The 72089-nt window shown below is 43.6% G+C and overlaps 2 non-coding genes and 1 pseudogene across 2 annotated transcripts; all 3 read left to right on the top strand.

The window, feature by feature from the left end:
- The first annotated feature begins 29705 nt into the window (after positions 1 to 29705).
- LOC149168397 (18S ribosomal RNA) lies at positions 29706 to 31397 on the top strand (annotated as a pseudogene).
- Positions 31398 to 34085: 2688 nt separating this feature from the next.
- LOC149168396 (5.8S ribosomal RNA) lies at positions 34086 to 34239 on the top strand. Its single transcript, XR_016260035.1, has one exon. It is a non-coding gene; the product is annotated as a 5.8S ribosomal RNA (ribosomal RNA).
- A 247-nt stretch (positions 34240 to 34486) lies between these two features.
- LOC149168395 (25S ribosomal RNA) lies at positions 34487 to 37890 on the top strand. The gene has a single exon (XR_016259980.1). It is a non-coding gene; the product is annotated as a 25S ribosomal RNA (ribosomal RNA).
- The last annotated feature ends 34199 nt before the right edge of the window (positions 37891 to 72089 follow it).

Below are 72089 nucleotides of genomic sequence, written 5' to 3'. Positions count from 1 at the left end.
GGAAGGTTGTGAAGTGTTTCTTTCTTGTGTAAACTTGTGTGAGAGAGAGTTTTTGTCTTGGGAGATCTACCTTCAAGGGTGAATGCTTGAGAGACTTGTTGGCCGGACCGTCTTGAGAAGGATTTGACGTCATAACTATGGTTGTATTCTTCTTTGTTTATTAATAATAGACGACTATCATTATGGTTCCACTCTTATTATCTTTATGATGATGTTTGAGTTATATCCTTTCTGACTGATATATAGTTACATCTACTGGATTTTATGCTTGTGTTTGCATCGTTCTTTTCATGTGCAGGTGTCCATGCACGAGGATCGTGAGGATTGTGACCAGCCGGGGCAAAGGGACTGTTACACAAAAATATCGTCACCATGATTATTTGCAGTCAAAATGGGTCTATCATCACTTGTACTGTCCTCCTAAGCAAGTCTCAGACCTCAGCTCTTCGAATCAAGCTTTGGAAATGAGAGAAAGACATTAAAAATCAATGTAACTCTAGTTCTGCACTTTCTCTCATAGTCACCTGCGGTCCCGCACTTTCTGTGTACAAAAGCTGCGTACATGCCCGCTCTGTCCCTAGCGGTGTAGGTGCGGACCCCTGTGAAAGTCAAAAGGCGCAAGTTTTATCTTAAAAAACTCACTTTGGGTTAATTCTAGAGGTTTCTAGAAGGAATTTTGACGTGGATTGTTCACTCTGAGGTGGTTCATGCATCCTAAAAGAGAAGGAGCTAATCCCTTGATGAGAGGAGCTATCCCTTTGAAGGAGGGATTTATCCCTTTGAAGGAGGACCTAGTAACCTCCCTCCATTGCACTATAAATACAGGCATTGGGCTGGTTGCTAAAGAGGTTAGAAGCTGAACATTTTTTAGGGTAAATGCTAGTGAAATCAAGACTTCCTAGTTAAGCCTAAAGAGGAGAGATCACATACCTTTTTGGTTTCATTGGGGAGTGAGTGAAACTTGTCAAAGTAGAGGAGACTTCTTGCTAGACCCTGGGAGGAGCTTGTACAACGTCAAGGCAAAGGTTGTAAAGTTCTTCTTCTTTTGAATTAATGAAATCAAACTCATTTTTCTCAACAAGTATCTTATGTTATTTGTTTCATGGACTCCTTGACTTTCATGTTAAATATGTTTTATGCAATTGGCTTTTCAGGTGCTATTTAATTTGTTTTCCTTGTTTGTGTTTGCAGATTCGTGAAGAGGAGCTCATTTGAATCAAAGGAGCGAAGGCATCCACAAGCTAGCGTTGGACCTAATGTAGGCCCTAAAAACACTTGTTTACTATTGTTTATTAAAGCATATTTAGAGAAAGATAGTGTCTGGTTGGTTTGCTTGTCATTAGGTCTTCTTTAGATTCTAGGAAGGTTTATCCTTTTCGCAAGATCGACTTATTCCGTGTGACAGGGATAGGAGCATCAACTCTTCTACAAGTATTAGCGTTGGAATCCAGGTAGGCCTTCATCATTGGTCTTTTATTTGTAATTAGGGACCTACGTGTTAGCGTTGTTTGATTGTTTCTAGACCTTGTTTGGACTAGTAGGGATCACCTCTGTCTGCAGAGGGGATTTACCTCCACAACAATTTGGCGACCATACTAGGGAATTTGTTTTACCTTGTTGTTTGATTTGTAAACTTTAGACGGAGCCTGAAGCACGGCCACATAGCCTTCGAAATGCTATTTCTCTGCATTAGCGAAGTAGATCGAAGCCACTTCAGTCCATCTCCGGTTTGATTTACGAACTGAACAGCTTGGAGCTGGCTTTTGTCCTTTTGTGTTCATTTTTTTTCCCTTGGGTTTGATTTTTTTTCTCTTTTCTCAAAGTTTGGGGATTAGTTCTCTGTTTTTAGGTTTCCTGGTTCGGTCTGGGAAGTGCCTTGATTGTTTAAAGAGTGATTGCCTTGGTTTGGGAGTTTTTGGCTTGATTGTGCCCATTTTTTAGCTTCAGCGTGGTTTATAATAAAACAGTTGCGCTGCCATCGCATAGCCCTTTCTGTTACCTCTTGATAATAGCGTTAATACACCAAAAAGTCACGACGGTTCTAAAAATCGGACCATCGCGGTTAATCCATGTACTTCCGCGCTGACAGCGCTTTGTTGCTACGCGTGGTTTCTGATCAGCGCATTGTTGCTGTGTATCATTCACGCTGATACCTGTAGAATTGAATTTCTTCAATTCTGCCTCCTGAGCCTGTTGGTTTTGCTATCCCCTGCTATTTTCACCTGGTTTATGACTTGATTTTCATTGTCTGAAGATTGAAGCACTTTCTTGTGAAGTCTTGTTGAGCGAATCTTGCTTTTTGTTTCTTGTGACCTAGTTTTGTCATTCCAATTTCTTTGGATCAGCTTTGCTTGGTTACTCGCTTACAAAGGTTCGTTTACTGCTTGCTTTTCGTTTTGTGAAACCTTCCTCTTTGCTCGCTTTTGCTTGGTTGTTTAGGTGATTGTTATTGAACCAGTCTTTACATTGTTTCGATTACTTCTCACTACCCGGACATGGATCATAGTTGTTTGGGGTCAACCGGTTCTTTTCACATTTGTTTGTTATTATTTATCAAAAGTTTGTTTAATGCACTTTGCCATCAACAAAAAAATCTCTTTTGCTTTGTATTGGTTAATGAGAACTAGAAGCTTTTCGTTTTGATTAATGATTAGTGATCTTAAAGAAAAGTTTTTGAATTTCCATTAGCTTCATTAGAGAAGTTGTTTGTTGTTTTGTGATCATTTCGTTTGTGTGAAAGCCTTCTAACTCTCTCGTAATTAGCATTCATCGAATGGATTGACATATTTTGGCATATAGTTTTCATTTAGGCAATTTTGAGAGATTTCATACGGTAGGGCCTGAAAACCGAAACCTAATTCAAGATCAACCATAAAATGAACTGAATGAACTTAAAAACACATTGGAACATAACGCTCACTGTTTAGAGGTCTAGGCTAGAGACGTGCTCCAGCGTCGTTAAACCTAGTCACTTTTGTTTCACTTAAGGTTGGGTGATTCCTCCTTCCGTTACGCAACAAGTGGTCTAGCACGGACTTGAGCTCCCACGTACCATCGAGTATATGGGGAGACCCCACTAGGTTATCATCCTTTATCCACAGGAAACCGTGTCTGCCACCTTACAAGCCGTAACGCACCAAACACAGCATTCGAGAAGATTGATTGCCGTACGGGAAGTCCTTGGTTTTCATATGACTGCCAAGGTGTATATGCAGTTTTACGGATTTGTTTGGTAAACCTTTTTTCCTAGCTCTCCAGAGTAGTTACTTTTGATCCTTTTCAGACTCCTTAAACGAAAAGGCTCATCTGAGCATTTGTCACTTCGGGCTCATTAAACATTCGAAGGAGACTAGAGTCATCTTTTTGTCCTTTTCTCGACTCTTAAAAAATGAAAAGGTCAAGTTGTGTCCTTGCATCTTAAAATTTATTTGGCCGCGATTAACATTACCTGGTTAGATCTTGTGTGCGTTAGTTTGAGTAGGGTCCCTTCTCGTTAGATTTCCTTAGGTTTGTTTTGAAGTTTGTCATCCTGGTTGAACCATCGATCCCGTCTCCCGTTCCAAGTGATCAAGGGTCTCCATCTTTTGTTGCTCCTGAGGTACCGGTTGTGAGTGATACTCTTCCTGTTATCCCGAGTATCCAACAAAATTAACTCTCGTGCTCCAAACGATGAGGATTACGAAATTCATTGGAACCCCATTTGGGAGCTTGACGAGGACGATATTCCTTTTACCCCTCCTGGTGTTTCGTCTCTAATGTATACCTCTCAGATGGATGAGACATCTCCTAGAGTGAGTGAGACACCCGTTTTGTCGAGTATCGAAACTCCTATCCTGGCCACTTCTCCGGTACCCTCACGCTATAAGTCGTTGAGGGATAATATGAATGCCAGGATCCCCGCTTCAAGTACCATGTGGGACCTCCACATCACTCCCACTACGGGATATTTTGTTTCACAAGTTCACAGTACACCCGTCACTTCAGTTCCAATGAATCTAACTATTTGTGTAGCACATTCAACTCCGGTTGTTAGTGCCGTTACGGCGTCTTCAGCTGTGACTGCTGGTGCTGGTCCACCTCACGGTCAAGTGAGTAGTGGCCAGCCGACACATACACCCAAAGTTGTTCATCCTGCACAAAGTGCACCACCCTCTTCTGGTCCCGTCCCAGGAGGGGGGCCGTATGATCAGTATATGCAAGTTGTTTAGGATCCGAACACGCAAGGTCCATTTTATTATTACGATTCTATTGGTGAGTTCCTTTATCTTTCTAGACCCTTGCCTACTCAACCTGTTGTTGAGGTCTCGATACCATTATCCGTTGCTTGGGGCGCCACCACTTACCATGGGGGCCAAGCAATGCCTGCACAGCTTCAGGGACCGCCTAACCAAAGCCAGTCGTCTTATGTGCAAACCCCACAAGGGCAGCAATATTACGGCCAGTCTAACCCAGGGAAACTTGGGGGCCCACAAGGACAACCCTATCAGGGACAACCTTCAGCCGCTAGTGGTCCATCTTTCACTTATCTGACTCAACCTTCTGGTAATCCAGGACAACCTGGTATCTAGCAAGGTTACCCGTCTGGACAACTAGGACAACCTTACATCCAACAAGGTCAACCTGGTGTCCAACAAGGTTATCCCTCTGGACAAGCAGGACAAACTTATATTCAACAAGGACAACCGGCAGTCCAGTAGGGGTACCCTTCTGGGCAGGGGGGTCAGCCTTACGTATAGCAGGGCCAACCCACTGCCTAGCCTAGTCATCCTTCTGGACAAGTTGGTCAACCTCAAGGTCAATCGGCCGTCCAACCCACTCAACCATCTGTTCCATAAGGACAACCCTCGGTTGCACAAGGACAACCTAATACCTAGCAAGCTCGTCCTTCTGGGCAAACAGGTCCATCCCAAACCCAACCAGGACAACCTTCCGGCCAGATGGTCCAAGCTCAACCTGTTCGAGGACATCCTTTTGGGCCCCAGACTCAAATTGGTCTCCAGATGCAAGGTGGGTTGCAATCCCAACCTTCTTACCAAGCGCAGCCTGTTTACCAGGCTCAGTATGGAGCTCAGCAACCGTATGGTTACCAGCAACCCCAGGGGCAAACTCAGTTAGCCCCTTATCAAAATTATCAACAAATGCAGGTCCCCTTATCAGAATTATCAACAATAGTATGTTGCGCATGCAAGTCAAGTTGCTAATCCATGGGGTGATGGGGGGCAGATCCAGAGTCAGCTGTCTGCTTATGGACAGAAGCCCTATGGATAGAATCCCTATGGGTAGAATCCTTATGGGCCAGGCCCGTCCGGACAAAGTCCATGGGGGCAACCACCACCTGGTTGGAACCCTGGTACTACCTCTTTTCCATGGCCACAGATGTCCTTCAATCCTTAGTTACCTTTCTTAGCGACATTGGAACTGCCAGATGTGTCCAAATTGACAAATGATCCCATTCTTCATAATCCATATTGGCCACCAGTTCCGACCAAGATACTCGGCGATTGCCCGAAAATCGATGGCAAAGCTGGTGAGGACCCTCAAGCCCATGTCATGACCTATCATCTTTGGTGCTCATCCAACTCGTAGCTTGATGATTCCATCCGGCTCCGCCTCTTCCAAAGGACTCTCACCGGCTCAGCCGCTAAGTGGTATATTGAGTTGAATCGCGGAACATTTCAAGATTTCAACTCGTTGGCAATGGCATTTCTAACTCACTTTCAGTTGCCCATTCGGTATGAGACAGGGACACATCTCCTTACGTCTCTTAAACAGGACATGGCCACGCATATATCCGATCATATACATGAATGGAGATGGCGTCGTCGTTTGATCAAGTTCTGGATTCCTGATCAGCTCCTAACCGATTGGTTTACAACCTCCTTTGTCCCTGCGATCGCACGATACATTGCTATGGGAGCTTGTGTAACTGAAGAGCAAGCTATTGCGCGTGCTCAGTACCTCGACTTAGTTTATTCTCAGTCAGGTACTTTATATGATTATTTTCCAGACGCCCCGAGACCCGGAACATCCAAAGCTCTGCCAAAGCCATCTGTTGACGGTGTTATTGGCTCTGTAAACACATCTTCAAAGAAATCATCAGCGAACCCTGGGAATCAAAAACCGAATGCTCCTAGCGAAAATGCTTCTCAGGGTCAATCTAATTCTGGAAACACTTCCGAGGTTAACGTCGTCCAGTCCACCACGGTGGATAAATCCTCGAAAGGGAAAAAGAAAGGGAAAGCCAAGAATAAATCCGAACAGCCCAGACAGGACTCCCCTAAACTTCCACCCGAGGAAGGAGCCAAATGTAAACCTAAGTATCCTTGTCTTATCTGTGTCGAGGATCACTATAATAAAGACTGCCCCAGGTGGTCCGAAGTTAGTCGATTGTTGAAAGGTTCTCATGGGACCCCTGCTATGCTTAAAGGACCTTTCCCTTCACAACAAACTCAAATGGTGACAGATCCATCACAACCCTCTTCTTCATTTGGCTCTCAAGTATTTATGGCTGGGACGATCCCCGTCCACATCACTACTCGAGCAAAAGAATATCTGTCACATGTCGGGAAAGAGCCTGAGGTCTCCTCTAGCGCTCCTCCATCTAGTTCTGGTCCACTCCATATCGAGAGACCTAGCACTGAGACGCCTATCCGACCCCCTCCAAAAGGTGTACTCCGGAAGTCTTCTTACAACCCTAATGCTCGTGCTGCCTAGCACTACAACATCGTTGAGGACTTAGCTCAGGCTCCGTCTGCTATGTCCACCCTAGAAGTGCTCCAAAGCTACCCCTCATAGAGGAAGTCCTTGCTATTGGCCATCGGTGGCATAGACCCGGCTAACTCGGATCTGATTTATTTTGACCTCGAGGGCCATACGCCGAGACTGCCTCACCAAATTGCTTTCCTCATACTGGTCATTATCAATACTAAAACGATTCATCGTACAGTCATTGATGAAGGTGCTTCGACTTGCATCATGTCTGTTGCCTGTTGGAAAGCTATTGGTTCTCCGACACTGAGCCAGTATCCTACAACATTGGAAGCCTTTGACGGAAGAGAGTCTCGTCCTTCTGGTATTCTCCAACGATCGCCCATCTCTTTGGAAGGGAAAACGGTCGAAGTGGAGGTCAAAGTTGTCGATGCTAATCTTACCTACAACCTCCTCCTCGGACGTAGCTGGACATATGCCATGCAAGCCGTGGCCTCCTCATTTTTTCGTGTCATTCGTTTCCCTCATCAGGGGAAGATTTTCACCATGGACTAGCTCTCCTTCTTCGCCTCCTCTTCCGAAGGCAATGTGCCTTTCGTGGAGCATACCTCCAAATCATGTGAGAGTGTGGGAGCCGGACTCTTTAAAGATCCCGCCCTGATGGGTGTCTTTTCCCTTCCACCTCCTAATCTCGTCCCTATTAATATGATTTCCATGCACTCTGATCCGTGGGTCCTCCCTCCCGCTAATCAGATAGAATATTGAGGTGATATGATGTCGTTGAGTCTTGCCGAGCTCAACTACGTTGAAATCATTGTTGCATCGGCTCTCCCTACCAAACTTGCTCCTCCGAGCAGCGTTCCCGACTCGTACGTTCATTCCCCTTGGCTTGGAGATGACGCTACTTCGGATCCATTAAAGGAAATATTTCCTTCCGATGAAGCCATTATAGAGACCATGTCTCTTGAGGAACCTCCTTGGTCTGATCATCACCACCGTTCCTCGTTCCTCCCTGCCCATCAGGAAATGATTGCCTGTCTCGAATGGTTTGCTTCCTGTATCCCATTTCAGCCCCTTCAAACACCTATTCAAGTTTATCAAGTGTCCTCTGAAGGCAATATGGGAAACATCACGCAAACCCAACCCATCGACATCTCTGCGAAACCAGGGATTGTCGAGCATATTCACATTGGAGTCACTTGTACTCTAGAGGAAATTCAGCTTTACACCGATCTTTTCCACGAATTTTGGGATGTCTTTGCTTGGTCCTACGACAAAATGCCCGGCATTGACCCTAACATAGTGGTGCATGAGATACCTACGTATCCGGGTGCTAAGCCTGTTCGTCAACGTCTACGCCCCGTGCACCCTTGAAAGGCTGCAGCCAATAAAGAAGAAGTTGAAAAGCTTCTCAAGGCTGGTTTCATTTACCCCATTCCACTTACGGATTGGGCTTCTAATATAGTCCCTGTGAACAAAAAGCAGGGTACCATTCGAGTCTGTATTGATTACCGTGACATTAAGCGCGCCTGTCCTATGGATAACTTCCCCACACCCTTCATTGATCAGCTCATTGATGAGTGTGCAGGAAGTGAAATCTATTCGTTTATGGACGGTTTTTCTGGGTATAACCAGATCAATATTGCGCCCGCTGATCATCATAAGACTACTTCTATCTGTCCTTGGGGCACTTTTGCTTACAAGAAGCTCCCTTTCGGTTTGAAGAATGGCGGTGCTACTTTCCAACGTGCAATGTCCTATGCTTTTCATGACATCCGTCACATTGTACAACCGTATCTAGATGATCTTCCAGCTCATTCAGTCAAACGCCAGGACCATCCTTCCCATCTTCGTGAAATCTTTCTCCGCTATCGACACTACCGTATCAGGCTCAATCCTCATAAATGTGTCTTCTATGTTGAATCAGGTCGACTACTCGGGTTTATCGTCTCCCGACAGGGCATCCATCTGGATCCCCTCAAAGTTGAGGCTATTATGAATCTTCCTCCCCCTGCTTCTTTGCAGCAGTTGCAGAGCTTGCAAGGCAAAGCAAATTTCCTAAGACGATTCGTTCCAAACTATGTTGAGGTGGTTAAAGGTTTTACATGGTTATTGAAGTGAGATACACCCTTTCATTGGGATGCTATCGCTCAAGAGTCTTTCGAGCATCTCAAGGGTCTCCTTGTTTCTACTCCATTATTGCGACCTCCGAATTACCATCGTGATTATACTCTGTATCTTGCCACCGCCGATACCACTATAGGCATGGTTCTCGTGCAAGACGACGATGATGACAATGATCACGTCATATATTACCTCAGCCGCAACCTCTTAGACATGGAAACTCGATACGCTTACATCGAGAAGTTGGCATTAGCTTTTGTTTGTGTCGTCCAACGTTTCCGACATTATATCTTGTTGCACACCACGACCGTGATTTCTGATTGCAACCCGATGATGTACATTTTGTCACGTCAGTTGCTGGGGGGCAAATACTCAAAGTGGATCGTCATCCTCCAAGAGTTTGACTTGGAATTCACTGCTGCCAAGTCTAAGAAGTCCCTGGTCTTTGTTGAGTTACTTTGCTCTTTTCCATCTCCTTCTGCACCCCCTCACTCAGAGGATCATATCCCGGACGAAACTCTTTTTCTGATCAGCACCCTCGACCCCTGGTACAGGGATATTATTTTATATTTGCAGACGTCCTCTTTCCACCCCGCTATATCCAAAGATTCTCGGTGGCAGATCTGTCATCAGTCTCAACCCTACCGTATTTTCGGGGACACCCTGTACCATCTCGGCGTTGACTCCGTCCTCCGCCGATGTCTAATCCTTGAGGAAGCTGAGAGAGTCCTGAATGACTGCCACTCTGGCGCCTGTGGTGGTCACATGTCCGGATATGTCACAGCTCAAAAAATCCTTCGCGCTGGTTATTTCTGGCCCTCCATTTTTAAGGATTGCATTCTTGCCGTCCGTTCGTGTCATGCGTGCCAGATATACCAGCGGAATATGCGTGCGCCACCAGCTCCGCTGCACCCTGTTGTCACCATTGGCCCTTTTGCAAAATGGGGCATTGATTATACGACCTATAAGCCTCGCTCAACCAGGGGGCATGGGTTTATTATCGTTGTTGTCGATTACTTTACAAAATGGGCTCAGGCAATGCCCACATTAATTGAAGACGGTCACACAGCGGCGCAGTTTTTGTTCAACCATGTTATTATGTGGTTCAGAGTTCTGCAGGCCATCGTCACGGATCATGGAAAGCATTTTCGTAATCACATGATGATCAAACTAACAACCCAACTAGGCTTACGACATGATAGTTCGACTCTGTACTATCCTCAGTCGAACGGCCAAGTTGAAGCCGTTAACAAGATTTTGGTTATGATGCTTCAACGTACTGTTAACATGCATAAGTCTAATTGGCATCTGATGTTGTTTCCCTCCTTGTGGGCCTACCGAACCTCTGTGAAGGATGCCACCGGTTTCACTCCATTTCAACTAGTTTACGGACTAGAGGCTACCCTTCCTATAGAATGTGAAATCCCTTCGTTAAAAATAGCCGTTGAGTTGCTTCCCAACACTACTCCGATAGAGGAATGGCTTCTTTACCTAGAACGGCTGGACGAGACCCGTCGCCTAGCCTCTCTAGCTATCGAAGCTCAAAAGAAGAGAGTTAAAACTCACTTCGACCATACCATCCATCCTCGTTCCTTTGTTGAGGGAGATCTAGTCTTGCTATACGACCAAGAAAATGACAAGTTGGGGGCAGGAAAACTTGAGCCCATGTGGCTAGGCCCTTATATTGTAAAGAAAATTTTGCAGAAGGCGGCATATGAGCTAGTTGAATACAAAGGTAATCCTCTCAATAAGCCCCGCAATGGGCTGTACTTGAAAAAGTACTATGCATGATTCCATGCACTTCGATTTATACATGCGTGTGTTTTAGCAAGTGTGTGTGTGTGTGTGTTTTCATGTTTTTGGCTTGGTGTGAAAGCGTGATTGCCCCTTATTGTGTCTTTTGCTTCTTGTGAAGATGTCGGGTGCACATTATGTTGGTTTCGATGATGGTGCCTGCCGCAGCACTCATAATTTTTCCTCTGCGGCATGGGTGATCTATGATCCTCACGGTGAGTTGATAGATCTTCAAGGTGTGTGTTTAGGCCATACTACAAACAATGTCGCTGAATATAGTGTTGTTATTGAATTATTAGTCGAGGCAATTAATCTCAATATTTGTACATTGGTTGTTAACCTGGACTCTCAACTTGTCGTCCATCAACTCAATGGGCGTTATTCCGTCAGAGACTGTCACATTTTAAGGTTGTATTTACGTGTTAAATTGTTAGAAAGCAATTTTGATTTTATCACATATCAACATATTCCACGACGATTAAACACATTATCTGATGCATTGGCTAATCATGTATTAGATAGACATTTGTGTAATTTATAATCAAAACATCATACAAGCAAGCACATAAAAGCACAATAATAAACCATAGGAATATATATATATATATATATATATATATATATAGATATATATATATATATATATATATATATATATATATATATATATATATATATATATATATATATATATATATATCCTGTGGAGCACCAAGGCGCTCAAAAATAAGTGTGCATGTCTAGATAAGGCCTATGTTTTCCATACATCCGAGACACATGTCTCTCAAAAAACCACCAGTGGGAAACAAAGACCTAGATATCTACTATGGTGGGTTGTGCTCCCTATAATCCGCAGTGGCTCGTGCCACCCACCTCAAAAGGTGGTGCATCCTAGGTTCTACTCCCACTGTATGGATCTAAGATTCTATGGGGACCTCCTCTATCCCCTAGTAATCTGGAATCCATGACAGCAAGCCCTCGAGGTTCCATATTACGGTCTCCATCGTATCGACTCCCGGAGGAGCCAGGGCCAGAGCTCTGATGCCCTGTGCATCTCGCTAAGCCAAGGGGTCTCGTCAGTCCTACATCTACATACCATAGCATTCATCGTTAGGACATGTACATGAAAAATTAAAAAAACATCACAAAAATGAAAAAATAAAAAAATGAGATCAAGTGGCTTACCACCATCGTCCCACTGCTCTCCAGTGGGCAGCGGCATGTCTGGGTCTCCATGGAAGTCTACGCCAGCATATGGCCAGTCCTCCACAAAAATAGTCTGCCTATCCAACCATTCTCAGAAGTACACTCCCCATGCCACTGGTCAACCGCCACCTCCTCGTGGCATGACATGGACCCATCGTGTGGTCCTCGTCTCTCGAGGGCCTCTGGGTGGATCCACGACCATATCCTGTAGCTGCAATGCCGGTACCCACTCCAGCATGAGCAGAACTAAAATCGACCCGTAGCCAAACTGCTTTGACTCACCACGATGGCAGTTGGTCAGCTGTCTTTTCATACTGGTTGTTACTACCGCTGCCTAGTTGAATATGGTAGGATTCAAGCATTCGAGAGCCAATCGAAGATGGGCCTTCGAGGCCTCGTGATTGGCCAAAGAGCCCGCTACCCGAGTCACCATGAAGAGTATAGTTCGAAGGACGATGTCCTCCACCGTAGGAATAGCTACTTTCCCGCTCCGCGACTTGCGTGCCTGTGGGCACACCTGGGCCATCAACATGTCTAATGTATCACCACCGGGTCGCTGTCCCTCTAGAATGGGCATCTCACCTCGACGTGATAACCCGGTCAAAAAATAGATATCTGTATAGTCAAACTCAATATCTCGGCCTCGGATCACAAATTTCCCATCAGTGGGATTCCAGGCTCTGATCAAGAATTCAAGAAGGTCAGGCTGTGCTCGCAGGCGCAGAGTTAGGAAGAATTTGAGCAACCCACACGCCCGCATTGCATTTCGGCACCCAGCATCGGCAAATGCCGCTATGTCCTCGTTATCATGAGCTCGCTCCTACCAAACGAATGCCATTTTACCCTGCATGATCAAAAAAATTCATTAGGGCCCTGTCCATAAAGTTTCATACGTTCAATTTGTTAAAAAACTTGTTGCGCGGCGTCAGCGTGACTGTTTTTAAAATAGTCGCGCTGATCATGGCGCCCTTTGATATTTTTTCTGGGTCAGTGTAGGAGTACATCACTCTTTTGCGCTGATCCGGGGGTGGTCAGTTTAAGTCTTTTTCGATCAGCGCGGACCCGATAAGGAAATCCGCGCTGGCCGAGAGCAGAACGAGTTTCAAAAAATCCTCTTAAACCATCACTTCCCACCGTTAAAATGCAGCTAAAACACTTCAAAATAGAGCGTAAATGGAGATAAACCTACCTGAAATAGATTGCAGGATGATTGATGCGCGTACGAAGTACAATTCGGCTCGTCAACCTCACAGCTCCAAGTCATTCTCCAAAGCTCCAAATGGTAACAATGGTAAAAACTTTATTTACCCCCTATTTATGGTAAAATTTCATAATTAAATATTATTTTTCATAAATGTGGGATTTTTATGATGATTTTTACCATGTTCTTGGTTCGAATATAGTTTTACTATGTTTTTATGCATGTGGGCCATATTATTTCGAACAGGTTTACGCGTGAGATGTTCCTTGTGCAGATTCTCATGCCGGTGGAATTACGATGGTTCTATACACACTTAGTCCCGAAACATTGTCTTTAAGCTCTTTTTCGACATGAAATAAGAAAAGATAGCCGAGTCCCCCTCTCGACTCGTTAAAAGAAACGAGAGGCGGTTTCCTTTAAAGCTCTTTTTTCGACCGTTTGAACTTAAAAAGATTGCCAGGTTTTTGTCGTTTCGAACTCGTTATTGGCTCCAAAACGACGTGCTTCTGACCGCTTTTTTACTTTTTCGGGTCGAAGTCACTACTTACGAAAAGTACTCCTCGATCATATTGGTTGGGCATTTCTTTCGAGCATTGTTTTATACTTTTTCGGGCTTGCGAGACACAACTTTACGAAAAAGGACCCCCCTGGAGTTCACTTTTCTGCTGTCTTTTCAGTCTCTCTAAACAGGAAAAGACGCTGAGTTCTTCCTTTGTTAGACTCATTAAGACTTAATGACATCAGATTCTATCAAAATGACGCCTTCCAAGCATATGCTATCCCTGTCAAGCTTGTCATCAAACAATAATCGGGGTACTCGCCAGAAATGGTGGGGAAAATGGAATCACAATCATTGTCGTGTCGGCAGTATGTTGCTCTTGAACGTGGCACTTGTCTGCATTTGTGTCTGAGTGGGAACCTCTCATCCTATTTTAAGCTAGCCTCCGTGGGTTTGGGTTATCCTGTTTGACCTCTCATCTGCTCATTGCCTTGTCACCATGACCCTTGATCATCTAATGTCAAATACTGTCAAGTACACTGTCGTGCCGCCGATATGTTCAAGAGAAGTTGACCTCTGCAAGAATACTCAACCTTCGTCTGATACCTCACACAAAATATCTTATCCTTCTCTGTCTCGTGTCGATGATGTGGGAAACATTATGGCCCACCTTCGATCAAGGTCACTTCCTGTCGACTTTAGCTCATTATCTAGGAAGTTGACTTAGAGACTCCCTTCAGGTGCCTTGGAGCCTGCATGCCTCAATGGCAGGTTCTTCATGTTCGACATGAGGTTTTCATCATTGGCCTTCGATAAAATGATTCTGTGGGTGTTCGACGCCAGCTCATTGATTCACACGTGCATAGATTGTACCTATAGTACCTTGAGGACCATTGTCATTATTGGTGGTACCTCTCGCGTCTGTTAACAGTTTTCATCATTGACTAGTAATCAGACGATGTTCTTGCATGTTCGACTTCAACTCTCATATTCACATGCTTGAACTTGTACTTTTTTCGGGTTGAGATGGAGCGCAAGACCCTGGATTTTGTCTCTTGAGATCTAGGTTGCGGTTTTGTGGATTATCATGATCATTACATGACTCATTGATGGATGGCTGTGCCCATACCTGAGTCTTCATGGATGGCTGTGACCATACCTTTCCTATCATCACAGTCTCATTAGCTGGGTGGTTGCATCCATACCACAGGCCTCTTTCGTATGTCTTTTGGATGGCTGCGCCCATGCCTAGACTACATGTAATTGATTATCAGAGATATCAGTTGTACATACGTTCAGGTTCTTCATGGTGGTGTCCCAGTTCAGCTAGTTTCCTAAAACATTTCACCTCTCCCACTCTCTTGGGCTTCATGCTTTAGGGGGCATCTGTTACACAGTAATTTGTCACTGTCTTCCTACCAGTGTTCCTACTGTGTCATGAGTCCAAATTAATCATGCTCATGCTCTCTAATGTTGTCAAATGACCCACTTTGCCAAAGTTTTTGCTATCATCGCGACTTTTGTCAAAATAAACGCGCTGATGAGCACTCCAAAACAGACTTAATGCGCTGCCAGCGCCGAAGTACACGTGATTCCCGCGCTGGTCGAATTTCATGAGACAGCGCATCTGTTATTTATATCTCATCGCGCTGATATGACATTCTTTGTTATTCAGCAGTGATGTCAACGCTCCAGTGCAGTTATGAACCTGCGCTGATCCAGTTTGGGCAAGTTTGTTCTAATAGCCGGCCTTCTAGATGACTCCAGACCTGGTTGTTGGCCTTGTAAATGTCGCTCTCCCTTCTCTGGCATGTCTGTTTCATCATTTGAGCCACCTTCCTTGGAGATAAGCTCATCCTCCCACCATTCATGGAGACTCCTTCTCCTATTTAAGCCTCTACCATTGCCATGAGCAACTAGTTTGGAATTCATAGTGTTTGGAGTGTTACTGCTAGTGTGTGAGCTTGATAGGTAGCTGGTGTGACAAGTGTGGGATAGCTAGAGAGTTTAAGGAAGGTTGTGAAGTGTTTCTTTCTTGTGTAAACTTGTGTGAGAGAGAGTTTTTGTCTTGGGAGATCTACCTTCAAGGGTGAATGATTGAGAGACTTGCTAGCTGGACCCTCTTGAGAAGGATTTGACGTCAGAACTATGGTTGTATTCTTCTTTGTTTATTAATTATAGACGACTATCATTATGGTTCCACTCTTATTGTCTTTATGATGATGTTTGAGTTATATCCTTTCTGACTGATATATAGTTACATCTACTGGATTTTATGCTTGTGTTTGTATCATTCTTTGCATGTGCAGGTGTCCGTGCACGAGGATCATGAGGATTGTGACCAGCTGAGGCAAAGGGATGGGAGCATCAACTCTTCTACAAGTACTAGCGTTCGAATCTAGGTAGGCCTTCATCATTGGTCTTATATTTGTAATTAGGGACCTGCGTGTTAGCGTTGTTTGATTGTTGCTAGACCTTTTTTGGACTAGTAGGGATCGCCTCTGTCCACAGAGGGGATTTACCTCCACAACAGAGGGTGTCTATGTAAACTTGTTTGGTCAGGTAGTTTAGTGTGAGGGCACACCCGGGCACATGAGCCCGTATCAAAAATGCTAAGTTGTGACCCGGGGTAGGCTTTGTGCACGTTCGTGCAGCTCATTTGCCTAGCTCTCCCTTGTCCCTTCGTTTCAGTCGTTTGGGCGCCCATGTAAACTCATTCGGGCAGGTCGTTAAAGGACGTCTATGTCAACTTATTTGCATGGGTCATTTGGGTTGGTCATTTGACAGCATCCATGTAAACTCGTTCGGGCAGGTCGAGCGAGGGCATTTGTGTAAACACATTCGTGTGGGTCGGGAGATGGTGTCTGTGTAAACTCGTTTGAGTGCATCAGGTGAGGGGTTCCATGTAAACTCATTCGGTCGGGTCGTTTAGTGTGAGGGCGACCCAAGAACACGATCCCATATCAAAAATGCTAAGTTATGACCCGGGGTGGGCTTTGTGCACGTTCGTGCAGCTCATTTTCCTGACTCTCCCTTGTCCATTTGTTTCAGACGTGTGGGTGCCCATGTAAACTCATTCAGGTGGTGTTATAGACATTTTTGTGCCTTACAGCATGAAGCATGAAATGTCAATAATCTAAGGGATCCAAAGTCCCTAAACATGTTGTTCCTACCCCTAGGGGAACAAGGTCAGCAAACCACAGCACTGAATATCAGTTCTCCACCTGAAAACACTCAAAAACAAGCTAATTCTAGATCATGTCAACTGCTCCACTGAGCATCTGCGCTGAATGTCAACTGCTCCACTGTGTACCTGCGCTGAATGTCAACTGCAAAGAAGGCTACCTGTGCTGGGCGAGTTTGGCCAAGTGGCACAGTCATTCCTCAAGGTGTCAATGCCCAGGAAGCTTCCAAAATGACACTTGGATCAGAGAATTCGCCTAATGATGAGTAAGAGGGTCTAGATCTCCAAGTGGAAGCAAGAACCTCCAAGTGGACTCAAGAACTGAAGAATAACTGAAGTGGGAGAGGACACTAGTCAGCTCCATGCCAAGCTCAAGCTGACTCATCCTTTCTCCAAAAATCCTATATATAGATCTCTCTCATGAGGTCTAAGGAGGCTGGAATCTTGTGAATGTAAGGAAGTGTTGTTGGTTTGAGTATAGAACTATTGGGTGATTTGCTTGAAGGAGGTGAAGAGGAGATTTCTTTCTGCTGGGAGGTGATGCTGGATTGGGCCTTTTATGGTTGTATCACTTCCTGAACTTTACTTCTTCCATTAATAAAGCATTTGAGGTTCTTCTATATGCATGTGTCTCAATGGTGTATTGTTATGCTTGTGTATTTGATTTATTCTAATCCTTGAATCAATTATGAATGTATGCTTCTTGTAGTTTCCCTCTCTTGTTATTTTGCAGGATCTTGGTGTAGCTGGGCCAGTGAAAGAGCAAGGAGCTGGGAGAAAGCAGCAAAGAGAGAAGATTGGATCAATCATTAGCGGAAGACATCGGTTAGTGGATCTCTTCCTCCTCTCTCTTACATCTCATAAAGAAGTAATCTCGAATAGCTTTGCTTTGATTGTTGCTGAGCTACTATCACCCTTAGAGTGGGATAGGGTCATTCCGTATTGGATACTTTTCCCAACAACAAATTGGCGACTCCACTGGGGATCATATCTTGTTGGTTGTTTGTGTTTTTGCTATTCATTTCATAAACACAGGGAGTACCGAATCGAACTGCATTTGGAGATTTCAAATGCAAAGTAGAGGGAAACTACTCTAGCTCAGTTTCTGGGCATGTTTATGATTTGAAGAGCTGATCCACAAGGACTCTAAATAGCTCTTAGTGATAGCTTTTCATCCTCCTTTTCACCCTTAGTGTGTACTTGACTGATAGCTTCTGATTTGGCCAAAAACTGTGGATTTTTGAGCAATCTGTGACCCGGAAACTGAGAAAAACGAAAGTTTATCTCTTCAGTGCAGGCACTGTGAAGGCAGTCTGCATTTCAGCGTAGTTCTCGAAGGGGCTACCTGCGCTGAAGGTCAAACTGCCAGTGTACTACCTGCGCTGAACCAGTTTTTCCTAGTGCTACTGGGGTTCCCTCCTGTTTATTGCCCTGTTTTCATCCTTGTTTTTGCAGCCTGTTACCAGTCAATGTACTTATCTGAAACCAACTTTCCTTGCCACTATTCCGCCTCGGTTGTATAAAGAAACTGTGTTTGTTCTTTGTGTATTTCTTGTATCATTTGCAGTTTCCCATAACGAAAGTGAACTAGTCTTGCTGTGGCCTCTTAGATCTAGACCTGTGATAAAGTGTCCTTTTGATCTTAAGAGTTAGTTCGTTTGCTGTTCATAGCTGATTGAGCTTTTGCTTTCGTCATATGGTTTGAATTTATATATTTCTAGTGTCGAAACAAGTAAATCTTAAGGTGTCTTTTGATTTTGGACAAGCTTGTTTTCTTTCACTTGAAATTGAATTCAAAATTATACAACAGCTTTCTTTTTGTATTACATCAACATTAAGAAAGAGAAAAGAAATACTTGCATTGTGCATGTGCATTATGACGGTTTGCATGTCGATTTAGGAAAAAGTGCATTAGTGTGTGCTCTATGATCTATGTGAAAAGATGATGTCTTTCTTTTCCCTCAGTAGTTAAGATTTTCAAAGTTGAAAGATTGAAAAGCTTGCTTATCATCTTAGACTGCATTTAGGAGTGTTACTATACATCTCGTGGTGATCCATAAAGGCAAACTGCTAAACAAGATCAACCTTAAAATAAATTGAATTTACATAACAACGCATTGAAACATAACGCAAACACATAGAGGTCTAAGCTAGAGACGTGTTCCGGTGTCGTTAAACGTGATATCTTAGCGTTGAGTGGTTGGGTGATTCCTCCACGGTGAAGCGATAAGTATCAATACGGACTTGTGCTCCCACGTACCGTCGCGTATATATTGGGAGACCCCTATAGGAACAAATCCTTTATCCATAGGAAGCCGTGTCGGCCGCCCTACTGATCGCAATGCAGTGAACACAGCATTCACGAAGATCGACCACTCGTACCGTAAAAAGTATTCTGTGGTTTTGCGAAAAGTTTGGCACACCCTCTGCCTAGAACTCCAGAGCAGTTTCTTTTGGCCTTTTTCAAACTCTATAACTGAAAAAGTCCATCCGAGCATTTGTCACTTCGGGCTCGTTAAAACATCGAAGGAGACTAGAGTCATCTTTAGCTTTTTCTCGACTCTTAAAAAGTGAAAAAGCAAGTTGTGTCTAAAGCGTCGTTATAAAATTTATTTTAAACGGAACATAATCACCTCCTATTCCTGCGTTGATCTGTAGGTTGAGAACATGGAACGCCCCAACCAAGGAATTCCACATGATGGAAATCCTAGTCCTTTCTCCTCTTGGGGAGAAGTTGGTGCGCCCCACATGGCCACATTGTCGCTTCCAGGACTGACAATTGGCCTGCCAATTTGGCTATTCTCAACCAATGTAGTTCAGAACACCATGGTTCCTGAACAGTCGAGTCAACAGTTAGATCAGTCTAGAGCTGCCCACCAGCCTTCTACTTCCTATAACTCTTCCTCCAATCCTTCATCTTCGCAAGGTAGAGCCGGCAAAAGCCAAGCTCCCATGGAGAAGAAGGAGAAGAAGAAGAGAGAGAAGAAGAAGAAGGAGCCTAAGGCGACTGGGGGCAAGCAAAAGACATCTGACAAAAATCCACACACAGCACAGACCGGGCCTAAATCGCCATGTGTCATATGTAAAGGAGACCACTTCCATAGAGATTGTCCCTGTATTCCTCGGATACTAAGGGACTGGTCCCCTCGGTTGCACAATTCGGGAGCATCAACCTCTGATAGTCATGTTGAATGCTTACCATCAACCAGCGAAAGTGAAGGTTCAAGACAAAGAGGGGGAGAAAGATCCCCCTGCAGACTGTGTGAAGGCGATCACGCCATCCACCGTTGTCCCTTCTTAGACGAAGCGAAGAGAGTTTTGGAAGATCGCCCGGTTTCACCGTTGAGACTTCCTCCTGGATACAAAAAACTCGTGCCAAGTCCTTCGTTGGTTGAAAATACATCTGGCCCGCTCAAGTGGTCAGCTGAAGCGTCAATCATTGAAAATGAACCTACTGAATCCAGACCGGACGAAAGTCCAAAGGTCGAAACGGCAGTTGACCCGGTTCTGCCTTCAAAGGTTTCATCTTCAAATGACACCGTCACTGAAGATTCATCTTCAAATGACACCCTCACTGAAGAGAATAAGGATGACACCATCCAGATTCTTTTCATCAACACAGACTCTGATGAGCATCAGGGCAATGCGCCCATTCCTTTATCGCAGGAAGGAACATCGTCAGGGTCATATCTGGCCGTGTATTCGGTTCCACCACCAAGCAACCTGGTTGTGTCCTTTGATTGGAACCAACTAGGTAGACCCCGGTTCCCAGCCAGTATACCATTCAGAATCATAGTCCAAATTTATAGAATGGTAATGGTTGGCACTATCATTGATGAAGGGGCATCTGTGAGTATCCTTTCCTCTATTGCTTGGAAAGCACTGGGTTCCCCAGCGCTTTTGCCTGAGATAAGAAATCTCTCGGGTTTTGATAAAGGAACCAGTCGACCATTAGGGATCCTCCCCAATGTACCTGTTACATTGAAAGGGAAGAACGTTCAAATGAACGTGATGGTCATTCAAGGACCCTTGGATTATAACCTACTCCTTGGATGAGACTATATATATTGCATGGGAGCTATAGTCTCCTCACTCTTTAGAGTAATGTGTTTTCCACACGAAGGAAGAATGGTCAAGCTCGTAGACCAACTTTCATTTCCGGGATCACGCATCGCAAATAGTCACATACCAACCCTCAATGGTCTATTCAATCAAGAAATGTCTCCACCCCCAGTCCTCCTTCCCGATGAGTGCGAGTGATTCGGAAAGATGGGACTGGAACCCAGGGGGCATGCATCCTAGTCTGCTTCGGGCAGAGGAAACCCTGGGTATAAGGTAGAATTTCCGCGAGAGAATATGACTAGTCCGTACCCCGTCCGTGGATGGAAGAGGGGTTGTTCTAGAATAGGATTCTTTTGTCAAGGTTACTTGTTTGACAAAGGTCATTCACCATTGTCTACTTCGGTAGACAGTGCCGAGGAAATGTTTTAGTTTGATGGTGTTAACAAAACAATCTTTGGGTAACCAGAAAGAGGTAAGCCTCACCCTTTAAAACAAATGTTTTATCGGATAAGTAGGGGCAGCCTTGAAATTATACCTTACACCTAGGGGCATGCAAACCTTTTGGAGTGCAAGCAAGGGACGACTATTTATTTTTTTAAATTTTTAGGTCCTCCCTTTAAACCTGTAGGTCTAACCCTTTAAACTCGTAGGATTAGCCGTTTCCAAACTTGCATAAAAAAAGGATGAGAAGGAGCACAACTTCGTGAGATAAAGCTCCATAAAAAATAGCTATCTCACAGGAGACATTCTTATCTTATGACTGGTATATCGAGCAGTTTTACCGCGGAATTTATGCTCGTTAAAAAATAGAAAAGCGAGATCCGAGCAGTTTTAGCACATAGTTCATGCTCGTTAAAAAATAAACATAAGATTGAGCAAGGGTTTCCTCCAGAGTTTAAGCTCATTAAAAAATGAACCTATTCCAGTAAATAACCATTGTGATCGTAAATTTATTAGCCATAAAAAGCCTTGGTCGTGTTTGCACCTGCCACCTCCATTCCATTTGGCCGATCGTTCATCCCCATATGATTGTTTACCCATTTTGAGGAACAGCTGCGAAGAGTGATTTCACCTAGCCATCCTTGTGACACTGCCATGATTGGAAAATTCCAACCTGTACCTGGAATCTGCTGCTATCCCTGTTTATCACTCGTTCCTCAAAAGACGAGTCTTCTTTGAGCTCTTTTCATCTGACTCGTAAAATATGAAAAGTTTGCCGAGTTTTGGCCTTCCAACTTGTTAAAAGTGACCGGAAGAGCTATCCCTCTTCTAGATTTTAATCTTTTTGGACCTGAGGGATTATTACACAAAAAGGTTGAGCGCTTGTTTTATTCGGCTCGTTAAAGTTATCGAAAACTCATCCCTTCTGTATTGTTTTATACTTTTTCGGACTTAAGGGATTAGATGACGAAAAAGGAATTTTGGAGTTAACTTTCTGTACCTTTTCAGACTCTCTAAAAATGAAAAGGACCGAGTTTTCCTTGTCGTTAGACTCGTTAAAATGATTAAATAGCGACAAACTTGTCTTTAGACGAGAACGAGTTTCCCTATCGCTAGGCTCGTTAAAACATAGCGATGGGCTTGCCCGAAGGGCAGGTTATAGAACAAGCATATGTTATCCTCCTCAAGCTTGACAAAAATAAAGAGGTACTGGTCAGAAATGACTGGGGAAAAATTGGGAGAAGCTCAAAGCTTTAATGGTAGCAAGTCGCTCTTGAACATGACACTTTTCCTCCGTATCACATCGGGTTGGGTTGTTTCATTCACCGGTCTCATCACCATGGTCCTCGCCAAACCATCTACATTTGGGGTAATGCTACCGATCCATCGCATCAGTGTCGTTATATGTTCAAGAGATGTTGTTCAGAAAGAGTCAACCGTGTCCCATCCACTGCCATACATTATCCTTCATCCACCCATGATCGCCACCCTGAATCATATGTCACAGATTGTTTCACCTCCACTAAAATCATTAGCTCCGTTCCGTGTCACTGATGTGGGATTCATTAACGCCCTCCTTTGACGGATCGCTTCTTGTCGACTTCAGCTCATTATCCAAGAAGTTGATCTAGGAACAACCCCCTCAGTACTTTGAAGCTTGCATGCCTCAATGGCAAGTTTCTCACTTCCGGCGACAGGTATACCTCAATGACCTTCGACCAGAAGATTTTGCGTGGTGTTCAACGCCAAGTCCTATATTCACACCACGTGAATTTTACTGCAGTACCTTGAGGGTCATTATCATTATTGGTGATTCCTCTCGTGCTTGTTAACGGTTTATGTCATTGGCCGGTAATCAAGCGATGTCTTTCCATGTTCGACTTCAGCGCAAATTCTCACATGGATCGACTTGTACTTAGAGTGAAGATCGAACGAGTTTGAAGACCCCGGATCTAGTTTCATCCATCCGGGCTGCGATATATATTCAGGAAACATAAAGACATTTGACATGTACATCATTGTAGCAGATGATCATCCTACTCAAAGGATGATAATTTCAGCAGAGAATTATCAGTCTATCATCAGACGATCATCTGTGCTATGTACCAAAATGAATTTATAAAGCTGAGCATGGGAATGCCCGCCTCAGCTAGATCATGAAAGTAGAATGAATCATAATGTATTGTATTGTATTTTATTACAGGTCACCTCTCAGCGATTGAATGAACTTCGGATCCTCCTGATAAAGCATTTCACCCAATAAACGACCTCATACTTTAGGGGGCAACTGTTATAGACATTTTTGTGCCTTACAGCATGAAGCATGAAATTTCAATAATCTAAGGGATCCAAAGTCCCTAAACATGTTGTTCCTACCCCTAGAGGAAAAAGGTCAGCAAACCACAGCACTGAATATCAGTTCTCCACCTGAAAACACTCAAAAACAAGCTAATTCTGGATCATGTCAACTGCTCCACTGAGCATCTGCGCTGAATGTCAACTGCTCCACTGTGTACCTGTGCTAAATGTCAACTGCAAAGAAGGCTACCTGCGCTGGGTGAGTTTGGCCAAGTGGCACAGTCATTCCTCAAGGTGTCAATGCCCAGGAAGCTTCCAAAATGACACTTGGATCAGAGAATTCGCCTAATGATGAGTAAGAGGGTCTAGATCTCCAAGTGGAAGCAAGAACCTCCAAGTGGACTCAAGAACTGAAGAATAACTGAAGTGGGAGAGGACACTAGTCAGCTCCATGCCAAGCTCAAGCTGACTCATCCTTTCTCCAAAAATCCTATATATAGATCTCTCTCATGAGGTCTAAGGAGGCTGGAATCTTGTGAATGTAAGGAAGTGTTGTTGGTTTGAGTATAGAACTATTGGGTGATTTGCTTGAAGGAGGTGAAGAGGAGATTTCTTTCTGCTGGGAGGTGATGCTGGATTGGGCCTTTTATGGTTGTATCACTTCCTAAACTTTACTTCTTCCATTAATAAAGCATTTGAGGTTCTTCTATATGCATGTGTCTCAATGGTGTATTGTTATGCTTGTGTATTTGATTTATTCTAATCCTTGAATCAATTATGAATGTATGCTTCTTGTAGTTTCCCTCTCTTGTTATTTTGCAGGATCTTGGTGTAGCTGGGCCAGTGAAAGAGCAAGGAGCTGGGAGCAAGCAACAAAGAGAGAAGATTGGATCAATCATTAGCGGAAGACATCGGTTAGTGGATCTCTTCCTCCTCTCTCTTACATCTCATAAAGAAGTAATCTCGAATAGCTTTGCTTTGATTGTTGTTGAGGTACTATCACCCTTAGTGTGGGATAGGGTCATTCCGTATTGGATACTTTTCCCAACAACAGGCGGGTCGTTTGAAGGGCGTCCATGTCAACTCATTGGGCGGGTCATTCGGGCACGTCATTTGAGGGCGTTCGTGTAAACTCGTTCAGGCGGGTCGGGTGAGGGTGTCCGTGTAAACTCACTCGGGCGGGTCGGGCGAGGATGTCCATGTAAACTTGTTCGGTTGAGTCGCTCAGTGTCAAGACGCACTTGGGCACACGAGTCCGTATCAAAAATGTTGTGACCTGAGGTGGGCTTTGTGCATGTTCATGTAACTCATTTGTCCAGCTCTCCCTTGTGCCTTCATTTCGATCGTGTGGTCTTTCATGTTAACTCGTTTGGGCGAGTCGTTTGAGGGTGTCTGTGTCAACTTGTTCAAGTGGGTCATTCGGGTGGGTGATTTGAGGGTGTCCGTGTCAAGTCATTCGGGCAGGTCATTTGAGGGCATCCGTGTAAACTCGTTCGGTCGAGTCGGGCGAGGGCATCCATGTAAACTAATTCGGGCGGGTCGAGCAAGGGTGTCCGTGTAAACTCTTTCAGTTGGCTCATTCAGTGTGAGGGCATGCCTAAGCACATGAGCCCGTATCAAAAATGTTAAGTTGTGACCTAGGGTGGGCTTTGTGCATGTTCGTGCAACTCATTTTCCCAGCTCTCCCTTGTCCCTTCGTTTCGGTCATGTGGGTGCCCATGTAAACTCATTCGGGTACGTCATTTGAGGGCGTCCATGTCAACTCATTTGAGTAGGTCACTTGAGGGTGCCCGTGTAAACTTGTTCAGTTGGGTTAGGGAAGGGCGTCCATGTAAACTCGTTTAGGTGGGTCGGGCGAGGGTGTCCATGTAAACTCATTCGGTCAGGGCGTTTAGTGTGAGGGCACGCCAAGCATATGAGCCCATATAAAAAATGTTAAGTTGTCACGTGGGGTGGGCTTTGTGCACGTTCGTGTAGATAGTTTTCTCCACTCTCCCTTATGCCTTCATTTCTGTAACGCCCCTACACTGGAAGTACTCTTCCAACCGCACTATAGCGAGGTGCGGCACCACCGACCACTTCCTTTTCACCAATACTCTCGATCGTGGACTACGCCTACTTTTGATACTTAGTTTATTTTCTTCTTTACCAAGTATTATGTTTTCCTTTATATAGAGTGAAACCATTAACATTCACCATAGACAACATTAACACATAAATGCACAATAGTATAAAGGGAGGGGCAACTCCTTGTAATAAGTTTGCCCACAATATCATATATATATATATATATAGATATATAAGTTAAATCTTGAGGAAGCCCCAAATTTACACTTATCCAAATTTACATTCATCGGCAAACTCAGTTTCGCAGCTCGTTGACATGCCCACACGGTCACCGCATGACACTTTCCCAAATTCTTGTTTGCCTTCGCATGTTCACCCGAATGCATTTTGTTCAACTCATCCAACTCCTCAGGCGCTTCCACCAAATGCCCAAATCGTCCACCGGTGGGTCGTGCCACCTGTTCAAGACTTCACTCGATTCACCGTTTTACCAACTCAATTTTTTCAGGTGGGCACCCTGCCACACCCTCGAACGACTCCCTGAACAATCGTTCGAATGGACGCCTTATGCCACCCTCGAATGACCTCGAACGATCCTGCCCAAATGCCCTTGAATGGCCCTACATGAACACCCTTGTTCAATGACTTCGAATGAATTTTTTGAATGACACCCTCCCTTGATGACTTCACGTGACCTTTATGCACGACACCCTCACCTGACGCCTTCGCACAATTTCTTGAATGGACACCTTCGAATGACTTTTCTGAATGGATTCCTTCGAACGACTTTCCTAAACAGACACGTTCAAACAACTTTCCTAAATGATGACTTTGAATGACCTCTTGCATGCGGCTTTCGAACAACTCCTTGAACCATGACTTCGAATGACCTCCTGAACGATGCCTTCGAACGACTTCGGCTCAGGTGCTTTGGCTTGCACGTGTCCACCTGCACCTTCGCCCGAATTTCAAACCAACCTCCGCACTTTCACCTTCTTCCACCCTTGGATTCTCTGAACTATGCATTTGATTTGATGCCTTAGCTAATGCCAAAGCACGCCCATATATATAGCTCACCCTCCATGAATCATTGTGACTCCATGCTTGGCCAACCACCACAGATTCCTTCTTTTTAATTTTCGAATGAGTCAACTCGGCCACCAACCGACCCAACCGTCATGTCTCCTTCGTTTGGTCATTCGAACAAATGCCCTCGGATGCCCTTGCCAGTTTTTCAACCTGATGCCTTCACACGGTCGTTCAGATAAAAGCCCACGGATGCCCTCGCCTGGTCATTCAGCCTGACGCCCTCGCATGGTCATTCAGAAAAACACCCTTGAACAGCCTTGCCCAGTCGTTCAGCCCGATTCCCTTACACGATCATTCAAGCAAACGTCCTTGGATGCCCTCGCTTGTCATTCGCCCATGCAAATGCCTGTCAACCCATTGGTTAAATGCGCCCGTCCGGCACGCTCAACTCATGGGCTTGACATACTGCCCCACTCTAAATGGTTGTCATCCTCGACAACACCATCGTACGACATTGCAAATTGCCACTAGCTCCAACATCCAAAGATGCCCATGTTGCCTGCCTCTACTCTGCCATCGCACAAACCATTAAAGGATCATATCTCCACTCAGTAGCACATGAGCAGTAAGCTTGGCCATGCTCATCTCAGGAGGCATATGTGAACAATTCCCCTTCTGCTCTCTAAGTTCTTGGAGTTGTATGGGTTGTTGTGGTGTGGCTCCCTGGCTTTTCCTAGTCCCTCGTGCCCGTCCAAATGATACAAGTGATAGATTTTCTTTTCGTTTGAAAGGTGGGTCGGTAATTGAGTTGTTTTGTCAGGTTTTCCTGAACAATGGCCTTGGGCCATTTGTGGGGTCGCCGATTTTCATCTTCTCTCCATCCCAACTTGGTAGCACATGAGTGGTAATGTTGACGATGCTCATCCACATCCCTCTTGCCCATTTGAACAATAAAAATGTTCAAGTTTTCTGGACAATCCTTTGAGCCTTCATTGTTGTGGTCCCAGATGGAAACCCCAAAAATCCATCATGCCTATGTTGCTATCATGCCCCTCAGTTGTTGCGAATAGCAAATTTTGATTGGGCTGGACAGCCATGTGTGGCTCCATTGAAATTGGCTCCTTGTTATATTTTTAACCTCCTCCCTATTTGGTGGGAAGGGTTTTTCTTTTCATGTGAATGGTGGGTTGCTAATTGAGTTGGTTTTTCGGGTTTGCCTCAAGAATTTCCTTGGGTTGTTTGTAGGGTGGCCGATTTTCATCTTCTCTCCATACCCACTCAGTAGTGCATGAGTGGTAATGTTGGCCATTCTTGTCCCGGGAGGCATATGTGAACAATTCCACTTTTTCTCTAAGTTCTCAGAGTTGTATGGGTTGTTGTGGTGTGTCTCCCTGTGACGACTAGCCTCTTCATTGTTTGGTTGTTTATAGTGTTGGTTTCTTGTGCTTGTACTATTTCTTTGTTGGCATTGTCAGTTGAGATGCATACATTTAAGAGGAACGTGGAATGTTTTTGGTTGTAAACCACCTACCCTCCCTCTTGGTTGCTTTTTCTATCAGGCGATGTGAGGCGCTATTCTCCTTATTGTAAAGTTAAGGGTTGGCATTCCTTTCAAAGTGCACATCGTCCATGGTTGCGTTAGCTTTGAGGTTTTGATAGATGTTTTGGCCCATATGTTTGATTGAGTGGTTAGTTTTTTCCTTGCATCTCGCATGTGTGGCAGGATTTTGTGGTTGGAAATGTTAAATCACAATGTTTATGGGCATTTGTTGTTTCAATTATGTATGTGCTCGTGGTCCAATGGGGAGGAGGCTTGCTACGTCGATGGTGGGGGCTATTTGGAAGAAGGATTTCGGGGTAGAACACTTTGACCTCCCTCCTTTGCATGGAGGTGGCTATAGGTGAAAATTATTCATTGTCCAATTGGTAAAACTATGGGAAATCTCCTAGGTTGCCTGTACATAGGGTGCATGGGGTGCGGAGCTGCCTGATCCCTCCTCCTATTTGGATATGTTCTTGTATTGTCTAGCGAGCCTCTTTATTTACATTTATTTCCTTCCTTTACCTTCGCATTGTGGTTGCCGCAGGTGGTCAAGTGATCGAGGTCCACCGTTGCTGCTGTCTGGGTGGACTCCTAGGTGGCCTCAGTGTGGGGTGGGGAGGGTCGGGGGAATTTCTAAGAGAGGTTGTGGGATCGGTTGGTCTTGTTTTATTTCCTTCTATTTCCTTTGCATTAAGACTGCCATAGGTGATCTGCGATTGAGGTCCTTCGTTACTAATATCTGGGGGGACTCCAAGGTGGCCTCTATGTAGGGAGGGGAGGGTTGGGGGGCATTTCTAGGGGAGGTTGCGGGCTCGGTTTGTCTTGTATCATTTCCTTCCCTTGCCTTTGTGTCCAGGCTACCGCAGGCGATCATACGATCAAGGTCCACTATTGTTGCTATCCTAGTGGGCTCCTAGGTGGCATTAATGTGGGGCGGGGAGGTTTGTACGGCCTCTCTATGATAGGATTTGCGGTTGGTCATCCTCTTTTTATTTCCTTCCTTTTCCTTTGCATCGAGGCTGTTGTAGGTGATCAAGAGATCGAGGTCCATTGTTGCTACTATCCATGTGGATTCCTAGGTGGCCTCAGTGCGGGGCAGGGAGGGTTTAGGCTCATTTATAATATAGAGGTTTCATTGTTGTTCATTCTCCATTTTCCTTCCTTTTCCTTTGCATCAAGGCTGTTGTAGGTGATTGGGACATCGAAGTCCACCATTGTTGCTACCCGGGTGGACTCTTAGGTGGCCTCGGTGCTAGGTGTGGAGGCTTTTGGAGGCATTTCTAAGGGATTGGGTGAGTGATCACACATTTTCTTTTTGGTTGGGGCGTGTTTGAAAACTCCGAAGTGGCCTTGGTGCATTGTGGTTTGACAGGTCTACCCATTTTTTCGCCATGTCCTTGGAATGTTGCATGTGCTTCCTTCTTGGGATGCAAAAGGTGCAAGGCATAAAAGTTTTACATGATATTTTGATATCTCTTTGACTTAATGGGTGTTCAGGTTGGCTCTTGGTAAAAGAGCACTCGGAATGCCCTTTGAAGTGGGAGGGTGCTACCTGGTTGATCCTGCCAGTAGTCATATGCTTGTCTCAAAGATTAAGCCATGCATGTCTAAGTATGAACTAATTCAGATTGTGAAACTGCAGATGGCTCATTAAATAAGTTATAGGTTTTTTGATGGTACCATACTGCTCGAATAACCGTAACATTCCTAGAGCTAATAGGTGCACCAGGTCCCAAATCTTTGGAAAGGATGCCTTTTTTAGATAAAAGGCAGGCATGGGCTTGCCCGCTTTTCCGATGAATCATGATAACTCGACTGATTGCACAACCCTTGTGCTGGCGATGCTTCATTCAAATCTCTTCCCTATCAACTTTCGATGGTAGGATAGAGGCCTACCATGGTGGTGATGGGTGACGGAGAAATAGGGTTCGATTCAGGAGAGGTAGCCTAAGAAACGGCTACCACATCCAAGGAAGGAAGAAGGTGCACAAATTACCTAATCCTAACATGGGGAGGTAGTGACAATAAATAATAATATTGGGCTCATTGAGTCTGGTAATTGGAATGAGTACAATCTTAATCCCTTAACGAGGATCCATTAGAGGGCAAGTCTGGTGCCTGCAACCACAGTAATTCTAGCTCCAATAGCGTATATTTAAGTTGCTACACTTAAAAAGATCATAGTTAGATCTTGGGCCGTAAAGGTCAGTCCGCCTACTCTGTGTGCACCTACTCTTCCATCCCTTTTGTCGGTGGCGTGCTGCTGGCCTTAATTGGCTGGGTTGCAGCTCCAACACTGTTACTTTGAGGAAATTAGAGTGCTCAAAGCAAGCTTATTCTCTGGATACATTAGCATGGAATAACGTGATAGGAGTTTGGTCCTATTGTCTTTGGCTTCAGGACCAGAGTAATGATTAATAGGGACTATTGGGGGCATTTGTATTTCATTGTTAGAGGTGAATTTCTTGGATTTATGAAAGATACACCACTACAAAATCATTTTCCAAGGATGTTTTCATTAATCAAGAATGAAAGTTGGGGCTCGAAGACAATTAGATACCATCCTAGTCTCAACCATAAACGATGTTGACCAAGGACCGACGGATGTTGCTCTAAGGACTCTGCCAGCACCTTCTGATAAATCAAAGTGTTTGAGTTCCAGGGGGAGTATAGTCACAAGGCTAAAACTTAAAGGAATAGATAGAAGGGCACCACCAGGAGTGGAGCCTACGACTTAATTTGACTCAACACGGGAAAACTTACCAGGTCCAGACATAGTAAGGATTAACAGATTGAGAGCTCTTTCTTGATTCTATGGGTGGGGGTGCATGGCCATTATTAGTTGGTGGAGCGATTTGTCTGGTTAATTTTGATAACAAACAAGACCTCAACCTGCTAACTAGCTACGCGGAGGTTCCCCTTCACGGCCAGCTTCTTAGAGGGACTATGACCATTTAGGCCATGGAAGTTTGAGGCAATAACAGGTCTGTGATGCCATTAGATGTTCTGGGCCACACGCGCACTACAATGATGCAACCAACTTGTGTTGACTACATCCCTACCCTTTGTACACACTGCCCGTCACTCCTACTAATTGAATGATCTAGTGAAGTGTTCGGATTGCGTCGACAATGGTGGTTCACCATCATTGAAGTCATGAGAAGTTCACTGAACCTTATCATTTAGAGGAAGGAGAAGTCGTAACAAGGTTACGATAGGTGAACCTGCGGTAGGATCATTGATAGTAGGGGTTTCCTTTTTTGGTTTGGGTTGGTTGGGTTTCGATTGCAATGTGGGACTATGTGGTGTGTCTCTAGGGGAGTGGGTTTGGTGTTTGGCGAGAACATTTTTGGTTGCTTGTCTTGAGGTAATGCTTGCTTTTTCATGTGTGTGATTGCAAGCCATGCTTGTGCTTGTCCCACCCATCCTTTCTTTTTCTTTCCCCTAATGTGTTTTTGTAGGGGGTTTGGAAGCTTGTTTCTTGGGAGCCCTTCTGAGGATCTGTTCGATTGGGCATGGTTGCTACAGTTGAGGCGATTGGGAAATACGATGGATAAATTTAGACTCATTCATAGGGGAGATGCTCGATCTTTTGTTCATTGGAAGGCATGGGCTAAGGGTGTGGGCTTCCATAGTTGGTTCTCTCAAAAAGGTGAGATGGTTGATGTGTTGCTTGGGTGAGCTTTAGTTGTTGTGCACGCGCTTGATAGCTCAAACCTTCCGTGAGTGGAAATTTTTAGGGTGGGGTCAGTATGGGATATATGAAGAGCGGTTCAGCCCATTGGGATGGCCACCCTAGTCCTCCTGACCATTCCTCGATATGCCCTCGTGGAAGGGTTGGGTGTCCAGGTAATGAAAAACCCCTCCCTCGATTTGAGCTTCATTGAGATCGTAATTTTCCCTGCCAATGGGAATGAGGGTGGCAATCTTATCTCGTTCCTTTGCCATCGAGGGAATTCCTCATCCTCTCATGAGCCACTCCCCTTCTAAGGAAAAATGAAGTAGCGGGTTGTGTCTTTGTTCCTCCTTTGGATTGTGTGTTTTTTGTGGGACTTGGTCCTTTATTTGTTTCGTGGTGTGCGATTTGTAGACGTCCCTCTCTTTAGTGGCCTTGCACCATCGGTGTATTTTTGGCTCATGTCTTTCTCCAGCACTGAGTGTTGACCCATGACAACTCCTCTTTGGAGTTTGATTCTTAACCCCCATTGACTTTCTCGTTGGAAAGGTTGTTGGGTGTTTTGTACATGGAGGGGTGCAATAGTGGGGTTGGTTTGTTATTAGTAGTCTATTTTTTGCTTGAAGCCTTGCACTAGGTTGGGGGCTTATTTACCTCTCAGTAACGTGCTCCAGACACTGGTCTCATCACAACCCTTGTATTTTCTAGTGGTCAAGTTTAGGTTGTGTTTTATTTTCTTGGTTGTTTGATTGTTGTTTGTTATGTTGTAAGCTAGAAATGGTGTTGTGTCGTAATGTATGTGGGAGGGTGTGAAGAGGTGGGATTATTTTTGATTGGGTGCCTTGTTTGATTTCTTTTTGTTTAGTGGACATCTACTCAGCGTGTTGTTGAGCTTCTCTCTTTTCTTGGGATCTTTGTTTCTTTGGTGTTGCTTTCTATCCTTCTTCCTTTTGACCCTAGCTTTATGGAGAAGAGGTGGGATTGTTGTGGATTGGTGTTCGGGAAGGATGAAAATTAGTGCGAGTTCCCGGGGTGGCCACCCTAGTCCTTCTCGATCACCATCCCCTGCAGTTCACCCCTTTTTGCGAGGCACGGGTTTGGGAAGCTTGTTATCTATTTGAACCTCCCCTTGTGAGCCGGTAGCCATGTTTGATATCTCTTGCTTTCATGTTGTTTCCTTCCCTTCTTTCTTTTGGCCCCTAGATTTATGGAGAAGAGGTGGGATTGTTGTGGATTGGTGTTCAGGAAGGACGAAAATCAGTGCAAGTTCTGGGGGTGGCCACCCTAGTCCTTGTCCATCGTCATCCCCTGCAGTTCCCCACTTTTTGTGAAGGCACGGGGCTGGGGAAGCTTGTTCTCTGTTTGAGCCTTCCCTTGTGAGCTGCTAGACACATTTAATATCTCTCTTTATTTCATGTTGTTTTCTTCCCTTCTTCCTTTTGGCCCCTAGCTTTACAGAGAAAAGGTGGGATTGTTGTGGATTAGTGTTTGGGAAGGATGAAATGCAGTGTGAGCTCCCATGGTGGCCACTTTAGTCCTTCTTGATCATCGTCCCTTGCAGTTCCCCCCTTTTTGCCAAGGCACAAGGTTGGGGAAGCTTGTTTTCTGTTTGAAGCCTCCCCTTGTGAACTGGTTTCCATGGTTGATATCCCTTCCTTTCATGTTGTTTTCTTCCCTTCTTCCTTCTGGCCCCTAGCTTTACAGAGAAAAGGTGGGATTGTTGTGGATTGGTGTTCAGGAAGGATGAAACGTAGTGCGAGCTCTCGGGGTGGCCACCCTAGTCCTTCTTGATCGTCATCCCCTTCAATTCCCCCATTTTTACAAAGGCATGTGGCTTAGGAGGCTTGTGCTTTGTTTGAGCCTCCCCTTGTGAGTCGGTAGCCACGTTTGATCTCTATTTATTTCACCTTGTTTTCCTCCCTTCTTCCTTTCGGTCGCTAGCTTTATAGAGAAAAGGGGTAATTGTTGTGGACTGGTGTTCGGGAAGGATTAAAAGCAGTGTGAGCTCCCAAGGTGGCCACCCTAGTCCTTCTCGATTGATGTTCCATGCATTTCCCCCTTTTTGCGAGGGCGTGCGGCTCAGGGAGATTGTTCACTATTTGAGCCTCCTCCAATGAGGGGGTTAGACACCTTTGTTTCTCTTTCTTTCATGTGTTTTTCTTCCTTTCCTCCTTTTGGCCCTTAGCCTTACATTTGTTGTGGGGGCTGCCCCTGTTCAGTGTTGTGGCAGATTTTTCAATAATATATGGAAATGTCTCTTGGAAACGGATATCTTGGCTCTTGTTATGATGAAGAACGTAGCGAAATGTGATACTTAGTTTGAATTGCAGAATCCCATGAATTATCTAGTTTTTGAACAGAATTTGCACCCAAGGACTCGGTTGAGGGCACGTCTATCTGGGCATCGCATCCCATTCAAGCGTGCTCCCTACAATATGTTAGAGATCAATAGAGTTGGTCGTCCATGCCCAATGCAGTGTGGTTGGCTGAAATACCTCAAGAAATGTTTCATGGCATGCATTTGTGAGCGATGATCTTGTCCTCTTAGATGGGCAGTTAGTGTTAGCTAATGCGGGCTTTGTGTGGCATCGCTCAAACTTTCTTTTCTCTCTCTTGTCCTCCAATCGGGTAGGGTAGATTTAGCTCCAAATTTGTGACCTCAGCTTAGGCAAGAACACCTGCTGAGTTTAAGCATATAATTAAGCAAAGGAAAAGAAATTTACAAGGATTCCCCTAGTAGTAGAGAGTGAACTGGGAAGAGGATAGCATGAAAATTGGGCGGCAGCGTCACCTAAATTGTAATCTATAGAAGCATCCTCAACGGCAAACCTAGGACAAGTCCCTTGGAAGGGGGTGCCTAAGAGGGTGATAGCCCTGTCGGGCTAGGACCCTATCGCATCATGAGGCATTTTCGGCGATTCGGGTTGTTTGGGAATGTAGCCCTAATTGGGTGGTAAATTCTGTCCAAGGCTAAATACGGGCAAGAGACCAATAGCGAACAAGTACCACGAGGGAAAGATGAAAAGGAATTTGAAAATAGAGTTAAAGAGTGTTTGAAATTGCTGGGAGGCAAGCGAATGGAGGTTGTCGATGCATCTCGATCGTATGTGGAATGGCTCAGGCTAGTCTGCGGCTCAACTTCAGGTGGAAACCAACATGGGTTGTTGCATTGTCACAAGCACAGATGGATTACTACCTGTCGGTTTGCTATTGCGGTGGTCGAGGAATGAAGCGTGCCCCCCTTGTGTCGAGCCATGTGCACCTGCGTGCTAGTGGTGTTGGTTGGTGGGCTTTCCATTTGACCCGTCTTGAAACACGGACCAAGGAGTCTAACATGTGTGTGAGTTGGCGGGTTTGAAAACCTGTGAGGTGCAAGGAAGCTAACGGGGGAGATCCCCTCTCTAGGGGGGTGCATTGTCGACCGACCTTGAGCTTATATGAAGGGTTCGAGTGTGAGCACACCTGTTGGTACCCGAAAGATGGTGAACTATGCCTGAGGAGGGCAAAGCCAGAGGAAACTCTGGTGGAGGCTCGTAGTGATATTGACGTCCAAATCATTCATCTAACTTGAGTATTGGGGTGAAAGACTAATCAAACCATCTAGTAGCTGGTTTTCTCCGAAGTTTCCCTCAAGATAGCTAGAGCTTGCACGCGAGTTTTATTGAGTAAAGAAAATGATTAGAGGCATCGGGGGTGTAAGGCCCTCGACCTATTCTCAAACTTAAATAGGTAAGAGGGTGTGACTGCTCCATTGAGCCGCGCCGCGGAATCGAGAGCTCCAAGTGGGCCGTTTTTGGTAAGCAGAATTGGAGATGCAGGATGAACTGAAAGTCAAGTTACGGTGTTGAATTTCAGGCTAACCTAGATCCCACAAAGGGTGTTGGTTGATTAAGACAGTAGGATGGTGGTCATGGAAGTTGAAATCTGCTAAGGAGTGTGTAACAACTCACCTACTGAATCAACTAGCCCAAAAAATGGATGGCACTGAAGTGTGCAACCTATACTTGACTGTCAGAGCAATTGCCTGGCTTTGATGAGTAGGAGGATGTGGGGGTCATTGAGAAACATCGGGAATGACCTTGGGTGGATCGGCTCCAGATGTAGATCTTGGTGGTAGTAGAAAATATTCAAATGAGAACTTTGAAGACTGAAGTGGGGAAAGTTTCCATGTGAACAACACTTGGACATGGGTTAGTCAATCCTAAGAGATGGGGAAGCCTTGTATCAAGGGTGCACTCTACATGAGCATCGAAAGGGAATCATGTTAATATTCTTGAACCGGGACATGGTGGCGGGTGGCAATGTTAGGAAATCAAGAGACGTCATCGAGGACCCCAGGAAGAGTTATCTTTTATTTTTAATAGCTTGCCTACCCTAGAATCAGTTCACCTGGAGATAGGGTCTAGTAGCTAGAAGAGAACCACACGTCTTGTGGTGTCTGGTGCGCCCTTGGTGGTCATTGAAAATCTACAAGTACCATTCATGCCCATTGTACTCATAACCACATCAAGTCTCCAAGGTGAACAACCTCTGATCAATAGAACAATGTAGGTAAGGGAAGTCGACAAAATGGATTCATAACTTTGGGAAAATGATTGTCCCTAAGGGCTGGGCCTAGGGGTCTGGGCCCTCAACTCATGGGCTGTCGGAAGTCTGCCTGAGCTACTCTCGTGGTGAGGGTAGGTAGTCACGTGCCGACTGGGCTACGGGCGTAGAATGCCCCTTGCCGGGGGCTTTTCCCTAGGCGTTGAACAGTCGACTTAGAACTGATACGGACAAGGGGAATCCGTCTGTTTAATTAAAACAAAGCATTGCGGTGGTCCCTGCAGATGTTGATGCAATATGATTTCTGCCCAGTGCTCTAAATTTCAAAGTGATGAAATTCAACCAAGCACAAGTAAATGGCAGGAGTAACTATGACTCTCTTAGGGTAGCCAAATGCCTCATCATCTAATTAGTGACATTCTTGAATGGATTAACAAGATTCTCACTATCTCTATCTACTATCTAGCGAAACCACAACCAAGGGAATGGGCTTGGCAAAATTAGCAGGGAAAGAAGACCCTATTGAGCTTGACTCTAGTCCGACTTTGTGAAATGACTTGAGAGGTATAAAATAAGTGGGAGCTGTTTTCGGTGCAAGTGAAATACCATTACTTTTAATGTTATTTTACTTATTTCGTGGGGCAGAGACAGGGCACTACCCCTATTTTTCGCCTTAAGGCATGTTTTGACGGGTTGATCTGGGCAGAAGACATTGTCAAGTGGGGAGTTTGGCTGGGGCAGTACATCTGTTAAAAGATAATGCAGGTGTCCTAAGATGAGCTCAACGAGAACAAAAATCTCATGTGGAACAAAAGGGTAAAATCTCATTTGATTTTGATTTTTAGTACGAATACAAATCGTGAAAGCATGGCCTATCGATCCTTTAGATTTTTAGAATTTGAAGCTAGAGGTGTCAGAAAAGTTACCACAGGGATAATTGGCTTGTGGCAGCCAAGTGTTCATAGCGAAGTTGCTTTTTGATCCTTCGATGTCAACTCTTCCTATCCTCGTGAAGTAGAATTCACCAAATGTTGGATTGTTCACCCACCAATAGGGAACGCGAGCTAGGTTTAGACCATCATGAGATAGGTTAGATTTACCCTACTGATGAAATGCACCGCAATAGTAATTCAAATTAGTACAAGAGGAACCGTTGATTCACACAATTGGTCATCATGCTTGGTTGAAAATCCAGTGGCGTGAAGCTACCATGTGTCGGATTATGACTGAATGCCTCTAAGTCAGAATCAACGCTAGAAGCAGTGAATGTCACTCTTTGACTGTATCTCGACCTGCAGTAGGGGCATCACTTTGTCACCCCTAGCAGCATGTGTCATTTGCAAACTACAGCCGTGAAGCATCTCGGTCGGGGCAGCTTAGAAGTTCAATTCCAAACGGTCATTAAGAAGAACCCTTTGCAGATGATTTAAATATGTGACAGGGTATTGTAAGCGGCAGAGTGGCCTCACTGTCATGATCCACTGAGATTCAGCCCTTGGTCGCCTCGATTCAGAGCTTCGCTCTTGTCACAAATAAATCTAGACAACCCTCCAGCTCTCGTGCCTTTGCCTCTTCCTCCAGATGATAATTTTTTATTGCTTGGGGGCGGGAAATTTTTGGTTTCCATGCCGCGACGGAAAAGGTGTTGAAGCCTGGGAAAATTAGGGTTTCCATGTTGCGCTCCAGTGCCCAAAATTTTTGGGTTTCCTTGTCGTGCCCTGGCGCCCAAAATTTTGGGTTTCCACATTGCAATGAAAAATTCACCCAAGCATGGGAAAAATTGGGGTTTCCATGTTGCACCCCAGCACCCAAAATTTGGGGTTAACACCCGGTGGCTAAAATTTAAGGCTTCCACCTGGCGCAAAAGAAATTGGGGTTTCCTTTTCACACCCAAAATTTGGGGTTTCCACCCGACACCTAAAATTTGGGGCTTTCGCCTGGTGCAAAAAAAATTGGGGTTTCCATGTCGCGCCGTGGCGCTTGAGCCTCGGAAACTTGGGGTTTCCATGTTGCACCACGACCGAAACCAGTGGCACCCAAGTCTAGGTAAACTTGGGGGTTTCATGTCCCGCCCTTGATGGAAACGTGAGGTTTTCAACAATGCCCCAACACGGGGAACTGGGGTTCCCATGACAATGCAAACCACCTCGCAAGTCTGGGGAACTTGGGGTATTTCAAAACCACTGTCCAAGAGTGGGGAACTTGCGGTTTCCATGTCGCGGCGTGGCTGAAACCACTGACAGAAACCACCCAAGTTTGGGAAACCTAGGGTTTCCATGTCACGGCACACCTTGAATCACCTGAGAGTTTGTGAAACTTTAGATTTCCATGTCGTGGGGCAACGAAAGGCTGCCAAAGTTTGGGGAACTCAGGGTGTCCATTTCGCGGTGTGATGGAAAATTCTACCCACGTCAGTGGACACATGGGGTTTCCATTTCGTGTCATGACAAAAATTGCTACCCAAGTCTAGGAAACGGGGGGTTCCCATGTCTCTCGTACCGTGGCTAAAATTGCCACCCAAGTCTGGGAAGCTTCAGGTTTCCATGTCATCGTGCGATAGGGAAAGAACACCAAATTATACCAAACACGGGGCTTTCCATTCCGTGGCATGATGGAAACTACCCAATTATGGGAAACTCGGGGTCTTCCATGTCCCGCCACGACAAAAACTGCGACCTTGGTGCAGGGAACTCAGGTTTCCATGCCACAGAATGACAGAGAACCACCCAAGCCCATAGAACTCGAGGGCTTTTTTTTTGTGGAATGAGGGAAACCACCTAATTTTGGGAACCTTTGGGGTCTCTATCTCCTGCCCGGGTGAAAACAACGGCCCCGGTGTGGGGAACTTGGGTTTCCATGTCGTAACACGACCGAAATTGTCCAAGTTTATGGAACTCATGGTTTTGATGTTGTGGAATGATGAAGAATTTCCCAAGTCTTGCGAACCCGAGGTTTCCATTTCGTGGTAGGGTGGAAATTGCTTGCCTAGTCTATCTTTGGAACTTGGGGTTTCCATGCCTTGTTACGATGGGAGCTGTCCAATTGCGGGGAAAGTGGGGTTTCCATGTCCTGCTATGACGGCAGCTGCCCAAGTGCATGAAATCTAGGGTTTCCATGTCCCATCGCATCAGAAACCTCTACCACGTGTGGGGGTGGGGGCAGGGGTGTCAGGTATTCGAGTCAGGAGCACCCGAGAGAGTCGAAAGACTGAACCCATAGTACGGGGGCCCGTGTTCGGTTATATGCGACTTGGGTGAGCGTTTGGTTATATGGAAAGACTTGGCATGGAATTCACCTATGCGAGATGGTGATGGGAACACTCATAGCAAGCACACTATGTTGGGCAAGGCACATGCCCCTTGATACATGAACGATGGGCAAGTCACCAGCAGAAGGCACATGGGTGATCCTTGTTGGGTGCCCAGATGAAAGAGGTGACCATGTGCGAACGAGTTAGGATGCAGGTAGGTGTGCGATGTGTGGCGATGGGTGTAATCGCATAAGTGTTGGAGCCGACCCATGGGTGCGACAATGCACACAAAGGGACATGAGAATTCGTTGGAATTAGGTGTGTCGAGGTTATGTGGTAGGTTGACTGGGCATGCATGTTGATGGAGCTGACTCTTGTTATCCTCGAGAGACATGCCCCTTGGGCTAAAGGATGCGTATAAGTAAGGAGGATGGCGTTCAATGAAGGGACATCAAACTTGGACTTCCACATCATAGAACAAGTGCGAAGGAAGGAGTTGGGCGAAAACAAAAAGAAGAGAAGGACGTGGGTAAGAGGGCCGCAATGGTAGGTGGATTACAGTGGGCGGGTCACACTTGGTAGTGCAGACAGGTAGAGCGGGGTGGGTTACTGACTAGGCTGCACTGCATGCAGGCCATTCACCCTCACTATGGATCGCACCAATGGCAGAGTTTGGGCGTCGCGGAATGGAAAGTCGGGTGGATAGGTTTGTAATTCAGGTGTGGAGTTGTATCATGCAAGTAGCGGGCAATGCAACAAGACGACACGACACTACAGGTTGAAAGAATAATTGAAGAAGATAAATTGATGGTAAGTTATTTTCATTGCATTATTAAGAAAACTTATTGGAAAATTGACTAAGTGTTGAAGTAGGCACAGACCGTGTACTCAAGTATTGGTAAAAGGAAAAAGTACAACGGTGTCGCACCCGCTTATGTGTGGTTGAAATACTACCACTAGGATAGGATCATGACATGGGGTCTTCCAATCCCTCCTTAACAAAAGTCACCAAATTTCAGGGAACCCAGGGATTCCATGTCCCACCTTGTTGAAAGCCTCCCAATTGTGGTAAATTTGGGGTTTCCATGTCTTGTCACGATGGAAATCACCCCAGGTGCAGTAAAATTGGTGTACATCAAGTCTACAACCTCACATCAAGAAAAAAGCTCGGTTGGTAAATTCAATGAAGGTTTCTTCATTGGTAAAGGATCTTGCTAAGGATCAAAAGTTGGAGTCTCTTCTAGAGCTAGTCCACCAAGGACTATCAAAAGTTGAAAGAAGGACACAGTGCCGGGGAATGAAGTGCTGAAGAAACAAAGTGCAGAGAGGAGGAAGGACTTGACTTGTGCCTGGAGGATATTCTTGTCAAGGGTCTAGGGCTTCACAATGACTAATAAGAAGCTTCAATAAGAGAAATTTATGAAAGGGTTTTCCTCTTTGAGAGAGAGAGGTTTTTCCCTGGCAGCTAGCCAACATCTTGTGTTCTCGTTCTTATGTTTTTGGCACCAATTTGATGAAGTAAACACACATGCATTAATAAGAAGAGAAGAAGCTTAAGATAACAAGATAAATTTTAAAAGAGCTTCACAAATTGTTATCAATTCTAGAAGAATCCTGCTATACCCCATTGCCCCAGATTCTTCAACGCGGTATCGAAGCTAAGGTGACACATCAAGGAAAGGGAATCTCAAGAACATCCGCAAGGTTGAAGCATCATGCCAAGAAGTCTCAATCGCATCAAGGACAAGAAGGTCTACCATCTATCATTCATCATGGAAGACTACAAAACAAGAAGAAACGCCTTGTATAAAGGCACCTACAAGAAGAACATATAAAAGAGGGACCTACATCAAGCTACACCATCTTGAAAAATGAAAGGCACTACGAGACAACTCATCAAGCAAGTCCATTTGAAGAAAGCAACTTGAAGAACATCAAGATCTAAGGAAGGAAAGCCATCAAGTCTTCAAGAAGAAAGCAATTTCACTACATCTCAAACTCTATCAAGTAAGTATATGTCCCCTTCTAAGTATACCTCAATGTCTTTTTGAAAGGAAAGTAACAAATTTGTTGGGACCACTACATGTCCAAAGTCCAATGATTTGGATGCCAAGAATATGGACACTACAAAATGGATTGTCCTTAACTTAAGAAGGACAACAACAACAAGAGAAAAAGGGAAGAAGCTCATGTAACTCAAGAAGTGAAAGAAGACGACAAGAAGTAAAAGAAGGAAGATCCTCCTATGACTAAGTCGACCTCTTTGCTTAAAGTCTTCTTTCAAAGTTTTGAGTAGTATAGGAGCATATAGAAATAGAACAAATTGCATGGTTAAAGATATCTTCTAGAATATAGGAGCATGGTGTAGATATAGCTCAATATATTCACATAGAAGGATCATACCTATTATAGGGTCTCATCCATAATGAAAAAATGATTGATCATGATAAAAATTCTTAGAAGGCCTCCATCATCAAAGGAAGAAACATTTGCAAGCTAAGGGTCTTCAAGATCCTCTGATAGAATCTTCAAATAAGGTTCGTACATAAGGGGGTATATGTCTCATTGGGAGTCCCATTTATGGGATTCAAGAAAGGATGAAACCATTAACATTCACCATAAACAACTTTAACACATAAATGCACAATAGTATAAAGGGAGGGCAACTCTGTGTAATGAGTCTACCCACAATATCAATATACATATAAGTTAAATCTTAAGGAAACCCCAAATTTACACTTATCCAAATTTTACATTCATCGGCAAACTCAGTTGCCCAGCTCGTCGACACGCCCACATGGTTGCCGCATGACTCTTGCCCAACTCATCATTTGCCTCTGCACGTTCACCTGAATGCATTTCATTCAACTTGTCCAACTCGTTGGGCGCTTCCACTGAATGCCCAACTCGTCCACTGTTGGGTCGTGCCATCCATTCAAGAGTTCACCTGATTCACCATTCGACCAACTCGGGTTGTTCAGGCAGATGCCCTGCCACGCCCTTGAACGACTCCACGAACGACCGTTCGAATGGACGCCCTGTGTCGCCCTCGAATGAACTTGAATGATCCTACCCAAATTCCCTCGAACAACCCTACATGAATGCCCTTGCCTAATGACTTTGAACAACTTTTCTGAATGATGCCCTCGCCTGATGACTTCACATGAATTTTCTACACGACGCCCTCGCCTGACTGATCTAGATTTAAATAGGAATGCAACAAATTACAAAGATAACCATATACACAAAGATGCAGTGGAAATAATACTTCATTTCATTAATGGAAAATACTGAAATATGCTTACAACCAGAAATGGAAATAAACCAGCTAGGGCGATGGTAGCTTATCTCTAAGAAGAGATGTGGTGGCTACATGCCTCTAAACTGTATTACAATGAGGCTGGAAGGCCTATTTATTGTTGATAAATAATGGAAAGCCCTTAACATTCCAAAACCTAACCCTAGAAGATGAAATGCCAAATTGTGGGCCCCGTTTGGGTAAATTGGTACATCAATTTCCCAGGGTCGTAACTTTGGCATACGATCTCTGTTTGACGCGTACAATAGCTCATTAGAAAGATCTATCTGAGCACTACTACTTTGGGAGGCAACATCAGTCCATGGACCCATGTTGCCCCAGATTTCCCCAGATTTCCCAAAAAATGTCGTTTAGGGCCTTAAAACGGCTCGTTAAGTTCAGGACCCGAAAAACTGCTAAAAATAGTAAACTATGCTATAATGTAGGAAACTGAAAAAGCTGAAAGAGACAGTTGTGGGGGTCCAAATGGGATAGGTGGGTGGCCACCAACATCCACTTGGATCATTCCTCCCCCTTTAGGAAGCAATGGTCCCCATTGCGTTGAGTTCCTCCCTGAGATGAGGAAGCTTCTGCTGAGCTAGGTCTCTGGTGAGCTATTCTATAATCTCTGATGTGACCAGAAATGTTGGGAAGCACGGTCAATGATGGTCCACATTGAACACTCGGTGCAAGCGAAGGAATGGAGGAATGTTGTGCTTCAAAGCATTGTTTCCCATAGCCTTGGTACTGGTGTAAGGACCATGTCGGATTCGTCTGAGTTTCTGATGGGTTCTAGAAAGGCGTTGTCTCTGCAGATGTAACCAAACTTTTTTGCCTACCTGAAACATGTGTGGTACCCCTGTGGGTGATGAGAAGTTGTTCCTGTGTTCTATCATGACCGTATCCCTTTTCTGCTGCTCCTGCATGGAGGAACCCTTTGCGGGGGTCATGGATGTAGCAACGATCTTCCCCTTACTTTGGGAGTGAGCCAGACAGATGAATTTCCTAGTCTGGGAGATGAGCTTGCTACCTTTCTTAGCAGTGATCAAAGAGGTGGCGGTAGGTGGGGCTACCTCCGATATCCTGTATAATGAATCACCCAAAGAAATAATGATAATGCGAGGCCTTGACTCATACATAGCATGTCACCTCCACAAGTATGGTTGGCGTAATAGTACATTGCAAACATCCAGAGGTGTAACATCACACAATACCTCGTCTATGAAGGGCTTGATGCTGTAGGGAAGGCGGCACTGCTGGCGAACTTTGAGATCTCGTCCTTCATGAAGCCACCTGATACTGTACGGCTGCGGGTGTGGTGTAGTTGGTAGGCCCAACCGCTTCACAACCTTTGCTAAAACAAGGTTCTTTTGGTTGCCAGTGTCAACAATGAATTGCAGTGGCGAACCCTTCACCCACATATTTGAGTGGAAAAGATGCTCCCCTTCCTTGGATTTTCGGACTCATTTTTCTGGATCTTGGTAGTGGCAACAGTGGCGCTGGGATCCACATCAATGATCTACTTCCCTTTGCCATTCCCCTTGTCAGGTTCTGGCTCAGGGTCGGAACATGCATCTAATTCAGAATCCTTCAGCTCGGCCACCAAAAACTTCTTGGTCTCACACCCACTTGTGTTATGAGTGGGACTCTTATGGAACTCATACCAATTTCCTGTGTCCTTTTTTGGCTTTGTGATGTTGTTATTTTCTTGCAGCTTTGATGGGTTGTCTTGGGTCACCCCACCTTGGTTTTGTCCTTTGGGCTTCGGGTTTGTGGATCCAAAGTCTCACTTCTTCTGTTTGAACTTTTGATCAATTTTGACAGCGTATCAGTATGTTTTGTTGAGTGAGGAGACGTTCAAGAACTCCATATCTTCCTGGATGTATCTATGTAGGCAGCCGCGATATTTGAGTACCAAATGTAGCTCAGAATCTTTGATACCAAACCGTTATAGACATTTTTGGGCACTGCAAGCCCAAGCATAAAATTTCTGTTATAGACATTTTTGTGCCTTACAGCTATAAGCATGAAATGTCCATAATCCAAGGGATCCAAAGTCCCTAAAGATGTTGTTACAGCTCCTAAAGGAACAAGGTCAACCAATGACAGCTTCTCCCAGAAGTTCTCCACCAAAAACCACTCAGAACTAGTTAAATCAGGATCAATTCAGAAGCTCCACTAGCTGCCTGCATTGCAAAGCACCCAAATACACTGGCTAGGTGCGTTGCAATGCACTTGAATGCACTACCCAGGTGCGTTGAGTGGGAAATGACAAGTGGCAGAGTCATTCAACGAGGTGGAAAGACCATGGAAGCTTCCAGAATCTTATCCAATGACACTTGCCTCACTGAATTCGACCAAGTGATGAGTAAGAGGCTCTCAGTCTCCAAGTGGAAGCAAGAACTGACAGAGAGAAGCCACAAGTCAAAACATAAGCTGACTCATCCTCTCTGCTTACATCTATATATGGATCCCTCATCCTAGAGATCCAGAGGCTGGAATTTTGTACTTTGCAGAGAATTGTTGTTGGTTTGAGATTGAGATTAGTACATTGGGTGATTTATGCTTTGTTGGAGGAGAGGAAGGGATTCCTTTGCTTGGAGGTAGATGCTAGATCGGGACTCACTTGGTTGTATCTCCTCTTGGACTTTCTTATCATATCAATAAAATTATTTGAGTTTCTTCTACATGCTTGTATCTCAGTGATGTTTTGTTATATTTGCATGTTTAGCTTAATCTGATCCTGAGCTTTTTATGAATGTATATCTATATCTTTGTGTAGTTTCTCTCTCTTGTGATCTTGCAGGAATTCGGTGAAGCTGGGCCGGTAAGGGAGCAGGGAGTTGGGAGCTATTGAAGAGAGGAGTGATTGGATCAACAAACTAGCGAAAGACACAGGTTAGTTACATCCTTTCTCCTCATTTACATTTCATAAAGAAGAATACTCAAGTAGTTTTCCTTGTTTGTTGCTAAGGTACTATCACACCTTAGAGTGGGATAGGGGCGTTCTGAATAGATACTTTTCCCAACAACAAATTGGCGACTCCGCTGGGGATCGTATCTAGTTAGTTTATTTGTGTTTCTATGATTGTTCTTCTCATAAACTTAGGAGTGGCGAATCGAACTGCATTTGCCATTTACAAATGCAAAGTAGAGATCTGCCACTATAGTCCACTCACTGGGCCTGTTTATGATCTGAACAAGCTGATCCACAAATGCTCTAACTGCCCTTTGTGATAGCTCTTAGTCCTCCTTTAAATCACCCTCCTAATTTTACCTTATTGATAGCCTTTATCCGGCCAAAAACCTTAGATCAAACTGCAAACCGTGACCCAGAACCCAGAGACAATTCTCGTTTCTGCTTCAGCGCAGGCTCTTTGAAGAGACTCTGTATTTCAATGCAGGTCCCGAGAGGGCTACCTGCGCTGCAATTCAGTTTCTCTGTGCAATAGGTGCGCTGATCAGCCTTTGCCCTGTGCAGCTGTGGTTCTTTGCATCCTTGTGTTCAGTTTTATCTCTGTTTTTTGCAGCCTGTTATCAGTGTGTGTACCTATCTGAAAACCCCTTTTCTTTGCCTTAATTCCGCCTCAGTTGTATAAAAGAAACTGTATTTGTTTTTGTGTATTTGTTACATCATTTGCAGTTTCCCATTACAAAAGTAAACTAGTCATATTGTCGCCCTTAGATCTAGACCTGTCGTAAGTGTCGTTTTGATCTTAGGAGTAAATTTGTTTGTTGTTGGCAGTTGATTGCACTTTTAATTTTGTCTTTTGGTTTGAATTTGTGAACTTCTAGTGTCAAAACAAGTTTTTACTTCAAAATCATAAAGTGTCGTAATCGTCTTTTTGATTTCAAAAAGAAACTTGTTTGTGTTTTCACTTGAAATCAAATTCAAATTTGTACAACAGCTTTCTTTTTAGGCATCAATATTAAGAAAGGGAAAACAAATACATGCATTTGTGCATTTTCATATTGATAGTTTGTATGGTTTGATTTAGGAAAAGTGCATTTACAGTGTGCTCTATGCTCTTTGAGAAAAGATTGTGTCTTTCTTTTCCCCTTGTAGCTAGGATTTTCATTGTTGAAAAGAGATAAAAGCTTGCTTATCATCTTTAGACTGCATTTAGGAATTGTATCTACATCTCGTGGTGATCCAAAAAGGCAAACTTCTAAGAAAGATCAACCTAAAATAAATTGAATGAACTTAACAACGCTTTGTAACTTAACGCACAACATAGAGGTCTAGGCTAGAGACGTTTTCTGGCGTCGTAAAACCTGGTTACTTTCGGCCTCACTGATGGTTGGGTGATTCCTCCTAAGAGACGAAAAGTGCCAGTACGGATTTTGCTCCCACGTACCATCGAGTATATATTTGGAGACCCCTATAGGCATAAAACCTTTATCCATAGGAAGCCGTGTCGGCTGCCCTACTGATCGCAATGCACTAAACACAGCATTCATGAAGATTGATCGCCCGTACCTTAAAAAGTATTCTGCGGTTTTGCGATTTGTTTGGCACACCCTCTACCTAGAACTCCAGAGTAGTCCCTTTCGTTCCTTTTCAGACTCATTAACGGAAAAGGTCCATCTGAGCACTTGTCACTTCAGGCTCATTAAAAATCGAAGGAGACTAGAGTCATCTTTTGCTTTTTCTCGACTATTTAAAATTGAAAAAGCAAGTTGTGTCCAAGCATCGTTAAAATTTATTTTAAACGGAATATTCATACCCTTTTTCCTGCGTTGATCTTTAGGTTGAGAAAATGGAGCCTACCAACCAAGGAATTCCCCTTGGTGGAAATCCTAGTCCCTTCTCCTCTTAGGGAGATGTTGGTGCACCACATATGGCCACATTGTCGCTTCCAGGACTGACAATCGACTTGCCGGTCTGGCTCTTCTCAACCAATGTCGTTCAGAACACCACTATTCCTGAACAGTCGAATCAGCAGTTAGACCAGTCCAGAGTTACCCACCAACCTTCTACTTCCTCTAATTCTTCCTCTCCTCCTTCCTCTTCGCTTGATGAGGCTGGCAAAGCCAAAAGTCAAGTTCCTAAGGAGAAGAAGGAAAAGAAGAAGAAAGAGAAGAAGAAGAAGGAGCCAAAAGCGACTGGGGGCAAACGAGTGTTGTCTAATGAAAATCCACACACTGCACTAACCAGGCCTAAATCGCCATGTGTCATTTGCAAGGGAGATCACTTTCACAGAGATTGTCCCTACATCCCTCGGATACTAAGGGACTGGTCTCCCCGTTTGCACAATCCGGTGGCGTCAACCTCTGATAGCCATGTTGAAAGCACACCATCAACTAGCGAAAGTGAAGTCCGTGGACAAAAAGGGAGAGCTAGATCTCCTTGTAAACTGTGCGAAGGCGATCATGCCATCCACTGTTGTCCCTTCTTAGACGAAGCTAAAAGAGTTTTGGATGATCATCCAGTATCACCGTTACGACGTCCTCCTAGATATAAAAAACTCTTGTCGAGTCCTTCGTTAGTTGAAAATCCAGCTGGCCCACTCAAGTGGTCAGCTGAAGCGCCGATCATTGAAGATGAACCAGCTGAATCCATACCCGACGAAAGTCAAAAGGTCGAGGCGGCAGTTGACCCGATCTTGCCTTCAGAGGTTTTATCTTCGAATGATACAGTCACTGAAGAGGATAAAGATGACACCATCCAAATTCTCTTCATCAACACAGACTCCAACGAGTACGGGGGCAATCCACCCATTCCTTTATCGCAGGAAGGAAGTTCGTCAGAGCGATACCCAGTCGTCTACTCGGTCCCACCACCAAGCAACCTAGTTGTATCCTTCGACTGGAACCAACTAGGCAGACCCTATTTGCCAGCATGCATACCATTCAGAATTATCGTCCAAATATACATAATGGTCATGGCTGGCACCATCATTGATGAGGGGACATCTGTGAGTATCCTTTCCTCTATTGCTTGGAAAGCGCTTGGTTCGCCATCGCTTTTGCCTGAAATGAGAAATCTGACAGGCTTTGATAAAGGAACCAGTCGACCTTTAGGGATCCTCCCCAATGTACCCATAACATTGAAAGGGAAGACCGTTCAAATGAACGTGATGGTCGTTCAAGGACCCTTGGATTATAACCTACTCCTTGGACGGGACTATATTTATTGCATGGAAGCCATCGTCTCCTCACTCTTTAGAGTAATGTGTTTTCCACACGAAGGAAGAGTGGTCAAGCTCGTGGACCAGCTTTCATTTCCCGGATCATGCATCGCAAATAGTCATATACCATCCCTAAATGGTCTCTTCATGCAAGAAATGTCTCAACCCACGGTCCGTCCTCCCGATGAGCGCAAGTAATTTGGAAGGATATGACTGGAACCCAGGGGGCATGCGTCCTGGTCTGCTTCAGCAGGAAAACTTTGGGTATAGAGTAGGTTTTCGCGGGAGAATATGACTAGTCCGTACCTCGTCCGTGATTGGAAGAGGGGTTGTTCTAGAACAAGATTCTTTTGTCAAAGTTATGTGTTTGGCGCTCGTTGTCATTCACCTTTGTCTATATCGGTAGACATCGCCGAAGTAGTGTTTTGTTTGCTGCGCAAATGAGACAATCTTTGGTAACCTGAAAGAGGTAGGCCTCTCTCATTAAAACAAATGTTTTAATAGACTAAAGAAGAGGTAACCTTGAAATCATATTTTATACCTGGGGGCATGCAAACCTTTTGGAGTGCAAGCAAGGGGCGGCTATTTATTTTTTAAATTTATAGGACGTCTAACCCTTTAAACTCGTAGGATTAGTCGTTTCCGAACTTGCATAACGAAAGGATGCGGGGCAAAGCTTTGTAAGGCGCAAGCTCCATAAAAAATGGCATCTTACATGAGACATTCTTATCATACGACTGGATAATCGAGCAGTTTTAGCACATAGTTCATGCTCGTTAAAAAATAAACATAAGATCGAGCAAGTGTTTCAACCCGCGTTTAAGCTCATTAAAAAATGAACTATCCTCTGGTAAATAACCACCGTGAATGTAACATTATCAGCCATTAAAGCCTTGGTCGTGTTTGCACCGTCACCTCCACTTTTCCATTGGTTGATCATTCACCTCCATATGATTGTTTACCCATTTTGAGGAACAGCTGCGAAGAGTGATTTCACTAGCCATCCTTGTGACACTGCCGTGCTTTGAAAATTCCAACCCTCACCTGGAATCAGCTGCTACCCATTTTATCACTCGTTCCTCAAAAGACGAATCTTCTTTAAGCTCTTTTCATCTGACTCGTAAAATATGAAAAGATTGCCGAGTTTTGGCCTTCCAGCTTGTTAAAGCGACCAGAAGAGCTATCCCTTCTCTAGATTTTAATCTTTTTGGACCTGAGGGATTATTGCACAAAAAGATTGAGCGCTTGTTTTGTTTGGCTCGTTAAAACTATCGAAAATTCATCCCTTCTATATTGTTTTATACTTTTTCGGACTTAAGGGATTAGATGACGAAAAAGGACTTCCGGAGTTAACTTTACGTACCTTTTCAGACTCTCTAAAAATGAAAAGTACCGAGTTATCTTTGTCGTTAGACTCGTTAAAAACATTGATAGCGACAAACTTGTCTTTAGACGAGAACGAGTTTCACTTTCGCTAGGCTCATTAAAACATAGCGATGGGTTTGCCCGAAGGGCAAATTATAGAAAAAGCATATGTTATCCTCCTCAAGCTTGATAAAAATAAAGAGGTACTGGTCAGAAATGACTGGGGAAAAATTGGGAAGAAACTCAAAGAACCTTTATTGGTAGCAAGTCGCTCTTGAACATGACACTTCCACTCCATGCCTAAGTCGGGTTGGGTTGTTTCATTCACCGGTCACATCACCATGGTCTCGCCATACCATCCAACTTTGGGGTAAATGCTACCAATCCATCATATAAGTGTCGCCGATATGTTCAAGAGAAGTCATCCAGAGAAGTCAACCGTGTCCCATCCACTACCATACATTATACTTCATTCTTTCATGACCGCCACCCTGAACCATATATCATCAGATCGTTTTCACCTCCATCAAAATCATTTGCTCCATTCCGTGTCACTGATGTGGGATACATTAAGGCCCTCCTTTGACAGATCTCTTCTTGTCGACATCATCTCATTATCCAAGAAGTTGATCTAGGAACACCCCCTTCAGTACTTTGAAGCTTGCATGCCTCAATGGCAAGTTTCTCACTTCCGGCGACAGGTATACATCAATGACCTTCGACCGAAAGATTTTGCGTGGTGTTCGACGCCAAGTCCTTTATTCACACCACGTGAATTGTACTGCAGTACCTTGAGGGTCATTATCATTATCGGTGATTCCTCTCGCGCTTGTTAACAGTTTACATCATTGACTGGTAATCAAGCGATGTCTTTCCATGTTCAACTTCAAAACATTTCTCACATGGATCGACTTTTACTTAGAGTGAAGATCGGACGAGATTGAAGACCCCAGATCTAGTTTCATCCATCCGGGCTGCGATATATATTCAGGAAAAATAAAGACATTGACATGTACAGCACTGCAGAACAGATAATCATCCTACCAAAAGGATGATGATTTCATCAGAATCATCAGTCTACCATCAGACGATTGTCTGTCCTATGTACATAAAAATGAATTTATAAAGCTGAGCATGGGAATGCCCGCCTCAGCTAGATCATGAAAAAAAGTATGAAAAATAATGTATTGTATTGTATCTTATTACAGGTCTCCTCCCAGCATTGAAAGAACTTCGGATCCTCCTAATAAAGCATTTCACCCGATAAACGGCCTCATACTTTAGGGGGCAACTGTTATAGACATTTTTGTGCCTTACAGCTATAAGCATGAAATGTCCATAATCCGAGGGATCCAAAGTCCCTAAAGATGTTGTTACAGCTCCTAAAGGAACAAGGTCAACCAATGACAGCTTCTCCCAGAAGTTCTCCACCAAAAACCACTCAGAACTAGTCAAATCAAGATCAATTCAGAAGCTCCACTAGCTGCCTGCGTTGCAAAGCACCCAAATACACTGGCTAGGTGCGTTGCAATGCACTTGAATGCACTACCCAGGTGCGTTGAGCGGGAAATGACAAGTGGCAGAGTCATTCAACGAGGTGGAAAGACCATGGAAGCTTCCAGAATCTTCTCCAATGACACTTGCCTCACTGAATTCGACCAAGTGATGAGTAAGAGGCTCTTAGTCTCCAAGTGGAAGCAAGAACTGACAGAGAGAAGCCACAAGTCAAAACATAAGCTGACTCATCCTCTCTGCTTACATCTATATATGGATCCCTCATCCCAGAGATCCAGAGGCTGGAATTTTGTACTTTGCAGAGAATTGCTGTTGGTTTGAGATTGAGATTAGTACATTGGGTGATTTATGCTTTGTTGGAGGAGAGGAAGGGATTCCTTTGCTGGGAGGTAGATGCTGGATCGGGACTCACTTGGTTGTATCTCCTCTTGGACTTTCTTATCATATCAATAAAATTATTTGAGTTTCTTCTACATGCTTGTATCTCAGCGATGTTTTGTTATATTTGCATGTTTAGCTTAATCTGATCCTGAGCTTTTTAAGAATGTATATCTATATCTTCATGTAGTTTCTCTCTCTTGTGATCTTGCAGGAATTCGGTGAAGCTGGGCCGGTAAGGGAGCAGGGAGCTGGGAGCTATTGAAGAGAGGAGCGATTGGATCAACAAACTAGCGAAAGACACAGGTTAGTTACATCCTTTCTCCTCATTTACATTTCATAAAGAAGAATAATCAAGTATTTTTCCTTGTTTTTTGCTAAGGCACTATCACACCTTAGAGTGGGATAGGGGCATTCTGAATAGATACTTTTCCCAACAACACTTTCTATAAACCAAGGGCTCCTAAGTCCCTAAAAGTGTTGTTCCAACCCCTAAAGGAACAAGTTCAACTGATTACAGCTTCTCCCAGAAGTTCTCCATCAAAAACTACTCAGAACTGGTCAAAATAGGATCATTTCACCTGCTCCATAGACAAAGTGCGTTGCATCTCACCTAAGTACACTCAGTGGGTGCGTTACATTTCAAAAATCCCTTCTATGGGGTGCGATGGGCAAGAAGAGACAAATGGCAGTGTCAATCTGCGAGGTGGAGAAGCGTGGAATCTTCCAGAAACTTCTCTTGCGACACTTGCCTCTCTGAATTCAACCAAGGATGAGTAAGAGATCATCAATATCTAAGTGGAATCAAGAACTATCAGAGGGAAGACACTAATCAAAACACAAGCTGACTCATCTCCCTTACAGACATCTATATATGGATCCCTCATCCCAGAGATCCAGAGGCTGGAATTTTGCATCTTGTAAGGAATTGCTGTTGGTTTTTTGAGGCAACATCATAGTGTTGGGTGATCTAAGCTTTGCATGAGGTGAAGAAGGGCTTACTTGCTGAGAGGATGATGCTGGGTCAGAACAACTGGTTGTAACTCTCTTGGCTCTTTCTTGATTATCAATAAAGCTATTCAAGTTTTCCTCCATAACTCTTGTGTCATTTATGTTTCATGCATTTGTATGGTAAATTTACATCTGATCCTAGATGGTTTATGATAATGGATCCATGTTCTTGTATAGTGTTATGATGCTTTGATTCTGCAGGTACTCTGTGAAGCCAGGTATACGAGAAAGCAAGTAGCAAAGGACTATCAGAAGAGAGAGGAATCGAGCAAGGAACCAAGCGCAAGACAGAGGTTGGTCTCCTTTATTCTTCTCTCATCTATCTTTCATAAAGGAAAATGAAAGTAGTTTTACTTTGTTTGTTTCTAAGGTAGCTACCTGCCTTATTGGGATTAGAAGTTCTGCATAGACACTTTTCCCTGTAACAAAATGGTGACGCCGCTGGGGAGCGACTAGGTTGTTTGTCTATCTACATTTGTTTACTTTATAAACTTACAGATAGAGCCTAAAGTTGAGCCAGGTAGCTTTCGAACTGCATTTGCTATGCAAATGCAAAGTAGATAAATGTCGCTTCAGTCAATCTCTGGTTTTGTTTATGAATTAAACAATTGATTTACAAGCTCTCTAATTGCCCTTGTGGTGGCTCTAGTAACCTCCTTAGATCTACCCCTGTTGTTGATTTACTGATTACCACTTGCTCGGACAAAATCCCTGAACTGAACTGCAAACTGTGACCCAAAACCCAAGCAAAGTCTCATCCCTGGCCCAACGCACTCTTTGTTCTGTGAATCTCAAATTCAGTGCACTTCCCGAGTGTAGTAGGTGCGCTGCATTTCAAATTCACTGTGTTACAGGTGTGCTGATCAGACTAGGCATTGTTCCTAAATTTTGGTTTCTGTGTTCACTCTTTTCAGATCTATTCAAAAAATTTGTTGCCTGTTGTCAGTACACCTCTGTTTGAAACCCTTTCCTTGCTGTTATTCTGCCTCCATTGTGCAAAGAACTGTAAATGTTTTTGTGTATTTGTTGAGTCGTTTTCAGTTCTCCTTTGCAAAAAAGTAACGTAATTGTACTGTCGTTTCTTGCTTTGAAAGTGTCGCAAGTGTCGTTTTCAGTCATAGAAGAGAGTCTGATTGCTCTTGATAGTCGATTACCCTGTTACTATTGTATTTGATCTGAATTAGTAATTTTTCTAGTGTCGAAAGCAAGTTTTAATTTCCAAATCGCAAAGTGTCGTCATTGTCTTCATTTTGATTTTGAAAAGAAACTTGTTAGTAATTGTTGCTTTGAAAAATAATTTAGATTTGTGCATTAGCTTTCTTTTTATCATTCACATATTAAGAAGGCTGAAAACAAATACATATATGTGCATTTGAATTTAGACTGTTTGATTGGTTTGATTTAGGACAGTGCATATAGTGTGTGCTCTATGCTCGTTGTTGAAAGAATACTATCTCTCTTTCCTTAGTAGCTAGGATTTTCATTGCAAAAAGAAGATAAAAGATTGTTTATCATCTTACATTGCGTTTTAGGAATTGTACATCTACATCACGTGGTGAACCTGAAAGGAAAATTTCTTAAGCAAGATCAACTATAAAATAAATTTAATGAATCTAACAACGCTTTGGAACCTAACGCACAACATCTAGAAGTCTAGGCTAGAGGCGTATTCTGGCGTCGTAAAGCCTGGTAACTGTTGTTCTCACTGTTGGTTGGGTGATTCCTCCACTTTGAGACGATAAGTGCCAGTACGGACTTGTGCTCCCACGTATCGTCGAGTATATTTTGGGATACCACAATAGGCTTAATCCTTTATCCATAGGAAGCCGTTTCTGCCGCCCTATCGATCACAATGCACTGAACACATCATTCAGGAAGATTGACTGTCGTACCGTAAAAAGTATTCTACAGTTTTGCGATTGGTTTGGTAATCCCTCTGCCTAGATTTTGAGAGCACTCCCTTTCGTTCTTTTTCAGACTCCTTAATGGAAAAGGTCCATCTAGCACTTGTCACTTCAGGCTCATTAAAAATTGAAGGCGACTAGATTCCCCCTTGCATAGGAAAATTTATTTTGCACTTCCCTGCATATGTTTCATCCACCAAATCCTCAAATGAAACACAAATATCAATAGTACTTACATCATCATGAGGTCCCTCCATGTGAGTTTCCTCATCCACCCATGTCTGTAAACCACATGATCATGGTCCAACTTGATCAATCTCAAGTTCATCCTCCATCGTTGTCACATCTGTAACATCCTCATATTGATCCTTGAGTTCTTCAAATTCTTTTTTGATCTTTGCATAGCCTTCATGAATATTCATATTCTCGGCGTTCATTAAAGTCCATTCAAAACTCCATCTGCTTAGTTGTTCCAATAGCTTGTATCAGAAAGCTTCACCTGCATCATGGATAGATTAACCTGCCATAGGTCCTTCCACCATCTCGGTTATCCACTTTCCTTGAAACCCTGAATGACCCTGATATACCACCTGTCACCTGCAAAACTTGAACTTCCTACCAAGTCTTCGGCCTTCTTGTAGAATCAGCTCCTTGATTCAGTTCACCAGCTTTGATACCACATGTCATGATAGTGCAGTGGGATCAACACTTCATCCTCAACCCAATCATCAGCTCTAATACCACTTGTCATGCCCCTACATTGGCGGTAATCTTCCAACCACACTATAGCGAGGTGCGGCACCACCGACCCTTTTCTTTTCACCAATACTCACGGTCATGGACTACGCCTAACATTCATACTTAGTTTATTTTTCATTACCAAGTATTAGTTTATCCTTTATACACGATGAAAACCATGAACATCCATCATAACAACATTAATGTATAGAAATGCACAATAGTATAAAGGGAGGGGCAATCCCCCGATGTGAGTTTGCCCGTATATAAATATGTGTAAATTTCATGTACAAGTTAAATCTTGGAGGAAACCCCAAATTCACACTTAGCCAATTTTACAACTTCATCAAAAAACTTGATTTCCTAGCTCATCGATACCTCTGAATGGTCACCGCACATTCTACCCAACTCTTTGTTCACCCCTGAAAGCATTCATTCAGCTCGTCGTGCTGTTTTCCCAACATGGGCGCCCACCCGTGTCAGCGTGCATGCCTACCCGGCACGTCTGCACATTGGTTTCCATCGTTCACAACCCGTTGCACTTCTTCATTCGGCTCATTCACTGTTCATTCAGTGGATGCCCTCACCATGTTAACTTGCTTGAAATTATCTTTAAGCCTAATCATGCCTTTGTTCGGTGGGTGCACAAGCACCCATGTCGCCTCTCACCCGAACTCCCATTCACAGTATTGACCTCCCTTTGTTTGGTGGGATGCATGTAGTACCACCTACACAAACTCCCATTCATGCCTCCAATTCAACCACCCTTTCATTCAGTAGACACAGGTCGTCCAAATACCCGCGTGCCCCAACGCCTTGTATCTCATGCGCCTTAAAGTTTCGGTTGTGTGGGTGACCATGTAAAATAATTCAGGCGCGTCATTTAAGGGAGTCCGTGTCAACTCGTTCAGGCGGGTCGTTTGAGGGTGTCTGTGTAAACTCGTTCGGGCGGGTCATTTGTGGGCATCGTAAACACGTTCGGGCGAGTCGTTCGAGCAGGTCATTTCAGGGCGTCCATGTAAACTCGTTAGGGCAGGTTGTTCGGGTTGGGTGAGGGAATTCATGTAAACTCGTTTGGGCAGGTTGGGTGAGGGCGTTGTGTAAACTCGTTCAGGAAGATCGGGTGAGGGTGTCTATGTAAACTTGTTCAGTCAGGTCGTTTAGTGTGAGGGCATGCCCAGGCACATGAGCCCGTATAAAAAATGCTAAGTTGTGACCTGGGGTGGGCTTTGTGCACATTCGTGAAACTCATTTTCCCGGCTCTCCCTTCTCCCTTCATTTCGGTCATGTGGGTGCCCATGTAAAATCGTTCGGGTGGGTCGTTTGAGGGTGTCCATGTCAACTCATTCGGGCATGTCGTTTGAGAGCGTCTGTGTAAACTTGTTCAAGTAAGTCATTCGGGCAGGTCGGGTGAAGGCGTCCATGTAAACTCGTTCGGGCGGGTTAGGCGAGGGTGTCCATGTAAACTCGTTCAGTCAGGTCATTCAGTTTGAGGGCATGCCTAGGCACATGAGCCCATATCAAAAATGCTAAGTTGTGACCTGGAGTGGGCTTTGTGCATGTTCTTGTAACTCGTTTTCTCGACTCTACCTTGTCCCTTCGTTTTGGTCATGTGGGCACCCATGTAAACTCGTTCGGGCGAGTCGTTTGAGGGCATCCTTGTTAACTTGTTTGGGCAAGTCATTTTAGAGCAACTATGTAAACTCATTTGGGTGGGTCGGGTGAGGGCGTCTATGTAAACTCGATCGAGCGGGTCGGGCGAGGGCATCTGTGTAAGCTCGTTTAGTTGGGTCGGGCAAGGACATCTGTGTAAACTTGTTCAATCGAGTCATTTAGTGTGAGGGTGCACCCGAGCACATGAGCCTGTATCAAAAATGCTAATTTGTGACCTGGGGTGGGCTTTGTGCACGTTCGTGCAGCTTGTTTTCCTATCTCTCCCTTGTCCCTTCGTTTCGATCGTGTGGACGCCCATGTAAACTCATTTGGGTAGGTTGTTTGAGGGCGTCCATGTCAACTCGTTCAGGCGGGTCATTTGGGTGGGTCCTTTGAGGGTGTCCATGTAAACTCATTCGGGCAGGTCGTTTGGGTGGGTCATTTGAGGGCATCCGTGTAAAATCCTTTGGGTAGGTCATTCGGATGGGTCGAGCAAGGGAGTTTGTGTAAACTCTTTCGAGCGTGTCGAGTGAGGGTGTCCATGTAAACTCATTCGGTCTGGTCATTTAGTGTGAGGGCGTGCCCGGGCACATGAGTCCATATCAAAAATGCTAAGTTGTAACCCGGGTTGGCCTTTTTGCATGTTCTTGCAGCTCATTTTCCCAGTTCTCCCTTGTGCCTTCATTTCGGTCGTGTGGGTGCCCATGTTAACTCATTTGGGTGAGTCATTTGAGGGCATCTATGTCAACTCATTCGGGTGGGTCATTTGGGTAGGTCGTTTGAGGGTGTCCGTGTCAACTCGTTTGGGTGGGTTGTTCGAGCAGGTCGTTTAAGGGCATCCGTGTAAACTCGTTCAGGCGGGTCAGGCAAGGGTGTCCGTGTAAACTCATTCAGTTGTGTCATTCAATGTGAGGGTGTGCCGGGGCACACGAGCCTATATCAAAAATGATAAGTTGTGACACGGGGTGGGCTTTTTGTACATTCATGCAGCTCATTTTCCTGGCTCTCCCTTGTCTCTTCATTTTGGTTGTGTGGGTGCCCATGTAAACTCATTTAGACATGTCGTTTGAGGGCATTTGTGTCAACTCATTTGGGCAGGTCGTTTGAGGGTGTCAATGTAAACTCGTTCGGGTGGGTCATTCGGGTGGGTCTGGCAAGGGCATCTGTGTAAACTCGTTCGGGCAGGTCAATAGAGGGCGTTTGTGTAAACTCGTTCAGGCGGGTTGGGCGAGGGTGTCCATGTAAACTCATTCGGTAGGGTCATTCAGTGTGAGGGCGCACCCGGGCACACAAGCCCGTATAAAAAATGCTAAGTTGTGACCCGGGGTGGGCTTTGTGCATGTTCATGCCACTCATTTGCCTCGCTCTCCCTTGTGCCTTTGTTTCGATCGTGTGGGCACCCATGTTAACTCGTTCGGGTGGGCCATTTGAGGGCATCCGTGTCAACTTGTTTGGGTGTGTTGTTCAGGCGGGTCATTTGAGGGCATCCGTGTAAACTCGTTCGGGCAGGTCTGTCGAGTTGTAGAAAGGGTCTTTTTCACCTCTAATTACCTCACATTAACTTGTCAATCCAGGAATGATTTTCTATCTCAAATAGTGTACTTAGTTTTAGGCGGTCATTTGTCAGAGTAATGCTAGTAGTATAGCTCAAGAAAATACAAGAGTAAACGGATGCTTGAAACAATATCTACTTACAGAAAAATACTTTAAAAACTAAATCATGCACTTGGAAAACTAAGTAATTTATCTGTCAAGGGTCCAGTAACAATAACTCATCCCTTTGTAAACTGATGTAGCTAAAGGTAATCAAAGAACAGATCATCAATCTAGGGACTAGACAACAAATTCCAACGCCCACTATATTTTATGATCATTATGCACACCAAAGCAACAATAATGCAAATAACAAATGGAACAACAACTAAGAAATGGAACAACAACTAGAAAATGTAACAACAACTAAGTCTGATGAACAACAACACCTTAATCTACAGGAACCAATGCAGCAATCATATCCTACAAAAATCAGATGGAAATCTCTTACTTAAAGGATAAATCGGGCATCACATTGAAATGGAATGACAACTGATTAGTAATGGAATATAGGATAGTGCTTTAGAACCAGATGTAGATGCACAATAGACTTAACACACTGTTATCAGGAAATCTAGTGTCTATGCAGAGCTACTAGTCCCACTAAGGCTGGTAGCTACCTTAGAAACAAACAAACTAAAACCAATTTCATTTTCCTTTATGAGGAGTAGATAAGAGGGGAATAAAGGAGACCAACCTCTATCTTGCACTTGGTTCCTTGCTTGATTCCTCTCCCTTTTGATAGATCTTTGCCACTCGCTTCCTCGTCTACCCAGCTTCAAAGAGCACCTGTGGAATCAAAGCAGCATAATACTATCCAAGAACAGAGATATACTAACATAAAAAATATAGGACCAGATATATATTGACCACACAAATGCATATATCATCAATCGTACAAGAATGTGGAGGAAAACTTGAATAGCTTTATTAATAATCAAGAATAGGAAAGAGGATTACAACCAGTTGTTCTGACCCAGTGTCATCCTCTCAACAAGAAAGCCCTTCTTCACCTCATGAAAAGCTTAGATCACCCAACACTATGATGTTACACCAAGAAACCAGTAGCACTTCCTTACAAGATACAAAATTCCAGCCTCCTGATATTTGATTAGTGTCCTCTCTCTGATAGTTCTTGATTCCACTTGGAGATTGATGATCTCTTATTCATCCCTGGGCAAATGTAGAGAGGCAAGTGTCACAGGAGAAGTTTTTGGAAGATTCCATGATCCTCCACCTCACAAATTGACCCTACCATTTGTCCACTCTCACCCATCGCGCCCCATAAAAGGGATTTTCAGTATGCATCGCACTTCTCGTGTGCATTTAGGTGGGATGTAGTGCACTTTGACCATGTAGCAGGTGAGATGGTCTAGTTTTGACCAGTTCTGAGTAGTTTTTCATGGAGAACTTCTGGGAGATGATGTAATCAGTTGACCTTGTTCTTTTAGGGGTTGGAACAACACTTTTAGGGACTTAAGAGCCCTTGGTTTATGGACATTTATGATTGGGGTTGCAGTGCCCAAAAATGTCTATAACAGTTTCCCCCTAAAGCATGAGGTCATTAATCTTTTGATGTCGGGTGAAATGCTTTATCATGAGGATCCGAAGTTTTTTCGAGCTGTAAGGTGACCTGTAATAAGATACAATACAACACATTATCTTTATAATATTTTCATGATCTAGCTGAGGCGGGCATTCCCATGCTCAGCTTTATAAGTTCATTTTCATGTACATAAGACAGACAATCGTCTGTGTGCAGACTGATGATTCTAGTAGAACCATCATCCCTCAGGTTGGATGATTATCTGTGCAACTATGATGTACATTTGATGTCTTTATTTTCATAAATATATATTGCAACCCAGATGGATGAAATTAGATTCGGGGTCTTCAATCTCGTTTGATCTTCACTCAGAGTACAAGTCGATCATTGTGAGAGATGTTCTGGAGTCGAACATGGAAAGACATTGCCTGATTACCAGCCAATGATGTAAGATGTTAATAGACACGAGAGGAATCACTAATAATGATGATGACCCTCAAGGTAATACAGTAAAATTCACGTGGTGTGAATAAGGGACTTGGTGTCGAACACCACGCAAAATCTTTCGGTCGAAGGCCATTGATGTAAACCTATCGCCGGAAGTGAGAAACTTGCCATTGAGGCATGCAAGCTTCAAAGTACTGAAAGGGTTGTTCCTAGATCGACTTCCTGGATAATGAGCTATTATCGACAAGAAGTGATCTGTCATAGGAGGGCCTTAGTGAATCCCACATCAATGACACGGAACGGAGCAAATGATTTTAATGGAGGTGAAAATGATCTAATGACATAAGGTTCAGGGTGGTGGTCATGAAAGAATGGAGCGTAAATGTATTGTAGTGGATGAGACACAGGTGAATTCTCTAAGCAACTTCCCTTGAACATATTGGTGACACTGACATGATGGATTGGTAGCATTAACCCCAAATATGGATGGTGTATGGACCAATGGTGATATGACCAGTGAACGGAACAACCCAACCCGACTCGGATGCAGAGTGGAAGTGTCATGTTGAAGAGCGACTTGCTACCAATAAAGTTTCTTCAAGTTTTCTCCAAATTTTTCACCATTCATTGCTGACCAGTACCTCTTTACTTTTTTCAAGCTTGAGGAGGATAACATATGCTTGTTCTATAATTTTCCCTTTGGGCAAACCCATCGCTATGTTTTAACGAGCCTAGCGATAGTGAAACTCGTTCTTGTCTGTATGGAAAAGTTTGTCGCTATTCGGTTTTAACGAGTTTAACAACAAAGATAACTTGATCCTTTCCAATTTTAGAGATTCTGAAAAGGGACGTAAAGAAAAATCCAATAATCCTTTTTCGTCATATAATCCCTTAAGTCCGAAAAAGTATAAAATAATACAAAAGGGATGGATTTTCGGTCATTTTAACGAGCCGAACAAAACAAGAACTCGATCTTTTTGTGTAATAATCCCTCATGTCCAAAAAGATTAAAATCTAAAGTAGGGATAGCACTTCCGGTCACTTTAACAAGCTGGAGAGGCCAATTTCTCGGCAATCTTTTCATATTTTACGAGTCAGATGAAAAGAGCTTAAAGGAGACTTGTTCTTCAAGGAACGAGTGATAAATTCAGGTAGCAACTAATTATAGGTAAGGTTTGGAATTTTCCAATCACGGCAGTGTCACAAGGATGGCCAACAGGATCACTCTTCGCAGTTGTTCCTCAAAAAGGGTAAACAATCAAATGGAGGTGAATGATCGGCCAATACATAGTGGAGGTGATGATGAGAACACAACCAAGGTTTCAAAGGTTGATGATAATTCATTCACGATGGTTATTTACTGGAAATTGGTTCATTTTTAAATGAGCTTAAACTCCAGGGGAACATTTACTCATCGCTTATGTTTATTTTCTAACGAGCTTGAATTCCGTGTTAAAACTGCTCGATCCAGTCGTATAATAAGGATGTCTCATTTAAAATGGCATTTTTTTAAAGCTTTGCCCCGCATCCTTTCTTTATGCAAGTTAGGAAATGACCAATCCTACGAGTTTAAAGGGTTAGAGGACCTACAAATTTAAAAATAAATGGTCGCTCTTCGCTTGCATGCCAGAAGGTTTGCATGCCCCCAGGTATAGCGAAAAATTTCCAAGTTACCAAAGATTGTTCTATCTGCACTGCAGACAAAACACTTCCTCGGCGATGTCTACCAAAATAAACAAAGGTGAGTGGTGCAACTGGCTCCACTCACATAACTCTGAAGAAGGAATCTTATTCTAGTCTAATCTCATAAACTGGTCATATATCCTTCGCGGAAACCTACCCTATACCCAAGGTTTTCCTGTCGAAACAGACTAGGGTGCATGCCCCTTGGGTTTCAGTCATGTCCTCTGAATCACTCGCGCTCATTAGGTGGATGAACTAGGGATTTATGAGACATTCCTTACGTGAAAAGACCATTCAGGGATGGTATTTGACTATTTGCTATGTGTGAACCGGGGAATGAAAGCTGGTCTACGAGCTTGACCACTCTTCCTTCATGCGGAAAACACATTACTCTAAAGAGTGAGGAGACAATGGCTCCCATGCAATAAATATAGTCACGTCCAAGGAGTAGATTATAATATAAGGGTCCTTGGACTACCATTACATTCATGTGAACGATTTTCCTTCTCAATGTTATCAGCACATTGGGAAGGATCTCTAACGGTCGATTGGTTCCTTTGTCAAAGCCTGTTAGATTTCTCATTTTAGGCAAAAGCGATGGCGAACCAAGCGCTTTCCAAGCAGTTGAGGAAAGGATACTCACAGAAGCCCCTTCATCTATGATGGTACCAGCCATGACCATTTTATATATTTGAGCAATGATTCGAAATGGTACACTAGCCGGTAAACGGGGTTTGCCTAGTAGATTCCAATCGAAGGAAACAACTAGGTTGCTTGGAGGTGGGACCGAATAGACGGCCGGATATGACTCTTACGAACTTCCTTCCTGCAGTAAAGGAACATGTAGACTGCTCCCATGTTCATCGGAGTCTGTGCTTACAAAGAGAATTTGAACGGTGTCGTTCTTGTTCTCTCTGGTGACTGTATCATCTAAAGATGGAACTTCTGAAGGCAAGATCGAGTCAACTACCACCTCGACCTTTTGGCTTTCGTCTGGTGTGGATTCAGAGGTTTCATCTTTAATGATAGATGCTTTAGCTTACCACAATGGCATATCAGCCAGATTTTCAACTAGTGACGGACTCGGCAAGAGTTTCTTATATCCAGGAGGAAGCCGTAACGGTGAAACTGGACAGTCGTCCAAAACTCTTTTAGCCTCGTCTAAGAAGGGACAATGGTGGACAGCGTGATCACCTTCACACAGTTTACAAGGAAATTTACATTTTCCTTTTTGTCCAGGGACTTCACTTTCACTAGTTGACGGTGTATCCTCAACATGATTGTCAGAGGTTGATGACACCGGATTGTGAAAACGAGGAGACTAGTCCCTAAAGATCCGAGGGATGCAAGGACAATCTCGATGATAGTAGTCTCCTTTGCAAATGACACATGGCGATTTAGGCCTAGATGGTGCAGTGTGTGGGTTTTTGCTAGACGATGCCTAGTTTCCCCTTTTCGCCTTTGGCTCCTTCTTCTTCTCAGTTACTTGATTTTTGGCTTTATCAGTTTCTTCAAGCGAAGAGGAAGGAGGAGAGGGAGAATTGGATGAAGTAGAAGGTTAGGGGGTAACTCTAGTATCATTTAGTTGCTAACTCGATTGTTCAGGAATCACGGTGTTCTGAACGATAGAGGTCGAGAAGAGCCATACGGGCAGGCCGATTGTCAATCCTGGAAGCGACAATGTGGCTATATGGGTTGCACCAACATCTCCCCAAGAGGAGAAAGGACTAGGATTTCCTCCAAGGGGAAATCCTTGGTTGGTGGACTCCATTTTTCTCAACCTAAGACCAACGTAGGAAAGGTGATGTTTATTCCGATTAAAATAAATTTTAGACGCTTTGACACATTTTTTTTTTCAATTTTTAAGAGTCGAGAAAAAACAAAAGATGACTATAGTCACCTTCGATTTTTTAATGAGCTTGAAGTGACAAGTGCTCAAATGGACTTTTTCTTTTAAGGAGTCTGAAAAGGAATGAAAGAGACTACTCTGGAAATCTAGACAGAGGGATTACCAAACCAATCGCAAAATTACAGAATACTTTTTACAGTATGGCAGTCAATCTTCCCGAATGCAGTGTTCAGTGCATTGCGATCGATAGGGCGGCAGACATGGCTTCCTATGGATAGATGATAAAGCCTATTGTTTTCTCCCAATATATACTCGATGGTACATGGGAGCACAAGTCCGTACTGGCACTTATCATCTCAAAGTGGAGGAATCACCCAACCAGCAATAAAAACAACAGTTACCAGGCTTTACGACGCTGGAATATGTCTCTAGCCTAGACTTCTAAATGTTGTGCATTAGGTTCCAAAGCATTTTTAGATTCATTAAATTTATTTTATAGTTGATCTTTCTTAAGAAATTTTCCTCTCAGGTTCACTGCGTGATGTAGATATACAATTCCTAAAATGCAATTTAAGATGATAAACAATCGTTTAATCTTCCTTTTGCAATGAAAATCCTAGATACTAAAGAAAGAGAGATGATATTCTTTCAACATAGAACAGAGAGCACACACTATATGCACTGTCCTAAATCAAACCAACAAATAGTCTAAATGCAAATGCACATGCATGTATTTGTTTTCAGCCTCCTTAATGTGTGAATGATAAAAAGAAAGCTAAGCACAAATCTGAATTATTTTTCAAAGTGATATTACTAACAAGCTTCTTTTCAAGACAAAATGAAGACAATGACGACACTTTCTGATTCGGAATGGAAAACTTGCTTTCAACACTTGAAAAACTACTAATTCAAATCAAATACAAGAGTAACAATGTAATCGACTGTCAAGAATAATCAGATTCTCTTCTATGACTGAAAACGACACTTGCGACACTTTCAAATCAAGAAACAACAGTTCAATTACGCTACTTCTTTGTAAAAGAGAACTGAAAATGGCTTATAATACATAAAAAAAATTATAGTTCTTTGCACAATGGAGGCAGAATAATGGCAAGGAAGGGGGTTTCCAACATAGGTATACTGATTACAGACAGCAAAACTCCTGAATAGAGCTAAAAAGAGTGAAAAAACCAAAGTCTGAAGGCAAAATTAGCCCTTTCTGATTAGCACACCTGTTACACAGGGATTCCAGTATGCATCCCACCTACAACACACGGGAAGTGTGATGCATACTGATATCCTTGAAGAGAGGGTGTGATGGTACAGTGCAAGACTTTTGATCTAGTTCTTGATCACAGTTTGCAACACAATTCAGGGATTTTGGCGGAGCAAGTGGTAATCAGTAAATAGATCACAGGGGTAGATCTAAGGAGGTTACTAGACCCACCACAAGGGCAATTAGAGAGCTTGTAAATAGATTGTTCAGTTTATAAACAAAACCTGGAGATAGACTGAAGCAACATTGGTCTACTTTGCACTTGCATAGCAAATGCAGTTCGAAGGCTAGCTGACTTCAGGCTCCGTCTGTAAGTTTATAAAGAAAACAAATATAGACAAACAAACAATATATTCGCTCCCTAGTCGCCATTTTGTTATAGGTAAATCTAGTGTCTATGCAGAGCTGCTAGTCCCACTAAGGCTAGTAGCTACCTCAGAAACAAGCAAACTAAAACCACTTTCGTTTTCCTTTATGAGAAGTAGATAAGAGGGGAATAAAGGAGACCAACCTATGTCTTGTGCTTGGTTCCTTTCTTGATTCCTCTCCCTTCTGATATATATTTGCCACTCGCTTCCTCATCTACCCAGCTTCAAAGAGCACCTGTGGAATCAAAGCAACATAATACTATCCAAAAACAGAGATCTACTATCATAAACAATACAGGACCAGATATATATTGACCAAACAAATGCATATATCATCAATCATACAAGAATGTGGAGGAAAACTTGAATAGCTTTATTAATAATCAAGAATAGCAAAGAGGATTACAACCAATTATTCTGACCCAGCGTCATCCTCTCAGTAAGAAAGCCCTTCTTCACCTCATGAAAAGCTTAGATCACCCAACAGTATGATGTTACACCAAGAAACCAACAGCACTTCCTTACAAAATACAAAATTCCAGCCTCCTGAGATTTGATTAGTGTCCTCTCTCTGATAGTTATTGATTCCACTTGGAGATAGATGATCTCTTACTCATCCCTGGGTGAATGCAGAGAGGCAAGTGTCACAGGAGAAGTTTTTGGAAGATTCCATGACCTCCACCTCATAGATTGACCCTGCCATTTGTCCACTCTCGCCCATCGCACCCGATAGAAGAGATTTTCAGTATGCATCACACTTCCCGTGTGCATTTAGGTGGGATGCAATGCACTTTGACCATGGATCAGGTGAGATGGTCCAGTTTTGACCAGTTCTGAGTAGGTTTTCGTGGAGAACTTCTGGGAGATGATGTAATCAGCTGACCTTGTTCTTTCAGGGGTTGGAAAAACACTTTTATGGACTTAAGAGCCCTTGGTTTATGGACATTTATGATTGGGTTTGCAGTGCCCAAAAATGTCTATAACGCACATGACACACCTTAGTATTGAGAAAGACAGTAATCTAATATCGGTAATACATATATCAATCTTAGTTGTAAGGATAACGATCATAATTCATAATGGAATAGCAATATCAGTTGAATAAACAATCGCAATTAAATGTAATCTTTATATGAATCCAGTGATACCAATTTATAAATGTTACAGCACAATTACTCTGTAATGGAACAATGACAGCATTCTGTAAAGAACAATAAGGTTACTTTAATGACTTAAAGGAACATCAATACGTTATAAAGTTAGGATGAACAATACAACCTTCCTGTTGCAAAGAACGATATTATAAATATAACAGAGTTGTGATATAAAATAACAAAACACACTAGATTATCGATCAAAGATGATAACGAAAACCACACACGTACTCAATATAATGATACAGGAGCAAGTGTTCCACCAGGGCCCGGCCCTTAGCCTCTAGGGACACACCGCTTGAAATTATTCTAGGATTAAAGATGGAACAACAACCAAATTTATATTAAAGCATTAAGATAGAGTTACAGTGGATTACTTCTCAATGAGAGTCGATGATCAAAGTTTCAAATACAGAGCAAAGTTACATAAAAATTAGCCGTTTTTCGGGCTAGTAGTGCTGCCCCTACTTATAACAATTGAAGTGGAGATATCAAGGATGTGAAAATGGTTAAAGAAGTGATCACTTAGGATCAAAGGATCCTGAGGGATTCGCCAAGCTGTTAATCCTCAGTTATCTGGTCGTTTTCTTGCACCAAGTCGATATCTCCTTTTCCTTTCCTTGGCTGAGATGTTTTAATTTTGATTGTCTTGTTTGCATATGGTTCCCCGCCAAAGGGACAACGGTTAGCTTGGCCCTGTCTTTTTCTTTGGAGCGACAATCTTTAGTTTTTCCCTTTTCCTGCATAAGAAATGGAAATTATTAGTTTTTTCATGTTGCATATAAATCTTATAGATTTGTCGTGATTTCCCATTATCTACCTAGTTCATGATGCAAAGATGTTGCGAGTTCTAAGGAAAAGATGAAAAAATAATCAATAAAAACATACCTTCTTTCGTACTCCACACACCCCCCTGCTTACCCGTTTTCATGCCCTCATGAAAACATTGTAGTTGACACGTAAGGTAGTGAGAGAGTAAGTAGGCTGGAGATGGGATCTCATGTGGTGGTCTATAGCCATGATGCCTAACTAGGCATTCAAAAAGATGGCCTGTCTAACCCTCAGGCATTTCATACAGGGCTTGGTATCCAGGTGCAGGGTGCCAAATAATCAAACTCCGAAGCCTATATCCTAACCAAGATGGCCCTGCCCTCAAGATAATTTCGCCATAGAGGTTCAGGCGATCAACGTCTAACTTAAAGTTCTCGTAATTAAATGGTTCCCTGAGTTGGATGTTCGAATTAGAGGTCTGATATCAAAATTTAGCAGTTGTAATGGCAAGGTCCTTAATGGTAAAGAAGTATTCTATCCATTGCCAATTGATTGTTGTATGAATGGGTCCTAATGTGTCAATCATGCCCGGAGTCCTCATGAGGCTCTTGTGTTTGTTCCATAACTATAATGGATCTCTAGGCATAGCTCTTACCCATAAGTCTAATCCATTTTCTTGTCTTTGGAAGGAATTATAGGCTTTAAGCCATTTGATTTGATTAACTCCAAACAAAATAAATGCCTACAGTTGGATATCCCCAATGAAAGGTCCAGGGTTCTGCTCTGTCTCCTAATCTAATACGAGGTTATGCAGATAGAATTCACACAGTAGTCTTTGAACCTTTACTCCATAATTCTTACAACAATTTATAAAATCTCCTGCTTTGACAACCTTAATTTTCAATTGCAAATATCGTTCCATTAAAAAAAAAGCATAATTCTTGGCAGGGGCTCTACATGCTAGGACGTCAGTTTACAAAGGACATAAGGTATCCATCTATCTTATAACTACATCTAATCTATGAGTTACCTTTGCGACTTTTCCCTCTTCCCTTCGCCATCCTTCAAAGGCCTGGCTTTTGGATAAATTGACATTCCTTAGCTGTTGTTTTAATTCTTCATACTTTTCTCAAGAAACCGTTTGTTCTTTGAGTTTTTCTACTGCTTGCTGAGCTTGCATCAAACCCTCTCGTAGGGTTATTGTCCTTCGATCACTTTCCCACACAGTAGTGGCCAGTGGAAGATTTACTTTAATCTTCTTATTAAGTCACCTCATGTTTATAGTCTGTATTCCTTCAGAGGACTGTGCCTCTGTCTGAAATTCTTTTTCAGAGGCCAATATATCATTTGTTTGCACTTCAACATGGGCAACATCGAAATGCTATTCCTTTTTCTTTTGAACAGCAGTTTTCATTTCAACAGGAGTTTGAACAACAGACTTTTCTTCAACAACGATTTGAACAACAGACTGTTCTTCGACAGGGTTTTGAACAATAGTCTGAACATGGGTCCTCCGAAATTTTTTCTTGGGGGCTCTTATCGGAGTGGTTGCGTGTCTTACCCTTGAAGTCCTTTTTTCTCTCTTTCTCATTTTCAAAACCCTGATTTGCTATCGAAGTTGAGCTATCACATTCAGTAATATTTGTTGTTCTTTTCATAATTGTTTAACTTCTTCTGTTTCCTTAGAAGGAACAGTTGTCTGTTTACTCGGGCCTGGACTATTATCTTGGCCAATTCCCTGGTTTTCCTCTTGGGGTGCTACTTTGCGATTTTGTTCAGGTTGCTTAGGAGTAGAAACCTTAGCTGGCTCTGTTATTTCCTGTGCAACTTCCTTGTCCACCCCTTCTTCTTCACACAATTCTTCCAGTGTAGTTTGGCTGGGAGCGGATTGTTCCCCTTCTATATCTTCATCATTTTCTTCTCCTATCATACTTACATCATGAACATAATGACTCTCTTTGTTTTCTTCCTTATCACGTAATTCCTCGGGTGCATTTTTATCCTGAGCAGAATCTTATTTTGGTTCTTCCTCAATCTGGAGGCCTAACGGGCTGAGAGGTTGGCCATATTCACCCATATTGGCTAGAATTTGGGCCAATTCGTCCTCTTGCAATGGATTTTGCAATGGACTCTCTTCACATTGTTCTGTCTCTGCCTCCACCTGCTCAGGCTGTTCAGTCTCTTCCTCTGTTTCTCCTTCCTCATTTCCTCCCAATTCTTTCTCATTATCTTCTCCTTCCAAAGGCAGGGGTTGCTCATCCCCTGAGTCATCTATCTGCACAGGTTGGCTAGTATTCCCTTGGGGATTTCCAACCTCCCTCTAATCCGTGCCAATCTAATTGATTTTCTCCGTTTTGATGGTCTATTCAGTGTACCGGCAGTATGTTTGCGTTTTGGGACTGGCAGAGTCGGCGCCCCATCTATCGTAGCAATTAGCTCTTCCCAATTACTCTGTTGTTGAGTAAGACTATGGATAACTATTAGTCGTATCAGCCCATGGTGACTTACTACCTATTCTACATGTTGTGAATTTTTCATGCTCCGGGCAACATCATGAAGTAATGAATTTAATAATGCAGGTAGGTTCACAGATCATTTTTCTTTTAATACAACTAAGAGTTTAAGGTGTCATGGTCTTACCATGTCTTTCCTGCCTTCACAGGTGATGTAGCTCTGGATGATCTTTTCCAATTCTACCCATGGATCTCCTAATGCTGCTGGTAGGACTCCCTTTCCTCTGGCTGTTAGGTTCTGGCCTTCATCCTGGAAGATCTTCATGATCTTTTGTAGTCTCTCCTTCTTTAGAGTCCACATAGGTCCAGTGGTTGGCAGTCCCTAGACCTCTGCAATTATGTCATCGGTGACTGTTATGTGTTTTCCCCTTATAGTGGAGTGATATTCTTGCAAGTTCTGCAAGAATTCTATTTCCATGGTCTCGTTCGAAATGATTAAGATAGACTAACCATCCTGCCCTTGCCAGGATTTCTTGTGCAGCGTCAGAAACTATCAATACCTATGGTTCTCTTTGAATTGACCTTCCTCCCATGCTTTTAGCTCATTGTACAAATGCAGAGACGACAATGGAATAGAAGGCTGTTCAAATTGTTAGAAACATAGAGAAAATAACAACATCGCAAGGCTTGTTCAAATCTTACTAATTGTTGCAAACTATGATAAGGAAATATCTTAGGAACAACAAGGCATTCAAATTGAAAAACGAGATGATGTTAAGCCTTGCTATTCCCAAGTAAGAGTTTGCTGAATAATATCCTGACACGTATGTCAGCAAATTATGAAGTCATCCCCCCCCCCCCCCACGATGTGATAGGTCATCCTCGACCGTCAAATGAAGGAGCAGCGAGCCAATTTGCCCTGGTACAGGGTCATAAAGGAACAGCGTATGCCAAGATGCCATGTTTACAAAAGGAGCAGGTTACTAAAATCAAGGTGTATAATAGGATCACTTAATAAATAAGAAAATTTGGTTACATGATGCAAGGCTGGGAGGATAGGACAGCTGACATGCACAACCAGTGTAATGCTATCATTATCTACTTTTCCGTCATGATTGGTTATGATAGATTTTCATGTGTTTAATGGTTCACAGGAGTGATATGCATAATCTTATTTGACAGATTACAAAGGTATAAGATAGAGAAGGGTATTAATGATTACTATTGGTGTATAAGAAATGTGACTTCAATACCATTAATAGAGCTCTTCTGCTGATAGGTGTCCATAACCTTGGCAGAGTTGTTTGTTTCACCCATGGAACCATGATC

Source organism: Pinus tabuliformis, chromosome 4_2 (genome assembly GCF_031772625.1).
Source record: "Pinus tabuliformis cultivar Carrire ecotype Pingquan chromosome 4_2, CPIR1, whole genome shotgun sequence".
NCBI lineage: Eukaryota > Viridiplantae > Streptophyta > Pinopsida > Pinales > Pinaceae > Pinus > Pinus tabuliformis.
The sequence above is the reverse complement of the archived record's forward strand: the minus strand, read 5'-3'. Positions and strand labels throughout refer to the sequence as shown.